At 41.5% G+C, this 72,089-nt stretch overlaps 1 protein-coding gene and 2 long non-coding RNA genes across 3 annotated transcripts; all 3 read left to right on the forward strand.

Moving 5' to 3' along the window:
* Window positions 1–2,226: 2,226 nt before the first annotated feature.
* On the forward strand, window positions 2,227–10,583 carry LOC138951360 (fucolectin-like; the record flags this gene model as incomplete). The annotated part of the gene is made up of 4 exons (XM_070322977.1): window positions 2,227–2,366; window positions 3,817–4,053; window positions 5,298–5,519; window positions 10,459–10,583. Coding segments are annotated over exons 1-4 (639 nt in total), but the record flags the coding sequence as incomplete, so codon positions are not given.
* A 4-nt stretch (window positions 10,584–10,587) lies between these two features.
* LOC138950881 (uncharacterized) lies at window positions 10,588–32,238 on the forward strand. Its single transcript, XR_011450845.1, has 4 exons — window positions 10,588–10,740; window positions 19,365–19,415; window positions 28,101–28,202; window positions 32,148–32,238. It is a non-coding gene; the product is annotated as an uncharacterized lncRNA (long non-coding RNA).
* Window positions 32,239–32,618: 380 nt separating this feature from the next.
* Window positions 32,619–51,783, forward strand: LOC138950880 (uncharacterized). The gene is made up of 6 exons (XR_011450844.1): window positions 32,619–32,699; window positions 35,978–36,058; window positions 40,845–40,961; window positions 41,445–41,585; window positions 47,002–47,070; window positions 51,697–51,783. It is a non-coding gene; the product is annotated as an uncharacterized lncRNA (long non-coding RNA).
* Window positions 51,784–72,089: the final 20,306 nt, after the last annotated feature.

Below are 72,089 nucleotides of genomic sequence, written 5' to 3' on the forward strand. Positions count from 1 at the left end.
TCCATTACCTATGTGTCCTTTCATTGCCTCCGTGTGTGTCCTTTGCCTCCGTGCATCATCTCTCTTCAAGGTTTCAGCGACAGCAACGTTTGTTGCAGTAACAACATTCAACTGTCGGTCTGGCCGGGTGTCATCTTTGAAGACGTGTCTACCCGATTTAAATTCATTGTACCAGTTGTAAGTACTCGTTTTGGAAGCAGCATTCTTCCCACAAAATTCCCATAATATTCAGTAGCTGTGAGAAACGTAACAATCCTTTTAGAGATGTGTATACATCATTGTTGTAAACTCCCTTTTTGGGAGCTCCATGACAGGCAAATATACATGGACGGGTAGTGTTCTTCAAGAGCTGTTTTCTTTGAAGAGGAAACTTTGAGATACATGAACATTTGTGTCATCGCCGATGAAAGGTTGCCGTATGCATACGTCATTGTAAATATCATGAGGCATTACCAGGAGCTTGGAGTCTAAGGACTTCCAGAACACCCTAGGTTACTTGGCTTTTCTTGCTGTTTTCGAAATTAGGGGGTATATATGTTCTGCGCGAACTTAGAATCCGGTTTCATTCTAGAATGGACCGGGTCCAGGTTGGAATTCTAACCCTGCGCAAGTACAGGGGTGCCATTCTAGAATGAAACCCTTGAATAAAGGGGGCCGTAATGTTTGTAGGTAAGACAGAGTTGTCTTCCCTTGAATTATCTCCACCTGCACCTTCCCTTTGATAAAATGGGGCTGTATTGTCTACCCCTGAAAAAAATCCTTTGGCGATCTTGCGATGTCATGTCATGTCAAGAAAGTTGACACTCCTGAGTACGCAATAAACAAAGGCAGACCATAGCAAGGGGGACTACCAGGGCGGTAATGTTTGCAGGGCAGTTGTTTTTGTGATGAGAGCCGGTTGCGGCTGCTTGCAATGTCAGCGCTGTCTCCCTCTGGGAAATGTCCGGTTTTTTGACAATTTTTTTGACAGACAGACAGACAGACGGTCAGTCCGACTAACCGACAGACAGACCAACAGAAGGACAGAGTGAGTTATAGAGCTGTTGTCACAGGTTTAAAAAAAAGTTGACATTATATCTTCACAATTCAGAAGACCAACTTCATGTATATGAATAAGATTAAAAGTTACAAGCGAGATCGGCAAAACACTGTCAGTCCGGAAATATCCGTTCGTAGCGATCAGTGCTGAGTGTCTCTAAAAATCGTAATCACTTTCAGAACATCCCAATCCCAATTCACGATGTCTTTGAGTAAAGTGTAAAAAACCCGAGAGAAAAAACCCAACCAAACACACAAAAAACAAAAACAAACAGAAAATCCACATTTGTGGCTTTGGCTGTGTGATAGTCTAACTGAAATGACTATTCCAACTTGGACCCAAATTCCAACCTTGCGCACGGCCGATTCTAGAATGGACCAGCAACAAGGGTTTCATTCTAGAATGGCACCCCTGTACTTGCGCAGGGTTAGAATTCCAACCTGGACCCGGTCCATTCTAGAATGAAACCGGATTCTAAGTTCGCGCAGAACATATATACTATAAGTTGATTTCTGCCATTAAACAATTGATAAAGAAGTATTTATCTGTTTTTATCTTGTACACACATAAATACACTTTCAAAACATTTGACTTTTGTTAGTCTATGGAGACCTTGATATGTGAAAAAAAAACATTTCCCTGGCCAATTTAGGTAAAACTCGCGTTCGGATCGAGGACAGCATCATGCAAACATATAGACAGCCCAAGACAAGTAACTTTGTAGTGAATATCTGTTATATGTTTGAAGTTTATTTAAACCATTTAGTATTAGTGGTTTGCTGTCTTCTTTCTGGAGTCAGGCTTGCATCAAGTTTGTTTGATAGATTTTCACGTTTTGGGGGCAACTTTCGTTTCGCTTGATTTTCTATGGAAAAAACCCACTGCGTATAATATTTTTCTTTGTTTTGTGTTGTACTGAACCTAATTAATTAAAATAACATCCATTTTCACAGTATTTCACAGTTTTATTTTTGACTGGAAGTGTGAGAGAATGGGAAATGACTGAAATCAATCAGTACCGTGAAATCTGCCTACACACAAACACACACGACAAGTTGCCTGTTCAGGTCTTGGTCAGCACCGGCTTAGCTGGTTGTGGTGAACGAGATTAGCGCAGAACCTCCATCCTTACGTCATCGTTTAAGTTATGAACTTTGACGTCATTTTCAGTAATCGAACCTTCTGAGACGATACAATTTCTAAAATATCTTCGTTTACTTTCAACAGTGAGGAAGGGAAAATGTGAACGAGAGACACTCTATAAAACGCAGAATGCGTCTCTTTCTCATCCTGATATGCTGGGTGCTAACCCAGCAGAAAGACAACGGTGCGTATTTGTTCCTTGATCTCCATGCCTTCAAGATAAATACACTTTTCAAAGTGTTCTTCACGAAGACCACCTAGCAAAGTAGATTTACTAGCTGGTCTTAAATTGTTCGCAGCAGTCATAGCTTTTAACCAACCGCTTTTGGGTTTGGTGCGTGTCTTGTGTGTGTATAAGTGTGTGTGTCACTGTGTGTGTGTGTGTGAGTGTGTGTGATTGTTTGTGTATGTGTGTATGCGCGTGTGTGATTGTTTGTTTGTGTATGTATGTGTGTGTGTGTATGTGTGTGTGCGCGTGTGTGTGTGTTCTTTGTGTGTGTGTGTGTTCTTTGTGTGTGTGTTTGTGTTCTTTGTGTCTGTGTGTGTGTGTGTGTGTGTGTGTGTGTGTGTGTGTGTGTGTGTGTGTGTGTGTGTGTTCTTTGTGACTTGAATCCAGGCCGGGACGGACAAGGGTCATCGTTGTGTCAAATTCTACGCTTAGGGCCACGAAAAAAAAATTCTTTACAATCTCCGACCGACCTTATGGGTTTATTCCTAGCCTAGAACCAGAACTTAATATACAAAAACAACGACACTCAAGGGGACACAATTTTTCCGGTCAATACCACGCCATATGTACCTGTGTACATTGACACATTCAGCTTCAATCACACTTGCACACACACACACACACACACACACACACACACACACACACACACACACACACACACACACACAAACCAACATCGACAAAAAGTAACCATCCTAACGACCCAAAGTTCTTGTCAATGGAAACAAATAGTTGTTTTTCTCAGGCCGGAAAGTGTTACACTTTTGATCCTCACGTCAAAGGTCAGAATGCGTGCCGGGTCGGACGCGGGTCAGGTGCATGTGATGACTCGGAGACGGTATCCCTGTCCCACCCTCGTGTCACCACCGTGACACGTAGAACACCTCGGTCATTTCTGCCAGAAGTGCAGGTGGCTGATTACACCTGAACTCAGACACACCTGTGTATAGCGTGACACGTGTTGCTTCTGTTTTGAGGAAGTGACTCGCATTGGGATAAGCAAATATCTTTTTCTTCTTATTATTATTATTTGCACATGGGCTGGAACTCCCACGTTTACTCATGGTTTTGCATGAGTGGGTTTTTACTTGTATGACCGTTTTGACCCCGCCTTCCAGGAAGCCATACGCCGCTTTCGGGGGAAGCATGCTGGGTATTTTTGTGTTTGTATAACACACTAAACTCTGACATTACAGGATTTTTTCCGCGCGCACTTGATTTTGTGCTTGCGTGTACACACGAATGGAAACAAATATCCACCATTAACCCACCAGGCGGCAGCGGCCGGGATTTGAACTCACGACTTTCCAATTAGGAGGCCGATGTTTTATCCACTAGGCCACTGGCCCCGTCACGGATAAGAAAGTATGAAATGACATGAAATGTTACTATTCAATAACAGAAACGGATCAGCCTCCAAGGGACACAGGGGAAGACCTGCGCGGAATGAGCAAGCAAGCAAATGTGAAGACAACGCGAGATGGCCAGAATGGCTCGTCCAGCACAGCAGTAAAGGACACAGTCCGAGGTCAACTTGGCAAGACAACGTGGGCACCGCATTCAGGGAGGGTCTTGAAGATGCTAAGTGACGCTGAAAATAACCCACGCCGTTTTAGGAGACAGCAACTTATTCCGAAAGGTATGTGTTTTTTTTGCTCGAATAGTTTTGCTTGTTTCGTAACGGTTTAGACTCCCTGTGTTCCTGCTGTCTTAAATTGAGCCCGAAGTCTTTTTTTATCAATCAATCAATCAATCAATCAATATGAGGCTTATATCGCGCGTATTCCGTGGGTACAGTTCTAAGCGCAGGGATTTTTGTTGTTATTTTTATTTTATGCAATTTATATCGCGCACATATTCAAGGCGCAGGGATTTATTTATGCCGTGTGAGATGGAATTTTTTTTACACAATACATCACGCATTCACATCGGCCAGCAGATCGCAGCCATTTCGGCGCATATCCTACTTTTCACGGCCTATTATTCCAAATCACACGGGTATTTTGGTGGACATTTTTATCTATGCCTATACAATTTTGCCAGGAAAGACCCTTTTGTCAATCGTGGGATCTTTAACGTGCACACCCCAATGTAGTGTACACGAAGGGACCTCGGTTTTTCGTCTCATCCGAAAGACTAGCACTTGAACCCACCACCTAGGTTAGGAAAGGGGGGAGAAAATTGCTAACGCCCTGACCCAGGGTCGAACTCGCAACCTCTCGCTTCCGAGCGCAAGTGCGTTACCACTCGGCCACCCAGTCCTTAGTTGAAAATGATTTGCCAAAGCTATTTGCAGCGAGCCTTCGCGAAGTAGACTACGCCGAGTTAAGATCAGGCGCCAGAAAAGCATTAGTACCCACGAAGAAAATCCCCCCCCCCCCCCCCCCCCGGCTTGAACTTCAGACATGACATTACTTCTTTCCAGCAACCTTTGTACGAACTGAATTTTCTGATCGAACGTCACGAAGAGGTGATTACAACAGAGCGAACAATGAGGCCATGTTGTCAAAGTGCTGTCTTTCTGTAAAACGCACCTGATTATGAAGAAAAGCCCAAATTCTGGCTACCATGCGTACACCAGAATATCTCCCGAAGTGCGAGCAGCCTGTTGCCCTAGATAGGGTATCGCTGGCGATGAAGCACTTCTTGCTATAGACGTTTGGAACGTGCAAGGAACGGTTATTCCTTTATTTCGATCCTACATCCTTCCTTCCTACCTTCCTTTCTTTCATACGTGTTGCTTGTGAACGAAACGACAACAACAAAACAACAACAACAAAACAACAACATAATCGAAATAAAATCTGGCATTCTCCGTCCTTCCTCCTTCCTTCCTTTTGTGTTGCTTGTAAAGAAAACAAATCAAACTGCTGTGATTCTCAGGGCTGACAAACGTGGCGCTGTACAAGCCAGCCTGGGCCAGCTCCTACTACGACATCTACAACAACCCCAACAGTGCCAACGACGGCAATCTGGAGACGTCTTTGGCCAACTGCTTCAACACGGCGGAATCGGACAACAACGACTGGCACTGGTGGAGGGTGGATCTCCTAGCGATCTACGACATCTTCTACGTGTCTGTCACCAACCGCGGAGATTGCTGTCGTGAGTTAATGATATACGATACCGATACATGCACAACTCATTTTCTACGGCTGATATGCTGTAGTCACCGAGACAAACTTCGTTCTCGGAATTGTTTGTCACTTCCACGGAAGACGTGCAGAAAAAGTGACAGAATTTTGTTGTGACGCCAATATTCCCGTCATTATGTCTTTTCGAACTTTGGGGGGAATCGAGACGAGGGTCGTGGTGTATGTGTGTCTGTGTGTGTGTGTGTGCGTGTGTGTGTGTAGAGCGATTCAGAGTAAACTACTGGGGAGTTATGCATGAGTGCCGTGTAAAGTGCACGCCGACTTCAGCGAAGTCATGACTTGAAAGTCGCCACCTTCCGCAGGCGCTCAGTCGGTATGCACGGGTGACGACCAGACCGCCGACTTTCAAGTTGCCGTGTAAAGCAAGGTCACCAGTCAATCTATTTTTATAACGAGGAATTCCTTCCTTTGCGCATGCGCTAGGGTCATTCGATAACATCCTCCCGCTTCCTCGCACGGGAGTTCGACTATTCTGCCGTGTGCTGACAAAACCGAGTAAGTCCATTTTTTTCAAAAATGATATTTTTTGTTCATCAAAGCTTAGAAATTAAGGCGCACCTTATGTGTAAATTGTGACTTTGTGAAATAAATAGATAAGGAGATATAAAAAAAGTAAGTCCACACCTTAAAAACTGTTTAAAGTACATCTGCCATGTGCTGACAAAACCGAGTAAGTCCATTTTTTCCCAAAAATGATATCTTTTTGTTCATCAAAACTAAGAAATCAAGAAGCAGCCTGTGTGTAAATTTTGACTTTGTAAAATAAATAGATAAGGAGATATAGAAAAGTAAGTCCACAACTTCAAACATTTCTCCAAAAAAATTACATGTCAATTTGCTGGTAAAACCAAGTAAGTCCATCCACCAATCACAAGAACCTTTATGACGCTATAACCAATCAGAATGCAATGTTTTTGCCAGTATGACGTCAAAGTCAATCCGAATATTCTTGCGGCATTTTACTTGTTAGTAGGGGTGCTAGTTTTGGTGCAAGCACGGCTGCTAAAGAAGAAGTGTTGTCAAGATAAATGACAAAACAGTGAAAATAACTTTAACATTACGAATTTGCACAAGATGGAGAGAGAGAGAGAGTGAGAGAGAGAGAGAGAGAGAGAGAGAGAGAGAGAGAGAGAGAGAGAGAGACTAAACAGGGAGAGAGTGAGAGAGGGGAAAGAAATCAGGGTGGAGGGGGGGGGGGATGGAGGGAGAGAGAGATATAAAGGGAAAGAGGAATTAGGGAAGGAGGAAGAGAGTAAGAGGGAGAGAGATAGCGAGAGAGGTAGGGAGGGATAGAAAGAGAGATGGAGGGAGGAAAAGAGAGAGATAGGGAGAGATAGAGGGAGGGATAGAGAGAGAGAGACAAGGATCGTCATGAGAATTATATATAGATAGAGAAGAAAAATGTTTAAAATAAAACGTCATAAGGTGACGTCATTATGTCTCGCCTTATCGAAAGAGGTCATTTGTGTGTTCTAAACTTTAAATGACGTCATTTGTGAGTTCTAAACTTAAAATGACGTATTTTCTGTATGGGTCGTCTGACAAGAATTTTAAAACTATCATTATAGGAAAATTGGGAACCCCTTGGACTTACTTGGTTTTGTCAAAACATTCATGCACACTTAAAAAGTTGTTTTTGGTTGTGGACTTACTTGTTCATATCTGCTTATCTAAGCACTCTAAAAAGTAGAAATTAGCACACAAGATGCGCATTGATTTTTTCTTTTTGATGGACAAAAAATATCATTTTGAAAAAAAAAAGACTTACCAAAGCGGAAGGTCGTGGGTTCGAATCCCGGCCGCACCTGACGGGTAATTAAGGTGAAGATTTTACCGATATCCCAGGTCAACTTACGTGCAGGCCTGCTGGTGCCTTATCACCCTTCGTGTGTACACGCAAGCACAAGACCAAGTGCGCACGGAAAAGATCGTGCAGTCCAAAGCAGAGTTCGGTGGGTTATAGAAACACGAAAATACCCAGCATGCTTTCACCGAAAACGGCGTATGGCTGCCTAAATGGTTTTGTAAAAACGGTCATCCACGTACAAATCCACTCGTGCAAAAGCACACGTGTACGTGGGAGTTTCAGCCCACGAACGCAAAAGAAGAAGAAGAAGCAGAACTAAAACGCCTTCACAAAAATTGCGTCCTCGCTGTTAAAACCCGTCAATCGGGACAGTGAATGTTTCCGTACCATGTCCACACGGCACCTTCAGGAAACATTGACACCTGCAATAAAATCACTTTCGTGCCTGTGCTAGCATTTTAATGTCCAGAAATATTTCGTAATAACAATTTCAAGAAACGATTTTTAAGACATCAAACCCGGGTAAATAGTGTTTGATTTGAATTTCAAATAATGTGATTTAAGGCTGTAACTATAGTAGTAACCGTACCACCCAAACTTACAACAACAAAACATTACCGGAACAAAAAAACATGCTGTGTAGCTTAAAAAATTGTACATGAATAGTATGTATTTTAGCAAATCACCGCAATCTGATATGCTCATCATTCTCCAAGGCACTCAAATTAACACTCACGTACACAGTCATACACAAGAACCAGCTTTTATTCTTGACTGGACATAGTCCTTAGATCAAGACTGGTTTTAATCAGAACAAACACACAAACGCACACATTGTTACAGGTTCGCTTCGAAAGTATCTGTGAGAATCGTACCGAAATGAGCCAGAGCGTTGTTTAGAGATCAAATAAGCAAAGGGAAGTAAGCGCTCTAATGTGCACACGACATGTGTAATAGAGTAAGCGAGAGTTATACGGAACGTTTCTCCTGGCACCTGAGAGAATAACGCATTGAAATGAACAAGCGACTTTCATCCTCAAAAAAAGCACTACTTTTTCTTCCAAATGTTTTGACAAAACCAAGTAAGTCCACTTGCTTAGATCTGTCAAATTTTTTAGATCTGATATAATGGAAAAAAAGTGACAAAACCAAGTAAGTCCACAAAATGCCCAACAAAACAAAAACCATCCATCAGATCATTATCAAACTCGGGTTGTAAACGTACAATAATGCTATTTATCTTATTATCTCTGTAGGTTGATCAAGATAATCGTCACTTTTGAGAAATGTAATAAAACAGAAAAAGTCGTTTATCTCAGAACTAGCTTCAGTGGACTTACTCGGTTTTGTCAGCACACGGCAGTATTCAGAGACGGAGAGCAGTGAAATATGGGTCAGTGCTACTTTGCGCTGGAACGAATCAAAGATGTCTTCGCTAATCTTATCGGTGTTGGTTCTAAAATAATATGACAAGGGAAGTGAATCTCGCAAAAAAAAAAATCTTTTTAGTCCAGCACTTCCAACTATTGGGTTCTGTCTAAAAACGATTACGGCGCAAAATTCGTCGACTTTGATGGCGGAAAACCATGAAAATGGCCATTCTGTTCGCTGAAGTCGGCGTGTAAACCATTTAGACGACCTCCGGAGCACGTCTAAATTTAGTCGCCAGTTTCGGTGGTACAAGCGTGTAGTCGCCACCCGTGCATACTGTGTACCTCGCGGTTGGGAGCACTCGCTGTTTGCACCCCGCCTAAACGTTTAGACGTCACTCATACATAACACCCCAGGACCGATCTTTATGAAATTTGACATGAGAGTTCCTGTGTATGATATCCCGGGAAATGTTTTTCATTTTTTCAATAAATGTCTGTGATGACGTCATATCCGGCTTTTTGTAAAAGTTGAGGCGGCACTGTCACACCCTCATTTTTCAATCAAATTGATTGACATTTTGGCCAAGCAATCTTCGACAAAGGCCGGACTTCGGTATTAAATTGATTTCGAAAATTTAATTTTGATCATAATTTTTATATTTTTAATTTTCAGAGCTTGTTTTTAATCCAAATATAACATATTTATATGTTTTTGGAATCAGCGGGGATATAGCTCAGTTGGTAGCGCGCTGGATTTGTATTCAGTTGGCCGCTGTCAGCGTGAGTTCGATCCCAGGTTCGGCGGAAATTTATTTCAGAGTCAACTTTGTGTGCAGACTCTCTTCGGTGTCCGAACCCTCCCCCCGTGTACACTACATTGGGTGTGCACGTTAAAGATCCCACGATTGACAAAAGGGTCTTTCCTGGCAAAATTGCTTGGGCACAGTTAATAATTGTCTACCTATACCCGTGTGACTTGGAATAATAGGCCGTGAAAGGTAAATATGCGCCGAAATGGCTGCAATCTACTGGCCATATAAAATTTCATCTCACACGGCATCACTGCAGAGCGCCTAGAACTGTACCCACGGAATATGCGCGATATAAGCCTCATTGATTGATTGATTGATTGATTGAAGAATAAGATAACGTAAATTTGGATCGTTTTATAAATAAAATATTTTTGTCACAATGTTCAGATTTTTAATGTTCAAAGTCATTAATTAATTTTTAAGCCACCAAGCTGAAATGCAATACCAAAGTCCGGCCTTCGTCGAAGATTGCTTGGCCAAAATTTCAATCAATTTGATTGAAAAATGAGGGTGTGACAGTGCCGCCTCAACTTTTACACAAAGCCGGATATTACGTCATCAAAGGTATTTATCGAACAAATGAGAAATAGAAATGTCAGGGGATATCATTCCCAGGAGCTCTCATGTAAAATTTCATAAAGATCGGTCCAGTAGTTTGGTCTGAATCGCTCTACACACACACACGCACACACACACACACACACACACACACACACACACACACACACACACACACACACACACACACACGCACACACATACACCACAACCCTCGTCTCGATTCCCCCCTCTATGTTAAAACATTTAGTCAAAACTTGACTATATGTAAAAACACAGACAAACAACAACCCACAAATCATGTTTTCTACCTTTTGTTACACATATAATATATTTCAGAGGACAGACTGAGAAACTTCACAGTGCGCGTGGCCTACTCCATGAAGCAAAAGTACACCCCTATCCAGAGCGACACCGTCGAGAAGACGTGCGTGAGAGTCGGCACATTGGGACTGGGGGCCACAGTGCGATACAAGTGCCAAGACGCCCCCATTCTCGGCAGATACGTCACCCTGGTGATGCCAAAGCAGAGAGAACATGGATACGGTCTCGACAAACCCGCTCCCATGCATCTGTGCGAACTGCAGGTGTTGGGACGAGCAACATCCATTTATGTTCCTGGTAAGTGGTGGTGGTGGTGGAGGGGGGTGGTGGGGGGATGGGGTGTTAGGGGGCAGGTTCGGATGGGGTAAGGGTTGGGGAGTGTCTCGTTACCTATTGTCTTTTCGTAAGTGGGGAGTTGGGGCAGGGGGGGGGGGGGGAGGGTTGTAATGACTTTTCGTAAGTTGGGCGGATGGGGGAGGGGGGGAAAGGGGTGTCTTGATGGTTTTTGTTACGTTACCCCTTGACTTTTGGTAGGTTGTGGGGGGGGGGGGGGTGTCGTGATGTTTTTGTTGCGTTACCCCTTGACTTTTGGTAGGTTGTGGGGGGGGGGGGGGGGGGGTCGTGATGTTTTTGTTGCGTTACCCCTTGACTTTTGGTAGGTTGTGGGGGGTTGTCGTGATGTTTTTGTTGCGTTACCCCTTGACTTTTGGTAGGTTGTGGGGGGGGGGGGGGGGTGTCGTGATGTTTTTGTTGTGTTACCCCTTGACTTTTGGTTGGTCGTGGGGGGGGGGGGGGGGGTGTCTTGATGTTTTTGTTGCGTTACCCCTTGACTTTTGGTAGGTTGTGGGGGGGGGGGGGAGGTCTTAATGTTTTTGTTGCGTTACCCCTTGACTTTTGGTTGGTCGTGAGGGGGGGGGGGGGGGTGTCTTGATGTTTTTGTTGCGTTACCCCTTGACTTTTGGTAGGTTGTGGGGGGGGGGGGGGTGTCTTGATGTTTTTGTTGCGTTACCCCTTGACTTTTGGTTGGTCGTGGGGGGGGGGGGGGTCTTAATGTTTTTGTTGCGTTACCCCTTGACTTTTGGTAATTTGGGGCGGGTGAGGGGGGTGGGTGAGGGGGTGGGTGTCTTGATGTTTTTGTTGCGTTACCCCTTGACTTCTGGTAGGTTGTGGGGGGGGGGGGGTCTTAATGTTTTTGTTACGTTACGCCTTGACTTTTGGTAGGTTGTGGGGGGGGGGGGGGAAGTGGTGATGGTTTTTCTTGATGTTTTTGTTGCGTTACCCCTTGACTTTTGGTAAGTGTAGGGTGCAATGGGGTTGGGAGGGGGAATATTGAGTGGGGGGTGTCATGATGTTTTTGTATTGTTAACCCTTGACTGTCTTTGGAAGAAAAAAGTCGCGTGACGCTGTCGGAATCAAAGCACCATATTAACACACAAAAACAGTTATCGCCGAGACTGTATTAAGATAGTCTCGACTAACCACACTAAAAACCGAGATGGGTCACGCTCGTCTCCGCGTAGCGTGAGAACGCAGTACTAACTTAACCTATTTTCTGTGTAATTCTGAGCACATTTTTCGAGTAAATTCAGGAATTCAGGAGAAAATTAAGGAAAATGATGCAATCATTTATAAATCTGTTAGTGAAAATTTGATTTTATTGACAACGTTAATGAACAAACCAATTAACCACAATTTCAATCAATTTGATTGAAAAACGAGGGCGTGACAGGGCCGCCTCAATTTTCACAAAGCCGGACATGACGTCATCAAAGACATTTATAAAAAAAAAAATGAAAAAGAATGTCTGGAGATATCATAACCAGGCTCTCTCTTGTGAAATGTCATGAAGATCGGTCCAGTAGTTTTGACTAAATGTACACGAATCTCGTCTCGATTAAACTTGACTAAATGTAAAAACCTGTCCAAATCAGATTATTTTTTAACTACCCCGATATCGGAGAATGGTTTGCCCAAATGGCGGAAACAAAAGCGGTCCTACGCGTAAAAACCCACTCGTGTTTTGCACGAATGTACGTGAGAGTTGCAGCTTAAAAACGATCAAGCAGAAGAAGAAGAAGAAGAAAAAGACGATGATGATATCCAGTTAGTATTTAAAAGCCAAGCCAACCAGCCAATACTATAGAAAATAAGAATGTTTAGTTTTATCTCAGTTGCACACAGGCTGCTTCAACCCTTTCTTGTTTGCCTCTTTTTACATTTAGTCAAGTTTTCACTAAATGTTTTAACAGTCATATAGGGGGAATCGAGACGAGGGTCGTGGTGTGTGTGTGTGTGTGTGTGTGTGTGTGTGTGTGTGTGTGTGTGTGTGTGTGTGTGTGTGTGGAGCGATTCAGAGTAAATTACTGGACCGATCTTTTTGAAATTTTACATGAGAGTTCCTGGGTATGATATCCCCGGACGTTTTTTTCATTTTTTCGAATGTCTTTGATGACGTCATATCCGGCTTTTTGTAAAAGTTGAGGCGTCACTGTCACACCCTCATTTTTCAATAAAATTGATTGAAATTTTGGCCAAGCAATCTTCGACGAAAGCCGGACTTTGATATTGCATTTCAGCTTGGAGGCTTAAAAATTAATTAATGACTTTGGTCATTTAAAATCTGAAAAGTGTAATAATTTTTTTTTATGAAACGATCCAAATTTGCGTTCATCTTATTCTTAATCCTTTTCTGATTCCATGCATGTTATATGTTATATTTGGATTAAAAACAAGCTCTGAAAATTAAAAATATAAAAATTATGATTAAAACAAAATGTGCGAAATCGATTTAAAAACACATTCATCTTATTCCTTGTCGGTTTCTGATTCCAAAAACATATAGATATAATATGTTTGGATTAAAAACACGCTCAGAAAGTTCAAACGAAGAGAGGTACAGAAAAGCATGCTATGCAGCACAGCGCAACCACTACTGCGCTAAACAGGCTCGTGAATTTTACTGCCTTTTATACAACTCCTGCAATGCAACCGAGGGGTGGATTAAATCTAGTTGATTATTTTTAGACAAGTGAGAAATTAGAACGAACTACTTTGATTAAACCCAAAAATCACACGTGGATTATTCGAAGTAAGAATAAAGAGGGCTAAAAAATAATCAACACTAGAATTTATTTTTAGAACATTTGAAACCCAGACGATTGGACCCTGTTGCGGAAGAATACGTACAATGTTGACTCAAAACTGTAACAACAATGGCTGACGTGTATGCCTAGTCGACAGACAATGCCATTTGCTTTGTGTGTGTTTTTGTTGTTGCTTACTGTACATGACATACATTACGTGTAAAATCCAGTTCTTTAACAGGCAACAAACCTTGCAAATTTCCAGAAGCTGCAATCTGAAGCGACCTATCTCTGATTCTAGCAGACGATCTCTCCAATGTTTAACACAAAATCAGCAAACTCTCCTGTCACATAGAACGTCCATTATATAGTGCAATGTTGAAATGAAGTTACCGGTCTGAAACATTTAGTCGTTTCTTCTGAGACAATCCTTGTTCTCTTATCATCTACAGATTTACCGCAGTCTTCACCACGCGAATTCACAACAGTCAGACTTTCGAACATGTATACAATCTACGTAGGCAAGTATGAATACGTCATGACGTCATAGGATTCCTAGCATATTGACGTAATGCTAAACATCCGGTTATCGCGAGTTTTCTCCGTAATACATGTCCGTGGGTTTTTCAATGTTCGGTTATTTACGTGGCTTCATGCGGAAAGGGAACCGTCGTCTGCAATCAACGACATGGACCATTCTGGTCCTTGCTGCTGACAAAAACATGATTTTAACACAGAATGTAATGTCAGAATAGCTATATAAACGCTATTGTGTTTTAATCGTAGCAATGGGGTCCGATATTTAGACGAGACAAGTATAATGCCGACGAGTCGGAGACTAAGAATAAAGTAAAAGAATAGGGACTATTTGAATGACGCGCATTTGACACTCTGAGTGATTAGGCTGAAATGAAATTGCCTACAAAATGTCGTCTGCATGACTGCATGTTCGACCCGTGTTGGTCGTTGTATAAATAGCTTAAACAATGACCACGAGTTGATTACTGGAAAATAAACCACTCGTGGGTATTTGCAGCCGCTTGGTAATTAAATGTTGTATTTTCGCATTACGCGACTTGTTTTTTTGGGTTTTTTTGCGGGGAGGATCCTTCTTAATTTTTTTTTTTCTTTTTTATCCCCTGCTTTTTGACTCACATGCGAAGCAAAAGTGAGTCTATGTACTCACCCGAGTCGTCCGTCCGTCCGTCCGTCCGTCCGTCCGGCCGGCCGGAAAACTTTAACGTTGGATATTTCTTGGACACTATTCAGTCTATCAGTACCAAATTTGGCAAGATGGTGTATGATGACAAGGCCCCAAAAAACATACATAGCATCTTGACCTTGCTTCAAGGTCAAGGTCGCAGGGGCCATAAATGATGTCTAAAAAACAGCTATTTTTCCCATTTTTCCCATTTTCTCTGAAGTTTTTGAGATTTAATACCTCACCTATATATGATATATAGGGCAAAGTAAGCCCCATCTTTTGATACCAGTTTGGTTTACCTTGCTTCAAGGTCAAGGTCACAGGAGCTCTTCAAAGTTGGATTGTATACATATTTTGAAGTGACCTTGACCCTGAACTTTGGAAGATAACTGTTTCAAACTTAAAAATTATGTGGGGCACATGTTATGCTTTCATCATGAGACACATTTGGTCACATATGATCAAGGTCAAGGTCACTTTGACCCTTATGAAATGTGACCAAAATAAGGTAGTGAACCACTAAAAGTGACCATATCTCATGGTAGAAAGGGCCAATAAGCACCATTGTACTTCCTATGTCTTGAATTAACAGCTTTGTGTTGCATGACCTTGGATGACCTTGACCTTGGGTCAAGGTCACATGTATTTTGGTAGGAAAAATGTGTAAAGCAGTTCTTAGTGTATGATGTCATTGCTAGGTTTAGTTATTTGACCTTGACCCTGAAGGTCAAGGTCATGTAAAGGTCAAGGTCAAGCATGTGAGTCGTATGGGCTTTGCCCTTCTTGTTATATTAATGTTTCTACTTTAAATATACTTATATCATTAACAATACTATTTTTAAATGTATTTTAAACAACTTTTCTATATAACAATTCCCTCTCAAAAATGCATACAATATACCATATCTATAATACCAACATCACATGTTGGCTATCACAATCAAATAATTCACATAACTTATTATTGCCTTGGAACTTTGTGAATTTTCAAACACGCCCGAAAAACATCCTCTACGGTAATTTTAATAATCAAATTATATTTACAATTCACTTTATCCTCAGCGCATTTCCAAATGGACATAATTTTCGGGCAAAAATAAATAAAATGTTCAATATAATCAATTTCGTTCTCACAATAAATACAACAATTACTCGAGGAAGTACCTATTTTATACAATACAATATTTGTGGGGTAAATATTGTGCAATATTTTCCTTTGTTACATTCGCAATCTTGTTTCAGTGGTTACTTTGTTTACCATTAACCACCGCTCTTTTCCCGGCCTGAAATCACATTTATTTCCCCAAAATTTAACTGTAACCGGCTCCACATACTTTTCCTTTATAATCAATTTTCGAAATTGACAAGGCTTACTCAGATTCTTTAAACCGTTAAATCCACATACATGTCCATTTGCAGAGCGGGGCGGGGATGTAGCGCGCTGGATTTGTATCCAGTTGGCCGCTGTCAGCGTGAGTTCGTCCCCACGTTCGGCAAGAGATTTATTTCTCAGAGTCAACTTTGTGTGCAGACTCTCCTCGGTGTCCGAAAAACCCCGTGTGTACACGTAAGCACAAGACCAAGTGTGCACGAAAAAGATCCTGTAATCCATGTAACCCAGCATGCTTCCTCCGAAAACGGCGTATGGCTGCCTAATTGGCGGGATAAAAACGGTCATACACGTAAAATTCCACTTGTGCAAAAAACACGAGTGTACGTGGGAGTTTCAGCCCACGAACGCAGAAGAAGAAGAAGAAGATTTGCAGAGCGTAGTGCTGCTGCTTTAACTGCTGTACAAATAACCCTATGTTCAAAGAATCTTGTAGGCTTATATCCAACCTTCTGCTGCATAACTTTCTTTCTTTATTTGGTTTTTAACGTCGTTTTCAACCGTTCAAGGTTATATCGCGACGGAGGGAAGGGGGATGATAGGATAGAGCCACTTGTCAATTGTTTCTTGTTCAAAAAAGCACTAATCAAACATTTGCTCCAGGGGCTTGCAACGTAGTACAATATATTACCTTACTGGGAGAATGCAAGTTTCCAGTACAAAGGACTTAACATTTCTTACATACTGTTTGACTAAAATCTTTACAAACATTGACTATATTCTATACCAGAAACACTTAACAAGGGTAAAAGGAGAAACAGAATCCGTTAGTCGCCTCTTACGACATGCTGGGGAGCATCGGGTAAATTCTTTCTCGTCCCAACCAATCTGGGACTCCCCCTAACCCGCGGGGGTTCTGCTGCATAACATTAAAGGGCAAACACTCATTATTAACAAATACATCCTTTACTCGACAAATGCCTGCTTTAATCCAATCGCTAAAAAAACATTATATCACTGCTGTTCCATAAACACGTATCACTTAATAACATTTCTCCACCTACTGCTCTCTGAATCATGTCCTTATTTTCAACCAACAGATTAACACTTGTTTCCAAAATACATTTTTAATTAATCCCAATCCTTTCAAAGTTTTTACAGTGGTGTTAGAATGGAAACAACACAACCTTTCACCAAGCTTCGAAAACATATGTAACGGTATCTGTTTCCATCTTTCCTGCTTTTCGTTCAATAAATTCGCAGCCCAGGACAACAAACAAGAGGACTGCATTCAATCATTTTTAAACCCCCATCAGGAAAATCTTGACACATGACTTTTCTTTTAACTTTCTCAAATGCCTTAGTGTTTGAAAATCGTTTTTTTTCCAAATAAATCTGTAAAACAAAGTATTTATCTCAGTCAATACCTTTTCGGGTATTACCAGTGCTTGCAACGGATAAATAATCTGCGATAACAAAAGAGATTTCACTATGCACATTTTCCCCATGATACTACAATTTCGTTTAAACCATTTCACAATGTTGCGTCGTATATTTTCAATACGGCTTGTCCAGTTTTCTTCAATCTCAGAGACGGATGAGGAGCTACTGAAATAAATTCCCAAAATCTTCACTTGTGTAGTCCACCTTAACCCACACTCATTTTCATTACCATATTTATTACTGCCTAGAGGCCATGATTTCAGTTTTTTGTCTATTCATTGCCAAACCTGAGAATTTTGAAAAATAGGTAACAAGGGTTAATGCGTGTTCCATATTGTTCAAAAATAGGGTCACATCTTCAGCATATAATAATATCTTTCACTTTGTTGTGTCAGTTCTGTTCTGCGATTGGCTTGTCAACATTTGTTTTAATTTGTATCTTCTGCTTCCCCCAATATCGGCGTTAAGCCTCTGGCGAGTGGCTCTCGATTGATATTCCCGCTGGGTCTTGACTGAAATACAAGCCATATAAAAAACCACGAGTGTTGTAATCTGTATATCCCATTCTACCATCAAACACAAAGTGTAGACTACTAGCGGCACTGTTGCGATCTGTGCAGTGTAAAACATTGTTGCCAGCGAGACTTAGCCCTTTTGCAACCTTAAACTAAGTGACCGTCGCTGAAAAAATAAAACGAATGAGTGCATCAATAAGTACGCGGTAACACTACTTTCAGACCATTTAAAAGCTTTAAGTAAAGGTTCATAAGTTGCAAGAAAGTAATGAAGTCGTATAGAAATTAATTTAGTTGAAGCGCACAATTCTTTTGTTTTGCGTTTCAGGTCGGCAGAACGGGCGAAACGGGTTTGGGACCCATTTGGCTTACTCGATTTAGAATCGATTCCACGTTGTTTTTCTCGAACGTGTGTAATTAGGCTTATTGACAGAGAATCAAATTTTAGGGAACAAATATGTAGGTTTAGATTTAACCATTTGCTCCCTATTTGAAATGTATCTACGTGATAAACTGTTTTGCGAGTGTGTTTGCATGGATGAACTTAAAATGGTATGGGTGTGAGGAAAACGCGCCGATTGATTGCATTTTGAAGGAATATGACTGGATTACGGAAAAATACACATGTTAAGTTCTCGGATACCTTCATCGCCAATGTGGACTTACTGCAGAGCCAGGCAAAAGAGTAGACTTGCTCGCAAAACACGTGAAACAGCCGATAATTGATAGCGAAGCCCAACCGTGCCAGGTAAGGACGGTCTGACAGATTCTCAAAAGTCGTCTGCTAACGAAGCAAGGGAGGGTACTCGTGTTTTTGTTTTGGTTCGCCAGCATCTGGTTATCTTGTAAGTTGAATGTTCGTTTTTTTCGACCTGCATTGCTTTCATAATGAAAGAAACGTTTGCTTATTGCATCTCATACATCAGATCAGTTCTGAGATTCATTTTTGCGTGCAACTGATATGGTTTTCTGAGCCGTGCAATACGATTTTGGAACTTCATACAAATGTGTCACATTGTTCGGCGCGAGGTCAAAGGTCGGGAGCAAAGTAGTTCTTCGCCCAAATCGGAATCTGCACTATCATATATTTTTTTGAGTCCATGATGTATTTATTGAGCTATAAAAATACAACAGATATATATACCCATACTGAAGTAACAGAGACAAAGAAGGGAGGTCATGGGATATACACATGTAAATCATTGAGTCGTCATAAGCATTTGCTTTTCTTGCTCTTTAAATTCGTAGAGAGTTACTGCTTCTTTGATATAATTTTTTTTAATGTTTCGAAAACTTGTGCTGTATTTCTCAAAAGTGTTTTTTTGTTTTCTTTCTTTCCTTTTCAGCAACCCAACAGCCTTCCACAACAAAGTCGATCGATGAACAGCAAACATTGTGTAAGTTTCTCTCGCTAAGGTGTGGGACGGCAGATGCAGAGCATGCAACGACAAATGACTACGCTTTTACGCCAATTAAGTAATGAAAAGCAGGCAACTGTTGGCTCTTTCTTGTGAGTCCTGCTGTTTATTTCTAAATTTCAATCCGTGTAGTGGTCAGAATGTGTGTCATAACACATTGTCAACACTGAAATTTTTTTGGTCAGATAACTTAAAAAAAAAAAAGAAGAATATATACTGACGTCCAAAAGAAACGCGAAAAACAGTGTCTAGTGTCATTTATTGCCTAATAAAAAAATCGTACAAAAATTCAAATTTCATTATTAATGTCCAATTTTTGGTAGAGTAGAACACTGACTTATGGTCCATAACACAGTAAGGTTGGGGAGACGTATAGGTTACACACTCCGAGTTCTGATTATCTTGCATATTTTCCCGAGGGTCGATTTTCATGTATTACCGAGCCTTTGGCGACGTAATACATGAAAATCGACCCGAGGGAAAATATGCAAGATATTCAGGACGAGCTGTGTAAGCTATTTATCCCATTACTCCGACGTTTTCATTAAAAACACTTACTTTTTCCACTAAAACCTGCCCGTGCCTGTTTTCAGCTTGCCAAAAGCCTCCGCAGTCGAAATTCATGTCAATGAATTCATGCGCAAAGCAAGTTCCCATTTGTCAGCATAATGGACGGCGTCATTCGACTTGTATGTGGACATTCAGTCATTCATATTGCTTATAAAAAGGTCTGCTATCTGCTTTTACATTTTGAAAGTCATTTTAAAATATCCCTGTGTATATTTGACATCGGCTTTCGTTATACTCAATTCGGCATACCGGGTTTATATTTTTACCAGAATTGCGCACGATAATGGCAGAGCAACAAATTCAGTTCGGGCCGTGCTGGTTTGATCGTTGACCCAAGTCAGTTCGCATGCAGTGTTACTGTTTGTCAGTCGGGGATAGAAATGTTGGCTGTCATCGCGCTGTTCTGTCAGTTTTGGTTTTCACACGTGGATCACTTACATTCAGTCGTCGGGTTTAGGTGAGCCAAAGCTTCAGTACTTCGCCTGTTGTAGACGTTAAGCAATAAAGCTTGGAAGTTGTATGTCGGCACTGAGAGTCGGTCGCGGTACATCGCGTTCTACTTTGTCCCGGTCTTGAGTTTTAACACCAAAGGTTGGATACATCTAACACCTCACATCCTCTTCTCTTCCCCATATATCTTAGCTGTATCTCCAACTTATTTTCGTCTTCTTCTTTTCATTTTGGTGCCACTCCCTCATTTGTTGCTTTCTTTATTTGGTGTTTAACGTCGTTTTCAACCACGAAGGTTATATCGCGACGAGGGAAAGGGGGGAGATGGGATAGGGGAAAGGGGGGGGGAGATGGGATAGAGCCACTTGTTAAGTGTTTCTTGTTCACAAAAGCACTAATCAAAAAAACTGCTCCAGGGGCTTGCAACGTAGTACAATATATGACCTTACTGGGAGAATGCAAGTTTCCAGTACAAAGGACTAAACATTTTTTACATACTGCTTGACTAAAATCTTTACAAACATTGACTATATTCTATACAAGAACCACTTAACAAGGGTAAAAGGAGAAACAGAATCCGTTAGTCGCCTCATACGACATGCGGGGTGCAGAGAAATAAGGATGTGGAAAAGAAGACTTTTGGTAAGTGAAATAAAGGTGATGGATCCAGTCAGGTAGAAATAAGACAACAAGAAAAGAATTGGAAAACTGCAGGGAATAGTAGGGAGAGTTTTCTTGGAAGGAAATATAGGTGAAAGGACTGGTAAGGCAGAAATAAGACAAAAGAAGAGTCACAGAACCGTTAGTCGCCTCTTACGACATGCTGGGTAGCATCGGGTAAATTATTTCTAGTCCCAACCAATATGGGACTCCCCCTAACCCGCGGGGGGTTCATTTGTTGCTGAACCCCGCAGTTGACTCGACTCGGATTCACACAAGCCCGTCTAGCAGACAACGGTTCGAACAGTCTTGAACAGCACGGTTGCAAGCAGATTCAGCTATCAATCGAAGCAATACACTTAAAGCCAAAGCAAATAACCAAATGAGAAAACCTAACGTTTGATTTGACTTCATGGTGAGTCTTTTGATAATTGTTTTGGCGTTGGAATGGATCTCAACGGGTTCCCAGCTACGACAACTTTTCCAGAGTTATGCACCGCAGGCATGCCTTCGACAATCGATGTCAGTTTCAGATTGAGTTTTCGAACTACCAGGTGACTGGGTTGTGTTTTGATTGCTCTCTCTGTCTCTCTCTCTCTCTCTGTCTCTCTGTCTCTCTCTCTCACTGTTCTGTGTAGATGGCTGTCTGTGTAAAAATTAGGGAGTATCGTCCCTTGATCCCACTCGCGATACTCGTTGAACATGCCTTTGACCATGCAGTCGCTTCAGCCAGCGAAATATCTCGACTCCGCTCTTTAAATCCATGCAGAATGTGCGTATCGTATGAAGTATTCTTTATTTTTTCAATATTGACACATGTAGGCCTGTACCTATACGTGATATTGACTTTGACACCACAAAATATTTCAGTTGTATGTTGAAAAAAGTCCATCTGTAAACTCTGAATATGCAGATGACCTCTATAATTTATTCAATTGTACTCTGAAATCTAAAACAATGACCAATGACAGTTGAGATCGAAACTCGGTTGTGATGGGATATCCATATGGTTGTGATGGAATATTCAGAATAATCACCTCCTCAGCTAACAGAGACAAAGAGGTAGGTCATGGGATAAGATGCGTTATTAGCGCTTAACAGAACAGTCAATAGCGTGTGTGGCCCCCGTTAGCATCGATGACGGCCTGGCATCGGCGGTGCATTGAGCGGACCAATCAACGTGTTGCTGGCTTGCCTGGGAATGTTGGTCCAGGCCTGCCGGACGGCTCGATCAAGATCAGCGACAGTTGTGGGCCTTGGGACCACCCTGTTGAGCTGTGTCTGGAGCAAGTCCCAAAATTGCTCAATAGGGTTCATGTCAGGAGATAACGCTGGCTAAGGCATCACCTGGATGCCTGAGCGGTGCAGGAGATCCTGAGTGGCCCTGGCGGTGTGGGGGCGCGCGTTGTCGTGCTGGAAAACCCAGTTTCCATGGGCTTGAAAAAAAGGGCAGCACATGAGGGTGCAGCACCTGGTCCATATAGCGCTGCTCTGTTACGCCGTTGCCGGGTCCAGGACCCAGGCCTTGGAAGATGACGGGACCTAGCGCCTGGTTGTGGCCGATGGCGCCCCACAACATGAGGCTGGGCCCACCCCAGGCGTTGTTCTCCACGACACAGTTGTCAGCATAGCGGTAACCACTTCTTCTCCATACCCGAACACGCCCGTCGGCATGGTCAATGCAGAAACGGCTTTCATCGCTGAAAAGCACGTTCTGCCAGCGAACATTGTTCCAATTGAGGTGGCCTTGCGCCCAATGCAGGCGTGCCTGTCTATGGCGCACGGTGAGGACGGGTCCCCTGGCTGGACGGCAGTTCCTCAGCCCCCTGAAGCGCAGTCGCCGGCTGGCCGTTTGCCTAGAAATGGGTGCCTGGTGTGTCCCTATAACAGTTCTGGCTGTTTCTGCAGCTGTTCTGAAGGGATGTGCAACATGGCTGCGGAAAATGTGCCGATCTTGCCTTGGCGTCGTCACTCGGGGTCTGCCGCTTCGCTCGGCATCAGCAGTAGAGCCAGTTATCACAAACCGCTGCAGGAGACGATAAATGGTGGATATGGGACATTGGAAAGTCGCAGCCACGGCTTCCGGCGTGTCCCCATCCTCCAGACGTCTAATGGCTCTCTCGCGTTCAGCAGAAGTGAGTCTTGGCATGTCGATAGCGTCGAATAAGGGACTGATGAAACCTGTAACTTTGTGCCATTTGTATCCTCTAGTGACAGTGAACACCACTCACTGATCAGCTTTTGTGCTTTTCTTGCACGTGCAGCTGAACTGCACATGAAAAATGTCTCAGCTAACTCGGGCTTTACGTGGATTGCAAGTGCGCTGATGCGGTAAAATTCACAATACACCTTCCTCAGACATCGGTCTTGATAATATACTGGCTGCCAAAAATAACGCAACTTTTGTTAATCCAGAAAAAAATTATTTGTAAAATAAATGATATTTATATGTGACCCTCCACCACGGAATAAGTCGCATGTCACCTTTGCATGATTTTCATGTTTTTACATTTTCATAAAGAGTTTTGTATGCTCTATCCGGTAGTGAAACCCGTTTTAGAAAAGAGCGAAAACTGTTTGAGTTATAAGCCTGTGACTAAGGTGACCATCACACTGTTACCAGACACTCCCCGGACTTATATTAAGCCCAGGGCAGAACCGCGCGAGGTGACATGCGACTCATTTCGTGGTGGAGGGTCACATATTCTTGCGCGAAATATCCTAATTGAGGATGTGCGGATAATGCTCAGACAATGTGACACCAAAACCCAACAAGAGGCGAAGCCTTCAAGGCTCACGTAAGAAATCGACAAACAGTAACACAAACTCAATCACTCCGTCACACATACACACACACACACACAGTAAGCATAGGTGACACTGTGCAAGAAAGCGAGACACTAGATCTAGATCTGAATGGCCGATTTCGAAGAAAAAACTAGTCTCGGCCCGCTCAAAATAACAATGACCGAGACTTTCAGTAATTCCTTCGCGTGACGTCTAACCCTCTTACGCCATAATGTGACGTCTTCAAATGTTAAAGTTTCTACCACAGACATACATACATACATATATACGCACGCACAGACAGACAAAATTTAGCATCGCATAGGCTACACTTACGTGAGCCAATTATTTGGCTACGCTGAAAATTAAATATAACAAGAAGAGCAAACGCTCGATCGAGTCACTTTCGCAGTTCTGAATATTATATGAGGCATCAGATGGACAGGAAGAAATTGCTATTCACAACACAATGAGTCACGTTCACATAAAATTTGAGCCCGGTCACTTTTATAGTTTCCGAGAAAAGCCCAACGTTAAGTTGTGTGTTGCTGAACAGAAAAGGCTAGTTATCTCCCTTGTTTTTCTGATAACGTTCGTAAAAGGCTACAGATGTAAATACTTTGATGTAAAGAATAATCCTACAAAGTTTCAATCACATCCGATGAACTTTGTCAAAGATATAAAATGTCTAATTTTTCCTTTGATGCTGACCTGTGACCTTGAAAAAGGTCAAAGGTCAACGAAACCATCGTTAAAGTGTAGAGGTCATTGGAGGTCACGACTAAACAAAATATGAGCCCGATCGCTTTGATAGTTTCCGAGAAAAGATATAAAATGTCTAATTTTTCCTTTGACGCTGACCTGTGACCTTGAAAAAGGTCAAAGGTCAACGAAACCATCGTTAAAGTGTAGAGGTCATTGGAGGTCACGACTAAACAAAATATGAGCCCGATCGCTTTGATAGTTTCCGAGAAAAGTCCAACGTTAAGGTGGTGTCTACGGACGGCCGGCCGGACAGACTAACACTGACCGATTACATAGAGTCACTTTTTCTCAAGTGACTCAAAAACAAGAGGCGAAGCCATCAAGGCTCACGTAAGAAATCGACAAACAGTAACACAAACTCAATCACTCGTCACACATACACACACACACACACACACACACACACACACACACACACACACACACACACACACACACACACACACACAGAAAGAGCATAGGTGAAACTGTGCAAGAAAGCGAGACACTAGATCTAGATCTGTCTGTCTGCATGTAGCCTACTTGCAGGACACGACTGCCAACTAGTCTCGGCGCGCTCAAAATAATAATGACCGAGACTTTCAGTACTTCCTTCGCGTGACGTCTAACCCTCTTACGTCATAATGTGACGTCAATGTAATGTGACGTCTTCAAATGTTAGAGTTTCTACCACAGACATACACACACACGCACAAACACACACACACACACACGCACAAACGCACAGACAGACAAAGTTACGATCGCATAGGCTACACTTACGTGAGCCAAAAATGAATGGCTACACTTGAGATTTCACACGGGTTGGCAGGTTTTGGACGGGTCCTATGTTAAAGCTACACGCCGTCACGCGTGAGTGATCATGTTCACCACCACACATCTGTCGAGCCTTTCACGTTACATGCAGCTACCGGTACATGTGTACCGGTACGAATTACCATTACCGGTATTTGTGTATCGGCATAATTATCGAAATGTTAGCATGAGAGTCTGATTATGTAGTTTGACATCAAAGCAATGGTGCCAGATCTGTAGCACCACTCTTCTATTATCCTGCCTGGTATAGACGAGAAGAGAAGAACGCACAATAAAAATAAATGTAAACAAACTATAAAAAAAAATCAACATTTCTGAGGGCCCAGTAGCCTAGTTGGTAGAGCACTAGACTTGTGATCTGCGGATAACGGGTTCGCATCCAGGTCGGTGTAACACGAGAAAATTACTCCCACGAGATTTTTACTCCGGAGTAAAAATTTTGAACGAAAATGTTGCTCCCTTTACGAAAAAAGTACTCCCCCCATAACACGAGAAAATTACTTCCCACGACAGGTGAGTTCCGAGTAAACATTTTGTACACAAATGTAACTCCCCTGACGAATAAATAACGAATAAATTACGTCACCCGAACACGAGCAATTTATCTTCCCATGCCAGGTGTACGAAATTTTTACTCCCTTGTCCCCCATTAGTCTTGGTGGTGGAAGGGGTTGAGGGAGGGTAGCGCGACATTCGTTTGCGCGAGATCACATATTGGCATTATCCCTTCGCCCGCATCCAATTTTCGCGTACGAAATTATTTACTGGAAGTAAAACAAGTCGCGTAAGGCGAAAATACAACATTTAGTCAAGTAGCTGTCGAACTCACAGAATGAAACTTAACGCAATGCCATTTTTCAGCAAGACCGTATACTCGTAGCATCGTCAGTCCACCGCTCATGGCAAAGGCAGTGAAATTGACAAGAAGAGCGGGGTAGTAGTTGCGCTAAGAAGGATAGCACGCTTTTCTGTACCTCTCTTTGTTTTAACTTTCTGAGCGTGTTTTTAATCCAAACATATCATATCTATATGTTTTTGGAATCAGGAACTGACAAGGAATAAGATGAAAGTGCTTTTAAATTGATTTCGACAATTTAATTTTGATAACAATTTTTATATATTTAATTTTCAGAGCTTGTTTTTAATCCAAATATAACATATTTATATGTTTTTGGAATCAGAAAATGATGGAGAATAAGATGAACGTAAATTTGGATCGTTTTATACATTTTTTTTTACAATTTTCAGATTTTTAATGACCAAAGTCATTAATTAATTTTTAAGCCACCACGCTGAAATGCAATACCGAAGTCCGGGCTTCGTCGAAGATTACTTGACCAAAAGTTCAACCAATTTGGTTGAAAAATGAGGGCGTGACAGTGCCGCCTCAACTTTCACGAAAAGCCGGATATGACGTCATCAAAGACATTTATCAAAAAAATGAAAAAAACGTTCGGGGATTTCATACCCAGGAACTCTCATGTCAAATTTCATAAAGATCGGTCCAGTAGTTTAGTCTGAATCGCTCTACACACACACACACACACACACAGACACACACACGCACATACACCACGACCCTCGTCTCGATTCCCCCCTCAACGTTAAAACATTTAGTCAAAACTTGGGGAGTAAACATTTCGTGGAGGGAGTAATTTTTGTGTGCCTTGGGGAATTCTTTTCTCGTACGAACGGTGTACTCGGAGTAAGAATTTCGTACGAAATGTTTACTCCGGAGTAACTTTTTTCGTGGAGTTAAAAATTTCGTGTTACACCGGGACGGATTCGCCGCTGGTTAACATTTAGTGCTGACTCAGAGATGGTATCCATGCCCCACGCGCGTGTCACTACCATGGCACGTAAAATATATCGGTCATTCTGCTATAAGTTCAAGTAACTGCATGACTACACCCTTGAATAGGCACACACCCGGGTAGCGCGACTCTGTAGCTACAAGCTTTCCACTAGGAGGCAGCAATCGAATCTCCCAGTGATGGTATAAGTACACATTGATAGGCTTTCATTTGAAACAGGGGGCCCGGTAGATCAGTTGGAAGAGCACTGGACTTGAGATCGGAAGGTTGCAGGTTCAAATTCAGGCCGGGACGGACACGGGTCAACTTTATGTGCAGACCCATAGACGGAAGCCATATTCCGCCCCCGTGTCACCACAATGGCACGTAAAAGACCTCGGTCATTCTGCCATAAATGCAGAAGGCTGATACCACCTAAACACGCATACACTTGTGTATCTCATCAAAAGCGGCGAGGGCGAAAAAAAACTCAAATTATCTTATACCCAGCATTGTGTCATTAAGAGGCGAAACATTTACAGTAGGACAGTAAGCATTCTCTCGTTCCTTCCATTTGAAACTTGGCGGGTATTATATGGTTGATTGACTGAAGCCCGACGGAGCGAAACGCAGGAGGGCTTCAATAAGGTTTTGGGAAGGTGTCCATCCACCATACGCCTGTGTGACAATCGTTGTTTCTATGGTAGATACATTATCTGTGTATGTGTGTGTGTGTGTGTGTGTGTGTGTGTGTGTGTGTGTGTGTGTGTGTGTGTGTGTGTGTGTGTGTGTGTGTTTGTTTATCTGTGTGCACGTGCCGCAGTGCTGGTTCCAGGAACGAAGTGCATCGGTTTTCCGGACAACTACAAGTGTCGACCTAACAGCGTCTGTCAACCTGACGCCAATAGAAACACATCGATTTGCAGTGGGTGCCTTGATAATCAATGTCCATTGCGATTCTATTTGATAAGTACTTCTGAGTGTACCTCTCTCTGTCTGGTAATTAATGTTCATTTTGATTTTCTTTGCTAATTAATTCCCATTGTACCTCTCTCTGTCTGTCTGTCTGTCTGTCTGTCTGTCTGTCTGTCTGTCTGTCGTTGGAGCTCAAATGAGTAGTCATCTGATAATCCACGTAATTAGAAAAGTGTCATGCTGCAGCCATCTTGGTCACATTGTAATGCCAGTCGTAGGACTCCCTACTGCTGCAGCCATCTTGGTCACATTGTAATGCCAGTCGTAGGACTCCCTACTGCTGCAGCCATCTTGGTCACATTGTAATGCCAGTCGTAGGACTCCCTACTGCTGCAGCCATCTTGGTCACATTGTAATGCCAGTCGTAGGACTCCCTACTGCTGCAGCCATCTTGGTCACATTGTAATGCCAGTCGTAGGACTCCCTACTGCTGCAGCCATCTTGGTCACATTGTAATGCCAGTCGTAGGACTCCCTACTGCTGCAGCCATCTTGGTCACATTGTAATGCCAGTCGTAGGACTCCCTACTGCTGCAGCGATCTTGGTCACATTGTAATGCCAGTCGTAGGACTCCCTACTGCTGCAGCCATCTTGGTCACATTGTAATGCCAGTCGTAGGACTCCCTACTGCTGCAGCCATCTTGGTCACATTGTAATGCCAGTCGTAGGACTCCCTACTGCTGCAGAAGATGTCTTATCCACCCTACTGTGCAAAAACACGGCAACATCGTGGAAGATGACCGGAACAGAGGAAGGGGCAGTGTTTGTTCTCCGTTTGAGAAGTGACAAGGACGACCGGGGTTTCGCCATGACACCCGCTCCGACCGGTGCATGGAGAAGAAAAGCACCAGCCCAGCAAAGAGACCAACGAAGGGCAGAACAACACAGTGCTGATAGAAAAACTTTGGAAATGTTTTCACCATTCTCATAATATGTAGCCTCACATAAATTATGTTTCAACTTTCTAGGATGGCAGCAGTTATGTCCACTTAAGTAAATTGACTTCTCTCAATCGTCGTTCTGATAAACTGATTGTTAGTGAACACGTTTCGACTGATATGAAGTTATTAATTCTGAATTATCTTCCATTAGATAAGCATCATTAACTGAACAAGGCAATTATAATGCACAAAATGTATTACGAAAACGTGCCGCTTTATATTTCATCATTATTTAGGAGAGCCTCCGACAGGTATGGATCTGCCAACCTCATCCCACTAAATCCACGAATAGAAATGTATAAATCCAGTCTTGCCTTTTCTGGTGCATCAATTTGGAACTCACTGCCAATCATTTTGAAACGCTTAAATTCACTTCAAAGTTTTAAAAAATCTGTTCATAATTACCTCATATTTTGATGATTGATGAGATGTCGATGAATATTATGATGGTATGGTTGGTAAGGAAGTTCGGCAATTAAAGGCACAATCAAAGTCGCTTTCAGGAAGCGAATGAAACTTGGCTGTGGGTTCCTAGTACAGTGATGCCATTAAAACAACATAACTTCCACTCAGTGAAGGAGTAGACATAAGACATAAGATAAGATAAGACATGAGATAAGATAAGACATGAGATAAGATAAGACATAAGATAAGATAAGACATGAGATAAGATAAGACATAAGATAAGATAAGACATGAGATAAGATAAGACATGAGATAAGATAAGACATGAGATCAGATAAGACATGAGATAAGATAAGACATGAGATAAGATAAGACATAAGATAAGATAAGACATAAGATAAGACATGAGATAAGATAAGACATGAGATAAGATAAGACATGAGATAAGATAAGACATAAGATAAGATAAGACATGAGATAAGATAAGACATGAGATAAAATAAGACATGAGATAAGATAAGACATGAGATAAGATAAGACATGAGATAAGACATAAGATAAGATAAGACATGAGATAAGATAAGACATGAGATAAAATAAGACATGAGATAAAATAAGACAAGACATAAGACAAGACATAAGATAAGACATAAGATAAGATAAGACATGAGATAAGATAAGACATGAGATAAAATAAGACATGAGATAAGATAAGACATGAGATAAGACATGAGATAAGATAAGACATAAGATAAGATAAGACATGAGATAAGATAAGACATGAGATAAGATAAGACATAAGATAAGATAAGACATGAGATAAGATATAACATAAGATAAGACATGAGATAAGATAAGATAAGACATAAGATAAGACATGAGATAAGATAAGACATGAGATAAGATAAGACATAAGATAAGACATGAGATAAGATAAGACATGAGATAAGATAAGACATGAGATAAGATAAGACATAAGATAAGATAAGACATGAGATAAGATAAGACATGGGATAAGACATAAGATAAGATAAGACATGAGATAAGATAAGACATGAGATAAGATAAGACATAAGATAAGATAAGACATAAGATAAGATAAGACATGAGATAAGATAAGACATAGATAAGATAAGACATAAGATAAGATAAGACATGAGATAAGATAAGACATGAGATAAGATAAGACATGAGATCAGATAAGACATGAGATAAGATAAGACATGAGATAAGATAAGACATGAGATAAGATAAGACATGAGATAAGATAAGACATGAGATAAGATAAGACATAAGATAAGATAAGACATGAGATAAGATAAGACATGAGATAAAATAAGACATGAGATAAGATAAGACATGAGATAAGACATGAGATAAGATAAGACATAAGATAAGATAAGACATGAGATAAGATAAGACATGAGATAAGATAAGACATAAGATAAGATAAGACATGAGATAAGATAAGACATGAGATAAGATATGAGATAAGATAAGATAAGATAAGACATAGATAAGATAAGATATGAGATAAGATAAGACATAAGATAAGATATAAGATAAGATAAGACATGAGATAAGATAAGACATGAGATAAGATAAGACATAAGATAAGATAAGACATGAGATAAGATAAGACATGGGATAAGACATAAGATAAGATAAGACATGAGATAAGATAAGACATAAGATAAGATAAGACATGAGATAAGATAAGACATAAGATAAGATAAGACATGAGATAAGATAAGACATAAGATAAGATAAGACATGGGATAATATAAAACATGAGATAAGATAAAACATAAGATACGATATGAGATAAGATAAGACATAAGATAAGATAAGACATAAGATAAGACGTAAGATAAGACATAAATAAGATAAGACATGAGATAAGATAAGACATGAGATAAGATAAGACATGAGATAAGATAAGACATAAGATAAGATAAGACATAAGATAAGACATAAGATAAGACATAAGATAAGATAAGACATGAGATAAGATAAGACATAAGATAAGATAAGACATGAGATAAGATAAGACATGAGATAAGATAAGACATGAGATAAGATAAGACATAAGATAAGATAAGACATGAGATAAGATAAGACATGAGATAAGATAAGACATGGGATAAGATAAGACATGAGATAAGATAAAACATAAGATACGATATGAGATAAGATAAGATATGAGATAAGATAAGACATAGATAAGATAAGACATAAGATCATTTATTGTTCATACAAATAATTACAATGGATGGAAAAGTGTGGTTCATCTGCTCTGAAAACAACCAAAACAACATATGACAACCACCTTAAAAAACAAAATTAAGAACAATAAAACATACGAAGTAAGAACACCCAAAGAACTCCAGACAGGAGTAGGCCGTATCCACACGTGTGAAAAATGACTCTGATGGGATTTGAACCCACGTTGGAGGGGGTATCTCCCGGGCCACAATCTGAGGCACTATAACCTCTGAACCTCTGAAACAGCGTGTGTACAATATTGTTTTTTACTTTGTTTGTCACAGAGTTGAAACCTCTCGAATACTGTGGTCTACGTGGGTCCATTAATTTTTGCTCCCGAGGAACAGTCTGCAGTGGCAGTACTTGCAGTACTTGTAGTGAGTATGATAGACACGTCAACTGGTACTTGCAGTGAGTATGATAGACACGTCAACTGGTACTTGTAGTGAGTATGATAGACACTGGCGTGTCTTCTACCCCCGACTTTCGACGAGAGATGTAAAATCTCCCAGAGTTAACTCTCTGCGGACCTCCTTGGTGTCCAGACACCCCCTTGTGTACGCATACGCACGATACAGATCCCGAGTTCACAGCGAAAGTCTCAGGGTATGGAAACATGAACATATATAGAGGCATTCCGGGAAAAAAAGTAGCACCGTAGTGTATGGCAGCTCGCTTTTCCCGGAAAAGTGTACGATGGTAAACTCACAGGACTATATCATACCTTCTTTTATAATAATTCAACATGTGGGTTGCAGAGCTTCAAGTGGGACAACGCTGCCGGGAGGAAGACAACTCTTGTAAGGATTTTGCAACATGCAAGAACAGCATTTGCAGTAAGTTCACGAAGAGTGGATGTGCGTATGTGTGTGAATGCAGTGTTTACGGGCGTTCCTGCGTGGCGTGTTAAATTGTGCGTCTGTTCGTTCATTAGTTTGTGTTTAATGTGTGTATGTGTGTGTTTATGTGTGTGTGTGTGTGTGTGTGTGTGTTTATGTGTGTGTGTGTGTGTGTGTGCGTGCGTGTGTGTGTGTGTATGTATGTGTATTTGTGTGTGTGTGTGTGTGTGTGTGTGTGTGCGTGCGTGCGTGTGTGTGTGTGTGTGTGTGTATGTATGTGTATTTGTGTGTGTGTGTATGTGTGTGTGTGTGTGTGTGTGTGTGTGTGTGTTAGTGTGTATATGTGTGTGTATTTGTTTGTGTGTGTGTGTGTGTGTGTGTGTGTGTTAATGTGTGTGCGTGCACGCGCGCGCGCGTGTGTGTGTGTGAACAGAAAAAGGAGTCCACATATATGTACAGTGAAAGATGAATGACCAAATAGAAATATCAGTTAAATGATCACAATTTAAACTTCAGCAAGCTTACTGTCCCTTTATGAGCCATAGGAGTCCCTTCCCCTCCCCACCCAACGCACCCCCCTCAGCCCCACAACCCCGCTTGCGATCCCAAACCATCCTTACCCATACAATAATGTCGAATACAATTGTACTCATTTCTCTCATTAATATCCAGTTACCGCGTGAAATGCTTAGGCCTTTGTTTTGGCATAACGTTTGTTTGTTTGTATGCTTAACGCCCAGCCGACCACGAAGGGCCATATCAGGGCGGTGCTGCTTTGACATATAACGTGCGCCACACACAAGACAGAAGTCGCAGCACAGGCTCCATGTCTCACCCAGTCACATTATTCTGACACCGGACCAACCAGTCCTAGCACAAACCCCATAATGCCAGACGCCAGGCGGAGCAGCCACTAGATTGCCAATTTTAAAGTCTTAGGTATGACCCGATCACGGGGCGGACGCCTTACCACTAGGCCAACCGTGCCGGTCTGGCATAACGTCCGTTGGTACTCTCTGGTCTTTTTCTCAAGATTTCTTTTCATACAAAATAACCGAACAGTATATAATTGAATATCCCTGCTACCACAATGAAAGGTTTGTTTGTTTGTTTGTTTGCTTAACGCCCAGCCGACCACGAAGAGCCATATCAGGGCGGTGCTGCTTTGACATATAACGTGCGCCACACACAAGACAGAAGTCGCAGCACAGGCTTCATGTCTCACCCAGTCACATTATTCTGACACCGGACCAACCAGTCCTAGCACTAACCCCATAATGCCAGACGCCAGGCGGAGCAGCCACTAGATTGCCAATTTTAAAGTCTTAGGTATGACCCGGCCGGGGTTCGAACCCACGACCTCCCGATCACGGGGCGGACGCCTTACCACTAGGCCAACCGTGCCGGTACAATGAAAGGTACCCCGGCCACCTCATAACTCCGCTTGTTGCCCTTTCAAAAACATGTTTTGCTTTTTAAGAGACCACATAATGATGGAACCTAAAACAGAATTGAAAACACCACCCAAACACCCTTGAGTCAACGAAAAACGAATCATGTGTGCATTCGTTCGGCCCCGACGTGAAAAACACCAAATTTTGCCTTCGCAGGCGTTGTTTTAACACGCGTCCCGGACCGCTGCGCGGAAAAGTGACGTCACATTAGTCTTGGTTTTGAACTTCATACGCGTCCGTCTTCTGCGCAAAGTTTATAGCGGCTTCTTTGCAAAGACTTATGAGCATCTGAGATGGTACCCGAAAAAAACCCTGTAAATCCATGCCTATCAAAGATTTGTTATTTTTCTTCAAAAGCTATTTGCAAAATGAACAATCTATATGTCCATAACACGTCATACTTGGATTAAAGTGAACTGGACTTAACAGCAAAGATCAATTTCTATCTTCCGTTTTGGCGACGACGACAAATTGCTCCATTTTCCATAGGGAACGGCTCGCAAAGGCTCCGTCCCGACTGTGTGAGAGGGAAAAAGAAGGTCACTGTCACTTGTCGTCGTGCTGAGTTGTCTGGCGTCTACCCCGCAACCTCACTAGTATCCAAGTAGTCAATGATTGATTGGAGACGCACAGTTCATTAGTTCTATCGGTGCCCTTCAGCTTTAAGTAGATCAACCGTCTTGCTCGTACAGCCCTACAGACTGATGATCATTTGCGCACAAGGTGTGAACATCCACGTACGTAAGCACGATTACAAACGGGAGATTTTGAAAGCTCAGCTTTAATAGAGCTTCCGTCCGGTGGAGGATTGAATCTGTGAGCCTTGAATCCATTTTTGGGGTGTTTTTTTTTAAGACGCTTGAGCGTGCCATTTTAATCGATAATCAATAACATTATATAACACATTCGGTATCTGTATGTTTAACTGTACATTACTCTGTGGCACAGCAAATTTAGCATTTACTTTTGGCGCGAATTCTTACAATACATAAATGGACAAGAATGTGTTATCAATGCTGTTGTGTCTGCGGTGTTAACATTTGCGACATCCATATTGTATTGTCTTCATAACCCCCCGCGGGTTAGGGGGATGGCCATATTGGTTGGGACGAGAAAGAATTTACCCGATGCTCCCCAGCATGTCGTAAGAGGCGACTAACGGATTCTGTTTCTCCTTTTACGCTTGTTAAGTGTTTCTTGTATAGAATATAGTCAATGTTTGTAAAGATTTTAGTCAAGCAGTATGTAAGAAATGTTAAGTCCTTTGTACTGGAAACTTGCATTCTCCTAGTAAGGTCATATATTGTACTACGTTGCAAGCCCCTGGAGCAATTTTTTGATTAGTGCTTTTGTGAACAAGAAACAATTAACAAGTGGCTCTATCCCATCTCCCCCCTTTCCCCTATCCCATCTCCCCCTTTCCCCGTCGCGATATAACCTTGAATGGTTGAAAACGACGTTAAACACCAAATAAAGAAAGAAAGAAAGTTGTCTTCATAGATACTCTTAGACGGTATCCATGTCGCCAAGGAACGTAAACTATCTCTGTCAATCTGCTAAAAGTGCAGACAAGGGGTGCAACTCTGTTGTTGACCCGTGGTTTTGTTTTGTCGACAAATTCATGTGCGTACATCATTCAGACAATATAACACCTAAAAACGCACACTCCTGTGTATCCCGACTCTAACTGGTTCTAGATATCCACATTTTGGAGGAAGACTGATTTCCACCCTCTGATAGCATCCATACAACGATGGGAAACAAAAACCATAGTTATGTACGTGTTTCTGATGGTTGCAGGATATACTTTTCTCATTGCAGAGTATAAGCTTCTGTCAGACTGTACTGCATATCCCAGCCACTGTTCGGAAGGACACTGCGACCCTGTCTCAAATCAGTGCAGTGAGTATACATCATTGTGTATATTTTGTTCAGAACTGCCTCAATGATCAAGTGTGTACGTTTTGTTTAGAACTGCTCCAATAAGCCAAATGTGTGTATGTGGGTTTTGTTAGAACTGAGTCTAGTATGACTCTCTGTGTATGTTTTGTGTAGAACTGCCTAAATCATAAAAGTGTGTGTATGATTCGTTTAGAACTGCCTCAACGATCAAAGGGTGTGTATGTTTTGTTTATAACTTTATAAATTGGCCTCCACTCGCATATGCGGACGCATTCCAAAAGCTAAACTATTTGCCACTCGTCCGTCGTATCGACGGAAGACTCCATCACCTATCAAAGAGTGTGTATGTTTTGTTTAGAACTGCCTCAATGATCTAAGCATGTGTAGGTTTTGTTTGGAACTGCTTGGCCTCTACTCGCATATATATGCGGACGCATTCCAAAAGCTAAACTGTTTGCCACTCGTCCGTCGTATCGACGGAAGACTCCATCACCAATCAAAGTGTGTGTATATTTTATTTAGAACTGCCTCAATTGTTTTGTCTAGAACTGCCTTGACGACAAAAGAGTGTGTGTTTTGTTTAGAACTTCCTTAACGATCAAAGTGTGTGTATATTTTAAACAAATTATACGAGGCAGTTCTTAAACTGCCTCAAAGATCAAAGTATGTGTATGATTTGTTTAAAACTGCAACAATGATCTAAGTGTGCGTATGTTTTGTTTAGATCTGTCACAACTATCAACGTATGTGTACGTTTTGTTTAGAACTGCCTCAACGATCAAAATACGTGTATGTTTTGTTTAGAACTGCCACAAGAATCAAAAAGTGTATATGTTTTGTTTAGAACTGCCTCGACGATCAAAATGTGTGTATGTTTGGTTTAGATCTGCCCACATGATCTAAGTGTGTGTATGTTTTGTTTAGAACTGCCTCAACGATCACAGTGTGTGTATGTTTGAAGAATATATATATAGCCCCAATTATCTGTGCGTATGCTTTGTTTAGAACTGTCTCAATAACCAACGGGTGTATGTGTTTGTATAATGCCCAAGTATACTAAGGCAAACAAAAAAAAATTGTCTGTTTCTGGTAACATGGCTAAAAAAAATAGGGTCGGTAGGTCGGGATTTTTTTTTTTTTTTTATTTTAATTTTTTTTTTACCCCAAATGTAGACCAATAAAACTAACTTTAAAAATCGCGCAAAGAGACTGGATTCACTATACATAGAGACAAGACACTCAACACATTTACAAATCGTCAGCGGACTTTCGTTTTCACACGTTTTTGTTGTTCATTTTCTCACCCTGTCCTTTACCACCAAAAAATAAATAAAATTTTTGAGTTTGGAAAAAAAAAAGTTTAGGGTCGGCGCCGAAATTTAGGGTCGGTCGGGTGACCAGAAACAGACAATTTTTTTTTTTTTGCCTAATGTTCGGTTTTTTTGGTTGTTTTTTTTACATCTGCGAAGAACTGTGCGTTCTTTGCAATCTTTTTAAAATTGTCGAATCTTTCTGTATGTATTTTTGCAGATTTATCCCAAGTGTGTATGCTTATATTGCTCGAAAATGTGTTAAGTATGTTTATGTTTGTCTGCAGAATTGTACAAAGTATGTGTTTTTATATTGCTATTCTGATAGACACGTGGAGGAATTTGGGGGTTGTGATTGAATAGTCTCACGCAACCTTATTTCAATCATCGGGCCGTGTTTCCACGGAAGTTGCTCAATATTCTTTACTTTTTAAACAACAAAGAACGCATGATTCCATAAATAGATCCCTGCGCCTTGAGTCCGAGTCTGGAGATACGCGCGCGATATAAGACTTCATATAATAATGCTTCCAGTTGCATTGCAGCGGATGAAGTGCTCGCATACCTGGTCAGGTTTGCGTTATGACTGGTCGACAGAGGATATAAAATGTACCAATGTTTTTCTTACCGTGCTTGAAATATATTCCGGCTAAAATCGAATTATTTGACACACCTTGCAACACTCTAGTAGCTGCCGTCTGGCAGACGGTCTTTCCAGTGTTTTGCACTGAATCAGCCAACTCTCCTTTCCCTTTGCAACGCCCATTGTATGCGATACTGAAATGAATTAAGTTACCAGTCTGAAACATTAGTCGTTGCCTTTTTTTCTTCTAAAATATGCCTTGTTCTCTTTTCATCCACATATTTAACATTAACATATGCACCATGAGCGAAACCCCTCGAACAAGTATAACAGAAAAAAAGGTTTTCGACTCGTCGACATTATACGTGTCTCGTCTAAATATCGGACCCTAATGCTACGGTGAAAACACAATAGCTGTTTAAGTTTGCAGTATAGTTCTAAGTATGTGTACGTATATTTGCGGAATTGTTCAAAGTATCGGTACGTATGTTAGCAGAACTGTTCAAACAATGAGCTGTCCGAGTGTTTGCAGACTTGCAGTGACAGCAAATACTTGTATTCAGTTAGGCTCAGCATCTGTCACATTCTCAGGGAAGGTCAGAGATCTTGGGTTCTACCTTGACTCTGACCTCTTTATGAGACATCATGTTACAAAACATGTCAGGCAGCCTACCTTGAAATTAGACGCATCAGCTCCATCCGCCACTTTCTCACTGAAGAAGCCACAAAAACCTTGCCACTTCCTGCATATTGTCTCGTTTAAACTATTGTAATGCCCTGTTGATTGGATGCTCTTCGTTAGTTATCCAACCTCTCCAAACTGTTCAAAATTCTGCAGCCCGCATCATCTTTAGGTCAAAGAAAACACAGCATGTCACTCCCCTGCTATACACACTCCACTGGCTGCCGGTGGAACAACGTATCAAGTACAAAGTCGCTTGTCTGTGTTTCAAGGTCTTCTCAGGAAGTGCCCCTCAGTACCTTTCTGAACTCCTGTACATATACACCCCATCACGCACACTCAGATCATCCGCTGACACCAGGCTACTGAAAGTTGAGCGATTCACAGGAAGCAGCACGGAGCAAGAAGCTTCTGTTGTGCTGCACCACCACTCTGGAACTCTCTTCCCTTCTCTGTCAGACACTGCACCTCTCTCAGCTCTTTTAAACAACAGTTGAAAACTTTCTTTTTCACAGAATATTACACCAACCTGGTCTAATGTCTTCTTCATTCCATTTTTGCACATACTCCTCTCCCATAAAGTTGTTATGATTGTTGAGAGTGTTAGCTGTGTATGTTTGTATATAATATAGTGTGTATTGCATATAATTATGATTATTGTGTGAACAGTACATGTGGTGATTTGTGTCTGTTTGATTAATTTGTTTTATGTAGGTTGTACTTTTAATTGTTCTATTCTGTATATATATATCTATATATATATACGACTTGTGTCTGTCTGTGTGTCTGTGTGTGTGTCTGTGTGTCTGTGTGTGAGTTCGCGATGCACGGCCAAAGTTCTCGATGGATCTGCTTCAAATTTGGTGGGCATATTCAGGTAGACCCGGTACAGGACACAACCTGGTCGATATTTCAACACGTGCTCTCAGCGCGCAGCGCTGAACCGATTTTGGTTCCACCTCAGCTATTTTGGTTCCACCTCAGCTACCCGGGCCCCCATACCGACACACCAAAGCCAAAGTTCTCGGTGGATCTTTTTCAAATTTGGACACCGTATTCAGCTACACCCCGGACACAATATCATCGATGAGATATTTCAACACGTGCTCTCAGCGCGCAGCGCTGAACCGAATTTGGTTTTTGTTTTCATTTCACCATTATAAGTAACTCTTCCTTATCTTCTCATCTTCTCCATGTTTTCAGCGTTTACCTCCCTTCCTTCGTATGGTGCACTATAGTATCTTCGGATATTCCCGGCGTTCTGTTACTATTTTTAGAAGGTCACCGCAGTGTCCAGAACGTAAATTGGACCCGTAAATTATCCTCACTGTAAAAGTGCAAAGGTCGAATCAATTTATAGCCACGCGAAAAATACACTGTCATCTATCTCTCTATAGATACGGCTTCTCTGTGTTTGTTTGTGTGTGTGTGTGTGTGTGTGTGTGTGTGTGTGTGTGTGTGTGTGTGTGTGTGTGTGTGTGTGTGTGTCTCTATGTGAGCAACACCTGTGCATTGTTCAGTTCTGTTTGTGATGTGGTCTGGCGGCTTTTGTGTAATTTTATGTACTGGCCTTCCTTTGAGAAGCCATAACAGTTCAAAAGGGCTTAGAGATAAGCTCTAACTTGCTCAGTCCTGTTTGAGTGGAGTTCGCCTCCAAAGGTGATTAACACGGTTACATTCGTCGACAAGGATGGGACTCGATATGGTCAGGAATGGCATTATGGCCACTGAATCATTTTCGTGCTGTTCCCATTCCACGAATCTGGGAGGGACCTAAGCTTGGAAGGTCCATTGTTCGGACCCGGCGAAGCCGGCGTACGGCTCTAAGTACTTCTTCCCGGCGAAGCCGGCTACCCGGGGAAGCGGGTATTCATTCTAGTATATCTATATACGACTTGTGTGTGTCCGTGTGTCAGTTCCCGATGCACGGCCAAAGTTCTCGATGGATCTGCTTCCAATTTGGTGGGCATATTCAGGTACACCTCGTACACAATCTGGTCGATGAAAATTTTCAACACGTGCTCTCAGCGCGCAGCGCTGAATCAACAAGCCACCAAACATCTTATAATGTTCCTTTGTAAAGGGCCTAGAGCCATAGGTTAGGCACTTAAAAATGTCCAGTTATTATTATTATTATTATTATTATTATTATTATTATTATCATTATGTGATTGAAAGTGGTCCTAAGTATATATGTGTGTATGTTCACAGAGTTATACAGTGGACAGAGTTGTGACGAGTCACGTGTGTGTACAGCGGGAGCTGAGTGCAAAGACCATACCTGTCAGTGTCAGGCCAGTGTCGCTACTCTCAATGGATCCGTTTGTGGTGAGCTATCTGGCAATGTTTGTATACCGTAAACGGTACTTATAGCTTTCTCTTGGGACCAAATACATTGTATTGACTCACCTGAATAATCGGTGAGTTTTAGTACCGAGCCCGTCTGTATAGACGGCCGGCCATCAGTTCGAGATTATCTTTCGGGTGTTTCTGATGTCAGAGCTTTAAAACGTTGCACACGTCTAGGGTTTCATGATCTCCCGACTGAACTTTGAGAATATCTCGCATGTTTTCGAAGCGAGAGCTTTGAAACTTTGCACACTTCGTCAATTATCATAGTTATCTAACAAACTTAACATTAAGGTTTTCTGGTATGTGTGTGTATGTGTGTGTGTGTGTGTTTTAGTGTGTGTGTGTGTGTGTGTGTTGTGTGTGTGTGTGTGTGTGTGTGTGTATGTGTGTGTTTGTGTGTACGTGTGCGCACGTGTGGTTGTGTGAGTTCACATCATGCTGTAATAATTTATCATACAGCTCCACTAGAAGGGCTTGGTGGAGGCCGCTGTGCCGGTGGAAATTGTTCGACCCATGACGCCATCTGCAGTGCAGCAAGCGGCAACAATTTGTGCGTGTGTGCATCAGGATACATTGTGCAATCGGCAGACTTTAGCTGCAGTAAGTAACGTTTTTGTTTGCTCACCTTAAGTCGTATAGTATTGATCTGTGTCAGGAGGCCCGGCCTTGCACACAAACATTACCGTTCAGGTTATCTCGGACAGCGGGGTCATGTTTGATTCTAACAAACTTAACATTAAGGTTTTCTGGGATGATTTTTGAAGCCAGTGCCTCTCAGACATGGGATTCTTCCGTAAATTTACGGAATTCCGTAAATTTTTAGGCTCCAGGGAGCATTCTTAAAGATTCGTGCAAATCCGCTGAGAAAATGTTGGGGTATATGTAGGTATAGACCCAAGTTTTTCGGCCGGTCCGCTGATCGCGACGCTCCATTCCATACTATTCTTGAACGGTTGGTTCCTAAAACGGTCAGACAGTTGCTGGTCGATCCGAATGGGAACACGCTCTTTGTCTCCTACAGTCACCGTTTCAACGTAGCTATCGGGGATTCAGTATAAGCATACCGTATAAGAATGATTCGGCGCCTTTTTTACATCGCTTCGAGCCACCTGCCAAAATGATGAGGAAGCTAAAGCGAGACGAAACCGTTCTAGCCCGGGAAATTGACTAGCAGAAGTACAAGAAAAATCTCTGGAGATTCGACTGGCTCGATGAAGTTGTATCATTGAGCTGGAAATGACACTAAACTTGCAGTGGACTCTGACAAACTATTTTCTACTCATGGAAAACAGTTCTGCTTTAAGGGCAGAGGTGGCACGGAATTTTGGTCCAAAATGGTCCCATGATGTGATTTGGGTTTTCAGCATATTTAAGTACTTTGAACACCCTAGAATAACTGCATGATGTTTATTTTGTCAATGTCATCCTCTTTTTGACTCACATGCGAAGCAAAAGTGAGTCTATGTACTCACCCGAGTCGTCCGTCCGTCCGTCCGTCCGTCCGGCCGTCCGGAAAACTTTAACGTTGGATATTTCTTGGACACTATAAATTCAGTCTATCAGTACAAAATTTGGCAAGATGGTGTATGATGACAAGGCCCCAAAAAAACATACATAGCATCTTGACCTTGCTTCAAGGTCAAGGTCGCAGGGGCCATAAATGTTGTCTAAAAAACAGCTATTTTTGACTCACATGCGAAGCAAAAGTGAGTCTATGTACTCACCCGAGTCTTCCGTCCGTCCGTCCGTCCGTCCGTCCGGACGTCCGTCCGTCCGTCCGGAAAACTTTAACGTTGGATATTTCTTGGACACTATTCAGTCTATCAGTACCAAATTTGGCAAGATGGTGTATGATGACAAGGCCCCAAAAAACATACATAGCATCTTGACCTTGCTTCAAGGTCAAGGTCGCAGGGGCCATAAATGTTGCCTAAAAAACAGCTATTTTTCACATTTTTCCCATTTTCTCTGAAGTTTTTGAGATTCAATACCTCACCTATATATGATATATAGGGCAAACTAAGCCCCATCTTTTGATACCAGTTTGGTTTACCTTGCTTCAAGGTCAAGGTCACAGGAGCTCTTCAAAGTTGGATTGTATACATATTTTGAAGTGACCTTGACCCTGAACTATGGAAGATAACTGTTTCAAACTTAAAAATTATGTGGGGCACATGTTATGCTTTCATCATGAGACACATTTGGTCACATATGATCAAGGTCAAGGTCACTTTGACCCTTATGAAATGTGACCAAAATAAGGTAGTGAACCACTAAAAGTGACCATATCTCATGGTAGAAAGAGCCAATAAGCACCATTGTACTTCCTATGTCTTGAATTAACAGCTTTGTGTTGCATGACCTTGGATGACCTTGACCTTGGGTCAAGGTCACATGTTTTTGGTAGGAAAAATGTGTAAAGCATGTGAGTCGTATGGGCTTTGCCCTTCTTGTTCCCATTTTCTCTGAAGTTTTTGAGATTCAATACCTCACCTATATATGATATATAGGGCAAAGTAAGCCCCATCTTTTGATACCAGTTTGGTTTACCTTGCTTCAAGGTCAAGGTCACAGGAGCTCTTCAAAGTTGGATTGTATACATATTTTGAAGTGACCTTGACCCTGAACTATCGAAGAGAACTGTTTCAAACTTAAAAATTATTTGGGGCACATGTTATGCTTTCATCATGAGACACATTTGGTCACATATGATCAAGGTCAAGGTCACTTTGACCCTTATGAAATGTGACCAAAATAAGGTAGTGAACCACTAAAAGTGACCATATCTCATGGTAGAAAGAGCCAATAAGCACCATTGTACTTCCTATGTCTTGAATTAACAGCTTTGTGTTGCATGACCTTGGATGACCTTGACCTTGTCACATGTATTTTGGTAGGAAAAATGTGTAAAATATTGTTTTTCTCAGTTTTATTGTAAAATGATTCTGAAAGAAAGATCAAGGTCTGTTCAGCATGTGAGTCGTGTGGGCTTTGCCCTTCTTGTTTTCAATAAAGTGATGATTTGCAAATTGAGTGAATGCTAAAAATCTGCAAAAAAATCGGTTTTTTCATGGCAGAGCAGCAGCAACATGTGATCACATGTCGATGAGTTTGTCAAGTTTATTGCTTGCACCGTACTCAGCGGGAATTCCCGTTTTTGTGACGATGTCACAGTCATGAAAAAAAAGTCCGTTTGTACCGTACCCCTCATCGGCCACAATACAGTGCTGGCGAAGGCTACTCTCACTTGCAAAATATTCCATATTTGGAAAGTGACCTTGAACACCTTTGAAAATGTATTCGCTGATTGGTCATTACCAATAACTTTCAGCCGGGAAGTCGTTCTGCGCATGCGCGTGCACCACATCCGCATAAACATGCGGACATTATTTTGAATCGGTTCGACGTCTCAAACAGCGATGTTCCTCTCAGCTTGGCCTCTTAAAGATAAATTCGGCGGGTATCCATCATGCAGGAGGCAGAGGAAGTTACAACTTTCGGCAGATCGAGCAGCGAAGAAGAAAAAGCTAGCGGTCGGTGTGAATGTTGAGTCCGCGATACGTGAATAACAGGTAGGACGTCAGGCCTTGTTTATCTCACATAAACTCCACCTTGACTGTCTCAGTTACACCCTAAAGTACTGCTAATCGAACTTCGGACCCATCTTCCACTCATGTATCTAATTCTTGGTGAAACAATGATATTTTGACTTACATGTTATTTCGTTGCAAAATCCAACTTTCACCATTCAAGTGTAACCGAGTGTCAAATATACTTTACCCTTTCTCACCGAGCTCGAACCCTCAAGCAACTGACACAAGTTATATTACCAGGTTCTTTTATTCCATAAGATGAAGAGGGGAATGTGTGGGAAAACGAGGGTTTACCTTCAAATACAAAACTTCCAATGTATTACTCTAGAACTAAATAACCCAAAACAACACTCTCAATCCTTTACTCTAAAGCTATATTCTAAATTCTCACAATAAAACTACGCGTAAAAACACGTTCAATCCTCCCTCCAAACTACACTCCAAAACTCTACTCTAAATCCTCACTCTCAACTTTAATCCAAAAATTCACACACAAAAACACAATAAAACTCTAATCTAAAACAAACGAAATCTAAAAAAACAACATAAAAACAATTCTTAAAAAAAAACCAATCTAACAAAACCTCTAACGAAACCTAACTAAAATCCCTCTACTAAAACTAACTGCACCCCTCTAACGAAACCTAGTCTACGAAAACTTAACTGAACCCTAACTGAACCCAACTAAACAAGAGGCGAAGCCATCAAGGCTCACGTAAGAAATCGACAAACAGTAACACAAACTCAATCACTCCGTCACACATACACACACACACACCACACACACACACACACACACACACACACACACACACACACACACACACACACACACACACACACACACACAGAAAGCGCATAGGTGAAACTGTGCAAGAAAGCGAGACACTAGATCTAGATCTGTCTGTCTGCATGTAGCCTACTTACAGGGACACGACTGCCAACAGAGTCTCGGCCCGCTCAAAATAATAATGACCGAGACTTTCAGTACTTCCTTCGCGTGACGTCTAACCCTCTTACGTCATAATGTGACGTCAATGTAATGTGACGTCTTCAAATGTTAGAGTTTCTACCACAGACATACACACGCACAAACACACGCACACACACACACACACACACGCACACACACACGCACGCACAGACAGACAAAGTTACGATCGCATAGGCTACACTTACGTGAGCCAAAAACTAAACTAAAAAAAACCATCTACGAAAACCTAGCTAAAAAACCCCGTCGCACATTCCGCCATCCAGCAAAAAAGGATTTCAGCCCGTGACAGACATGTCACACACCGGCGTCAAGAAAACACACCGCACAAAATATACGTTGTTTCCACTCCAGGATTCCAAGCGGGGGCCCGGGTAGCTCAGGTGGTAGAGCACTGGACTTGTGATCGAAAGGTCGCTGGTTCGAATCCGGGCCGGGACGGACACGGGTCAACTTTATGTGCAGACCCAGAGACGGTATCCATCGCCCACCCCCGTGTCACCACAATGGCACGTTAAAGATCTTGGTCATTCTACCATAAGTGCAGATGGCTAATACCACCTAAACACGCATACATCAAAAGCCGTGAGGGCGTAAAACTCGAATCGTATAAACCAATTCATGTCCAATATAGGCAATTAAGACCTGACGGACAATAAGCCCCTTAAAATTTACTGTTTGGATTCCAAGCAAAAAGAAAGTCTCAGCGGCCCACCACATCCCGCGTACGTCACAAGGTTAAAACAACTTCAACCCAGAGGGGTGTTGGGTATCTTTACTTTCATTCTTTCTTTACTTGGTGTCTAACGTCGCCTTCAACTATTCAAGGTTACATCGCGGCGGAGGGGAAAAGGGAGATGGGATAAAGCCACTTGTCAATTGTTTCTTGTTCACAAAAGCACTAATTAAACATTTGCTCCAGGGGCTTGTACCGAAAAGCGATCATTTTACCTATGCAAATTTAAGAATCGGCTCTTCCGCCAGACCATTTCAATAAAGACAAAACACAGTCTCGGAAACCTTAGTGGATCCCCGATAGTACAGGTTTGAATCCTCGATAGCACAGAGGTACCACGAGTTCACAAGTTCAAACTGTAGACAGTACACACTTTTGGCTGACATTTTTTGTGAACAGATTCTGTGTTGGCATTGAAATTCAGCTTGTGGTCTAGATCTATGACTGGCTTTTCAATAAACGGACGCATCACAAAGATCTACACTCAAACACATCTAGACGAAACTAAATATCGGACCCTATTGCTACGATGAAAACACAATAGCTGTTAATGATCGTAAAAGGGATGTGTGAGACCATCCAATCACAACCCCCGAATTCCTCCACGTGTCCATCAGAACAGCTATATATCTACATATATCGGTGAATCTTTTGCAGCTAGAATTAACACAACGCCCATTGTTTAATTTGTTTCAGAGCCAGGACCCGGAACTGTTTGTGGAATCAAAAACTGCGCCAACGGATATGCCTGTCATGGAACGTGCCGTTAGTATTTAAGACACATTCCTTTGTGACTTTTATCCATCAGCATAAATAGATCATGAGATGATTTCGGATTTTCCGGAAATTACTCGCGTTTTTATATTTAGTCAAGTTTTGACTAAATATTTTAACATCGAGGGGGAATCGAAACGAGGGTCGTGGTGTATGTGTGTGTGTGTGCGTGTGTGTGTGTGTGTGTGCGTGTGTGTGTGTGTGTGTGTAGACCAATTCAGACTAAACTACTGGACCGATCTTTATGAAATTTGACATGAGAGTTCCTGGGTATGAAATCCCCGAAGGTTTTTTTCATTTTTTTGATAAATGTCTTTGATGACGTCATATCCGGCTTTTCGTGAAAGTTGAGGCGGCACTGTCACGCCCTCATTTTTCAACCAAATTGGTTGAAATTTTGGTCAAGTAATCTTCGACGAAGCCCGGACTTCGGTATTGCATTTCAGCTTGGTGGCTTAAAAATTAATTGATGACTTTGGTCATTAAAAATCTGAAAATTGTAAAAAAAAATAAAAATTTATAAAACGATCCAAATTTACGTTTCTCTTATTCTCCATCATTTGCTGATTCCAAAAACATATAAATATGTTATATTCGGATTAAAAACAAGCTCTGAAAATTAAATATATAAAAATTATTATCAAAATTAAATTGTCCAAATCAATTTAAAAACACTTTCATCTTATTCCTTGTCGGTTCCTGATTCCAAAAACATATAGATATGATATGTTTGGATTAAAAACACGCTCAGAAAGTTAAAACAAAGAGAGGTACAGAAAAGCGTGCTATCCTTCTTAGCGCAACTACTACCCCGCTCTTCTTGTCAATTTCACTGCCTTTGCCATGAGCGGTGGACTGACGATGCTACGAGTATACGGTCTTGCTGAAAAATGGCATTGTGTTCAGTTTCATTCTGTGAGTTCGACAGCTACTTGACTAAATATTGTATTTTCGCCTTACGCGACTTGTTGTTGTTGTCATTGACTGTGGGAGACTTGCGCTGCTTGAAGGTGTGACGAAACAAATTATGGCTGATGTATGAATGCTGTTATGTTCCATCCGAGCAGGTGAAGCCACAAAATGAGTAGTGAACTCCGATGAGAATGTTAAATCTGCTAAGAAAGAACGTGAAATAAATCTACCAACTCTGGGCAGAACACTTTTTAACACGCACGCACGCACGCACGCACGCACGCACGCGCGCGCACGCACACACACACCTGGGCTTCCCTTTGTAATACAAATTCATAACACAATTTCTTCATACACAGCGTCATTGTGTGTACACCCACCTTTTGTCGTCTTTCACGCGATCAATAAGCTTCGTGCTTTTTCTAGACGAAACAAGTTTTCGTTTTTGACTCACCTGGTGAGTATTAGGATTCATAATTATGTGTCCGTCTGTATGGACCGGCCGTCGGCAGCTGTGGACAAAGAACTTAATTACCGTTGAGGTTATCTCACAAGTTTTTCAAGCTAGACCTCTGAAACTTAGCACACTTGTATGGTTTGATGATCTCATGAGTGATCCCAGTTTGGTTGACCCTCGTCAAAATTTTGTGTCACAGCGGGGTCACGTTCGTTTCATAAAAAAAACATTACGTTGAGGTTATCTCGGATGTTTTTGAAGCTAGAGCTTTGATACTATGTACACTTCTGGGGTTTGATAATCACCCGACTTGAAGTAAGTTAATTTGACCGACCCTCGTCAAGTTTTGTGGTCACAGGGGGTCATGCTTGATCCATAATAACTTAACATTGATGTTATCTCAGGTGTTTTTGAAGCTAGACCTTTGAAACTTTGAACACTTTCGGGGTTTGATAATCTACCGACATGACCCTAGTTTGGTTGACCCCCGTAACATTTTAGGGTCACCGTGGGGTCATGTTCGTAAACGTATTTACATTGAGATTATCTCAGTTATGTTGGGAGCAATTGTAGGCGTTGGTAATCTGCAGCCAAGACCAACATTTGGCTTGTTTTTATCAGATTTTAGAGTCCCAAAAGGGTCATGTTTCCTAGAAAAGATTATCACCACTGAAAATGTTCACTGAGCTATCAAGGATATGAGTCTTGACCTAAGAGTCTTAAGCTATGATGTCATTGTTTGATTTGGTCACAGTCTTGGCTAGACCATTGGTGATTGTATCATGTTATTATGAGTTATTATGCTGACTGTTAGCAAATGATAACAGGCATGTCGAGAAAAAAGATATCAAGCATGAGCCTTTCAGGCGAATGCTGATATCGCTTGTGAGACATGCCTGTTATTATTTGCTAACAGTCAGCATATTAGAAATGACGGGTTTATTACCGTTTATTTCGACCAAAAATGTTTTCGAAGCGACCGCGCGAATTAGACAGAACAGCCGCAATGGGAACTTGAGCGCTCCTACCTGATTATGCCTGTCAGTCAAAGAATTCTCGTGACCTGGGTCAGCCAATCAGAGTCACACACCTGACGTGATGAATATTCACAGGTCAAATGCGTTTGACATAACAATCTCACAAGATAAACCATGTTGAGCATGCGTTTCGGTTGCGTCGTTTTTCTTGTTGAACAGAGAGCGACAGATTTAGAACCGACTCCAGACGGATGGGAAATGACCCCGTAAAGATACTTCTGACGTAAAGCGAGTGACGCAGTTTCACTTGATTTTTTCGAACTTTGATAAATTAGATTTCAAGTGAGCGGCCTTGCACACTCAGAGGGTGGGTGGGGCCTTGCTGTTCCGTAAAGCACCCACCGACAAAACTCGCTTTTCGGTATTTTTTTTTTTAGATAAAGAGAGTATTATCTGACAGCATTTGAAGTGTCATTCTTTAGAATAAATCACGCTGATATTGTTGATTTAAATTTTTACTTTGTCTTGTTTATTTTTAGCGTGATAAACAAAAAGGGTCCCTGCCTGAACGTTATAACATTTAGAGGGTCACCTAGAATCCGTCCTGATTGGTCAAAAAGCCATATGGGGCACTGAATTGGTAATAAGATGTCATAGTGTCAGAAATGAGGTCTCTCAAGTGTCTGAGTATACATATTTTGTCTGGGCTAGCCAAAACTAAAGTTGGGTGGCCGAGTGGTAACGCACTTGCGCTCGGAAGCGAGAGGTTGCGAATTCGACCCTGGGTCAGGGCGTTAGCAATTTTCTCCCCCCTTTCCTAGCCTAGGTGGTGTGTTCAAGTGCTAGTCTTTCGGATGAGACGAAAAACCGAGGTCCCTTCGTGTACACTACATTGGGGTGTGCACGTTAAAGATCCCACGATTGACAAAAGGGTCTTTCCTGGCAAAATTGTATAGGCATAGATAAAAATGTCCACCAAAATACCCGTGTGGCTTGGAATAATAGGCCGTGAAAAGTAGGATATGCGCCGAAATGGCTGCGATCTGCTGGCCGATGTGAATGCGTGATGTATTGTGTAAAAAAATTCCATCTCACACGGCATAAATAAATCCATGCGCCTTGAATATGTGCGCGATATAAATTGCATAAAAATAAAAAAATGAAAAAAAATAAAAATCCCTGCGCTTAGAACTGTACCCACGGAATACGCGCGATATAAGCCTCATATTGATTGATTGATTGATTGATTATTATGATTCTTATATAAATACAAATTTGGTGGATGTTGAGTATGTCAGGCTAGGGGTGGTGGTGGGAAGGAGGTTGGGGGTTGCGCAAATTCAAATACGTGAAATATTCTTAGGGTTGAATGGATTGATACAGCTCACATAAGGATCAAATTTGTGTCAATCAGTCGGACGTGAACGTTCTCTCGAACATAATTCTATGAAGTTGGAACAGCTTTTTTTTTTTTTGGGGGGGGGGGGGGTCATAGGTAGTGGAATCCTCCCTTTAAGACCTTCAAAACCCTATGGACATGACGAAGGAGAGGCGTACAACGCATTCGCTTTTCTTGACATTTCAATAATAACATACATTCCAGCTGCATTTTCACATGTATACCCTTTACTTGGGTAACGATGCGATGGGGATTCTTGCTTAAATAAACGTCCTAATCATCCTGGTCGTTGCAAAAAAGCACGGCCTAATTTATTTTTGGCCACGGTTTATTTTGCTATAATTAATGATAAACACTTTTATTCTAACCTTCAACATTTCCCCAATCCAGTTGAAAATCCAATTCTTCGCTGCTAAATCCATCAAAGTAAAGATTCATTTCATTAACATAATCAATACCCTCCAACATCAAACTATTAATATTAAACCTCTTTGGTCAGAAAACACGACACTTACCATGCCGCAATCAAAAATCAAATCGAAAATACGAGAACTAAACAAAACATATAATCAAGTCTCCTTGCAATAAACGGATTATTTCTTGACCAGGTAAATTCCTTCACATCCGGTTTAAAAAAAGCTCCAGAATTAAAACATGTCACAGACTGAATTATTCGTTTCACCACATTACCACCCCTGAACGTCAGAATTAAAATCACCACACTTTATAATTTCGTCGCTTTCAAAACTTTTAATGTTTTCCATAGTTTGTGTCCAATTAATTGTACATTTACCTGTGGCGAAGGTGAGTCGCACAAGCATTCACTAAGGTGAGTCTAGCTAGCATTTACTCCTCTTGTTTTTTCAATTCAGGTGCCCCCGCTGGACGTCTTTGCAATGGTAAGAAAGGTTACCATTGCGACCAGGGACTGACTTGTGCGAGCGATGGGCTGGATGGCATTTGCAGTGAGTTTGCAGATACACATATGGACATCACTCGCATTCCATTTACTCTCTAGCTCCCCAACACCCCATTCCAGAACAAGCACACAAATACACACACTCACACAACATCCCCCCCACACACATTCATATGCACACACACATACACGCACATACACACACACTTACACACACAGTGACACACACACACACACACACACACACACACACACACACACACACACACACACACACACTGTCATGAAGTGGAATATGCGAATAAAAGGTTATTCTCTATTAATACGTGCTCTGCCCTATCAAATTAAACTGACTCTTCACTCTTCGCACTACACACTTCAAACACAGAGTTTGGGAGGATACAGAATTATTATTTCCTTACAAAAACAATACAATATTCACATCAAATAAACAGAAATACAACTTTCCAGTTACAACCGTTCAATTCACACAGTGATATGGTAATCACTGTATACATGGGATTATATATTATAATAATCTTTCTTGACCATACTATCTCAGTATTAGGTTACTACACAAGAGAGGAGTTTGACAGACACTCACGAGTTCGTAATTCTCACTGCATGCCGTCCTTTACACACTCTTGTGCCACTGAAATCCATGTAGATGCTGTTATCCGTATCTCACGTTCCTCTCTCAGAAACACTCCTTCTCACGTTCCTCCCCGAGAAACACTTAGTTAACTCTTTCGCCCTTAGCGAATAGTACCGGTCCGTCTCAACGACCAGTGTTGATGGGGACTCCACCGTCCATCCATCTTCGCCGATGTGGCCTCTGTTCCGACATCGTCACGAACTCTCCAGTGTGAGGTCCAACCCTCGGACACGGTCATGGAAACACCTAAATAATTAACCCAAATCTTAATACAACATTCTCATAAACCATCTCTTCTCTCGTGTATCATCTCTCTCGTTCATTCTACATTCACAACTAAACATTACACAAGTAGGCTACTTCTGACATCATTCCATGTATGTCATTCTCTCCATAATCAATATCCAAACTAAATTAACCCATGGATCACTTAATCCATTAATGACACTACCATACATAGCATCAACATCTTAACATAACATAAATGCGTAACAACATTTATGTTCAAGAAATTACCCAACAAACACGTAATACAATCTCAACGAGAATCCTCTTAAAAACTTCACATTAGCATTTAGTGCACTTTGCATACACTACCGTTTACATTCCAGTCATATATTCAAGCTTCAATAATATACAACATAATAAATCATTTACCTTAAGAGACCCGTCTCAAGAAGGAGTGCTTGTTCCCAGAACAAGACCGACACGCGCTATTAAACAACCTCCTCGGTTGAGAATCTTAGACGCTGTGAATATCTTAGTTCACAACCAGCTATATCTTTCCAACTCGTAAACACAATTCTGTTTAAACCAGGGCTATTTCCTCGTGCAACACACGAAACCCGTGATATCGCTTCTAACCTGTCCTACGCATCACAATTCAATCTTTTGGGAGGTTAAAATCACGACGTGTTTCACCGTTCAACATATCTCGAAATATCCTACTCACATCTTTGTGACACACACACAAACACACACACACACACACACACACACACACACACACACACACACACACACACACACACACACACACACACACACACACACACAATGATGGGTGGGTGGCCGAGTGGTAACGCACTTGCCTCGGAAGCGAGAGGTTGCGAGTTCGACCCTGTGTCAGGGCGTTAGCTATTTTCTCCCCCCTTTCCTAACCTAGGTGGTGGGTTCAAGTGCTAGTCTTTCGGATGAGACGAAAAACCGAGCTCCCTTCGTGCACACTACATTGGGGTGTGCACGTTAAAGATCCCACGATTGACAAAAGGGTCTTTCCTGGCAAAATTGTATAGGCATAGATACAAATGTCCACCAAATACCCGTGTGACTTGGAATAATAGGCCGTGAAAAGTAAATATTCGCCTTAATTGGCTTGAGATTTACTGGCCGATGTGAATGCGTGATATATTGAGTAAAAAATTCCATCTTACACGGCAGAAATTAATATGTAAAGCGCTTAGAGAACGTCAAGCGCTATATAAATCGCCCCATACATACATACAAACACACACACACACACACACACACACACACACACACACACCAGGGGCGGATCAGTTCATTGTTAAGGGTTCCACATTTCTTCAAGGGACAGATCGACGACGCAAAGCGTTCAGTTGCATGAGGGCGCAAAGCGAAATACACAAGGAAATTGGAGACATTGGTGCTATCTGAGACAAGAAACTACTCGTTATACACCTTTCAACAAACAAATTTAAGGAGACACATTTGGTACAAAACAAGAATAATTTACCGATCTGGTGCAACCTGAGCCAACAAAGTTTCCAACTACGTTCCAAAATCGTCATTTAGAAGACAAAGGTCGGCTCCTAGCTAGAGGGGTCCGAGGGCATGCCCCAAGAAAAATGTTGATACAACAGGGAAAATGAGCAATCTGGTGCAATGTAAGCCATGATTTTTTCTTTATTTTCAAATATTGTATTTAGGGGGGGGGGGAGATTCCGGAAACCCCGGACCCCCCCCCCCCTGGATCCGCCCCTGCACACACACACACACACACACATACAAACACACACACACATATACACACACACACAAACACACACACACATACACACACACACACACACAAACACACACACACATACACACACACACACATACGCACACACACACACACACACACATACTACATGGCTTCCCATCGACGCTCTACCTAAAGGGTCCACAAACCCTCGATTTGTATTTGTAGGGGGTCCACAGAACTTTAGAGGGTGCTGGGACCTTACAGACTTCTGAAAGTTCTGTGAGACATTCACAATGGCTTTCAAATTGTCATATCGGTTAGATTTTCTCCGTAAATCAGCGTCGGTACAGATCTAACAAAAGCAAATCCGTGTCTTTGAAATCTAGCAAAATGTAGGGGAAGGGCTCCCAATATGGACCGGCTCCTAATATGGACCATCTCCTGTTCTGACAAACTAACGGCGCCAGAGCGCTCAAAACAATTTCATTCGCTGTATTCACCCTCTCTGGAAACCTTGCACATGTCAAAACAACTGCAGAAACACAAACCTCAAAACCGTTAGGCTTTTTCTCTTTTTTTTTCACTTTTGGCAGCGTTCACTCTAAATGTGCCGCCAAAAACGGACTCGTTTCTGTCCACAGCCAAAGCTGTTATCACACACAAGTTGCTATATGACAGCAAAGACTGTATTTGTTACATTTAAGCAGTGTTGACCCCGAGTTTCTCAAATTAAGCCATATCTCAAAGTACGTGTGTTTTTTTTAATATGGACAACCTTCAGCAAATCGAAGAAAATTAAAGCTAAAGGCTATTTTTATTAATTCAAGAAGCTTGCTGAAAATAACCTGTGACTAGCCCTCGAGATAATTTCACTTATTTTCACTCAGTTTTTGATAAGCTTCTTTTGTTTCCAGGGCCGGAATGTATGTAGCGAGGATAGAGACTTTAGCCCGGGATAAACCCTATCCTCGAGCTAATTTAGCCCACTGTAAAAATATCCCAATGCATGAGTCGAGGTTAGCTCTATCCTCGCGCTAAAAGCCGGGTCAAACTATCCCCTCGTTTTGGAGCTGATAAGTCTCTTATCCTGGGGTTTGTGGAAAAACAACATGGCGGCGGTCGCACTTCAAGTGCAAAGAAACCATGTTTTCACATACAGGAATAACCTGTTTAATGTGCTTGATGTATATGAACTGTAAAAAACAATGTCGGTTTTGCCGCAGAAATGAGTGTGATCACTGACGGTGTTTAAAACGAATTTGAACTTCAAGTCGAAATGGCGATCCACCCACCCCCTCCCTTTCCCTCCAACTTACTTCACTTGAATCCTAGAACAAATGCCCTTGTTGCGCCACATTTCGCCTCACCTAATGTAAATTTGCACAAGAAAACAACAAAGCGAAGAAAACAATGGCACGAAAACAAGACCGGAACCAAGTTCGAACGGAAACATTTCGTCACGCTTTTCATGACGTCACGGTCTACATGGGTCATTTAGAACAGAGCGACGTCACCAGCTTTCGAACGCGGATTCCTGAATTTAGAACCGTCTTGACATTCGATCATGCGCAGAGATGCGGAAATCCCCATGCCAAAAAGAGATCGAGGGGAAAGCTCGGGTTAGTTATCTTTTCTGTAATCTCGACACATGCATTGCGCTAAAGTATCGATGATATCCTGGAGATAGATAGGTAGAGGTTACATGCCGAGTCTCAGTGATTATTAAAAATAATGGTCGAAGTTAGCGGATCATGAAAAATTCGAGCTTCAGCGAGCTTTTTCATGACCGCGAACTGAGACCATTATTTTAATAATTACTGAGACGAGGCATGTAACCTCTTTATTCCTCCTTTCTTCAGTTATTCAAAGAAAAGAGGAGTTTTTGTGCGAAAGTTTGATCGAATCCTATTCACTCAACCAGTCTACCTGCGCAGGCGATTGAATAATGCTTGGTTTTATAGTTCAGGGAAAATCAATCAATTCTGTTAAACACTTCTTGTCAGTTTCCCTGTTTTGGACTAAAGTCAAGTACACAGTTATGTTGTTATTCTGCTGTGGCGGTAAAGGCAGATAGTGTGTGTTCTGTTCATGTTTTAGTATCGCTCAGGAAATGTTCTTTCTTCGAATGGGACAAGCAGACGAACTTTTGCACCCGTGTTCCAACGTTAAAAACTGTAGTTCAGTTTTCTGGGGCAAAATAGTGTATGAAACCGCTGTATGTTCTTTAAATTGATGAGATGTGTGCATTTGGTTGCGTGTGATCTGTTTATAAAATGAAATATTGTAGAAAACTAACCGTCGGATTGCAGTCTTTTGTCCAAGCAACTCAGTTCAGAAAATGTGGAAGGGGAACTACTTTTGTCGCTAGACAGAGTACGAGAGTTACTTGCCTTGGGAGTTTGCTTGCACTCATAAGAGATCTAAAGCGAGTTTCTCTGCACTGATCGTTAGATTTGGATTTAAAAAACAACCAAACTCATGGATTTTATATGGAGATTAATGTGTTCAAGCCTGTAGTTGCCAGTTTAAATGCAATATGTTTGTATTGTTTGGTCTAGAGATGTATATTTCGTACATTGGAGCGTTCGGAACTTTTGAATCGCTAAAGTAGTTCCCTCAAATCTAGCTCATGAACCTGTGAGCTATCGAGGATTTAGGCCCGTTGTTGGGTAAGTGATTTTGGTTGTTGGGTAAGATACCGAAAAATAACTAGCCCTACACGGTTACAGAGAGAAAGAAGCAGAAGGGGGAATAATCCGGGTTAAGCTGTTATGCCGGATTAAGATAGAGGCATGTTTCACGGTAATCAGACTCTTTGATGTGTGTAAACTTTGCCTTCAAATTACTTGCTTACTGTGTTGATTTTCATCATTTTTTCTGCTTGGCATGAGTAAGTATGATATTTGCAATACAAAAAAATAAATAAAAGCTAAAATGTTTGTGTTTGAGCAATTATTTGAGCGCGTTTTTCGAAGCGAACGTGTGAATCCTGACAGACACCATTTCCTTCTGTCACATGACCCCATCTCAAAGTGTGATTCAACAGACACGAAAATAACACACAAAACTTATGATAATGGGGTTATTAATTCAATTAATACACAAGGTTAGTCTCTGACTAAAGAAAATAGGGAAACAATATCAAATGGGGGCATAAAACCGTTTCTGGAAAAATTTTCAATCACCACCGAAAGTGTCTGTCAGTAAAAAAAACACGTGCTTTGTTTGCAAAGCAAAGCCTAATTTTACACATCGCGTGCTTTTGTCTGTTATTCTTGCTTGTGAACATCATTTTATTGATGTTCTTCACTGGAAAGCAGGTGTATCATCAACAGTATCACAAAATCGCAAAGAATGAACATTTTTGTTGTGATCCGACCGGTGTCTGTAGACTGAATCACACGTTCGGCAAACTTCGTTTTTAACGGAAATAACCGAGCCTTTAATCGGAAACGACGTTTCAACCGCTTCATATCGTCTGCAGGAAGAAAAAGAGGAATGCGATACCCAGTGAGTAAAACATTTAATCGTTTTTAGTGCCTTTTGATCAAGTTTTGTGGTGTCTGTCAGCAACGTTCGTCAACCCAACGTTCGGCACAGCGACGCACGCATACGGATTTGCAGCGTTTGCATTCGGAAAGTGAGGGATTTGTGAGTTCGTTTGCATAATTTCAATCGCTAGTAGGTTTTCCCTTCGTCTCCCATTCTTGTGTGTACATGTTATTGGCATTTCATTGTGTAAATTGAAAGTTTGTGAGTAACAGTAGTAAAATCTGTCGAACGTTGGCAACGCTGACAGACGGAAATATCGAACGTTGCCTTCAATGACAGACTGGCTTGGCGATCGTACTTTCGATTCGTAGGAACACAATATGGAGACAGCAATGTGCGCTCGTTACCACAACGGTCATGAACCGGTGTAACACGAAATTTTTACTCCACGAAAAATTGACTCCGGAGTAAACTTCCCGTAAAAATCTTGTACGAAAAAAGAACTCCACAAGGAACTAAATTTTTACTCCCCAAATATTTACTCCCAGTAAACATCTCGTACGAGAAACTTAGGGCCTACTCCTTCGTTTATAATTCGCGCAATATCCCATTTACGTGCAATCCCGTTTTGCCGCCGTCCCATTTTGGCGACATTTCACAAGCCAAGCGTCATCTTACTACCGCATCCCATTTTGGCGCAATCCCGTTTCGCCGCTATCCCATTTTTTAAATTTTTTAAATTTTTTTTTTACATTTAGTCAAGTTTTGACTAAATGTTTTAACGTAGAGGGGGAATCGAGACGAGGGTCGTGCAGTGTATGTGTGTGTGTCTGTCTGTGCGTGTGTGTGTGTGTGTAGAGCGATTCAGACCAAACTACTGGACCGATCTTTATGAAATTTGACATGAGAGTTCCTGGGAATGATATCCCCGGATATTTTTTTTATTTGTTTCGATAAATACCTTTGATGACGTCATATCCGGCTTTTTGTAAAAGTTGAGGCGGCACTGTCACACCCTCATTTTTCAATCAAATTGATTGAAATTTTGGCCAAACAATCTCTGACGAAGGCCGGACTTCGGTATTGCATTTCAATTTGGTGGCTTAAAAATTAATTAATAACTTTGGTCATTAAAAACCTGAAAATTGTAAAAAAAAATAATTTGTTTTTAAAACGATACAAATTTACGTTCATCTTATTCTTCATCATTTTCTGATTCCAAAAACATATAAATATGTTATATTCGGATTAAAAACAAGCTCTGAAAATTAAAAATATAAAAATTATTATTAAAACAAAATTTCCGAAATCGATTTAAAAACAATTTCATCTTATTTCTTGTGGGTTCCTGATTCCAAAAACATATAGATGTGATATGTTTGGATTAAAAACACGCTCAGAAAGTTTAAAAGAATTGAGATAAAGAAAAGCGTGCTATCCTTCTCAGCGCAACTACTACCCCGCTCTTCTTGTCAATTTCACTGCCTTTGCATCGAGCGGTGAACTGACGATGCTAGGAGTATACGCTCTTGCTGTAAAAATGCAGTGAGTTCAGTTTCATTCTGTTAGTTCGACAGCTTGACTAAATGTTGTACATGAACAAAGTATGCAAACCAGATGATCCAGCGACGTCGTTCCCAATTTATGTCCAATGGACGTCTACCCACAACACGCCACTGGATGCCGCGTGGTCAGCCAACCATGTGGTGCCAGTCGTGAAAACCAGGCTCTTTGTCCCACAGTGAGACATTCAAGTTGGGGACTTTGTGACCGCTGACTTTGTCAGCATGGATGGAAAGGTGGAGAGATACAGGGCGGTGATCATCCCCAAGTCAACCCATTTCCCCGATGGGCCAGATCGAGAGGAGATCTGTGTGAAGTGTTTGCGCGCAAAAGACAATGGGAGATACTATGTCTTTCCTAATGTTGATGACATTTCATGCTTGCCAATGGCTCAGATAAAAAAAATCCCACCAACCAACCATGAACAACAGGGGGGGATTACTTTTTTTTAAATGTGACCAAGTCTCATTTGAGCGTTCACAGTGTTACCTGAGAATAGCACACCCCCTTGAATTGGGACCAAAGAAAAAGCGTTCTATATATGCATTTTTGAATGCTTTTCTAAAGTCATAAGTTCATTTGTGGAACAAAAAAAGAAATTAGGGATTGTTTTGCTGAATGCATGCAGTTAAGAAATTGACCCCGTTTTCAAATTTAGGGGGTAGGGTTGCCCCATAGCCCACGTATGTCTGTGTGACTGTGTCAAGTATCAATCTACTTTGCGTAGAAAATGTATAGATGTTTGTTTTTCGATTTTAGAATGATTTCTTAAGCTGGCTAGAACTTCTGAGGTCTACAGGAAACGATAAAGATAAAAAATGTACTAAATATAAGTAGCGTCCTTTATCTTACCATTGTTCTGATCAATGCTGTCCCTTTATTTGCAAGTTAACCATTTTTCTTAATGTGTTCAAGGAGTATGTTAAAAATTATTATCAATGGTTGCTTTAAACAGCACCTTTGGGCAGTTATTATGCACTGAAGTTGTAAAAGCATGTTTTGGGGGTTTTAGGATATAGTGTCTTGGAACGCCAATCATCTTGGAAATACGAATGTTCATATAATTTTTTTTACTGTTTTGGATAGATAAAAAGTTGAACTCTTGGTGCAAACTGTTTTTTGGCCCCTGTTTGACTATTTATTATTTTGGAATATTGTGTGTGAGGGGGAAACTGCAATCCTCAATATCATGAAACGTGCCTAGACCTCGATACATACATTCCGGCCCTGGTGTGCTTTAAATAATGCTTTCTTAAACCTGAAACAGATAAATGATAAATCTAAAGCATGACGTTTTAATTAGTCTGACTTGCACACTAAGTTGTATCATGTTATTTTGAAGTATAGTTGGCTTAATGTTATACAGTGATTCGCGAAGTCCTCTTTACCGGTCCATATTGGGCGCCCAGGCTCCTAATACCGACCATTTGTGATTTTTTCTGTAGTTAATATTTGCTGAATGTCTATCAAAGGTAATTTACTCTAATTAGGCCTTACGGTTAACATACGAGAGAAGGACTACCAAACACAAAATGAAACTTCTTCGCAAGAAAACAAGCTAGTTATCAGCATGACACAAAAAAAGTGGTCCATATTAGGAGCCCTTCCCCAACGTTCTTTTATCCATTCTAAAAGTAAAATAGCAAACGACTGTAATGGATCATTTTTGGTAAGGGAAACCTTGATCAATGTACATGTACATGCCTTTATGTAATTAATGTGTGTTTATATTACTTCATGCTGCGGACACATATCCAACTGCACATCTATCTATATATATATACGACTAGTGTCTGTGTGTCTGTGTGTCTGTGTATCTGTCTGTGTATCTGTCTGTGCGCGATGCACGGCCAAAGTTCTCGATGGATCTGCTTCAAATTTGGTGGGCATATTCAGGTAGACCCGGGACACGACACAACCTGGTCGATATTTCAACACGTGCTCTCAGCGCGCAGCGCGGAACCGATTTTGGTTCCACCTCAGCTATTTTGGTTCCACCTCAGCTACCCGGGCCCCCATACCGACACACCATAGCCGCTACACCACATCACAACGCCAAAGTTCTCGGTGGATCTTTTTCAAATTTGGACACCGTATTCAGCTACACCCCGGACACAATATCATCGATGAGATATTTCAACACGTGCTCTCAGCGCGCAGCGCTGAACTCATTTTCGTTTTTGTGTTCATTTCACCATTATAAGTAACTCTTCCTTATCTTCTCCAGTGTTTGGCGTTTATCTCCCTTCCTTCGTGTGGCTTTCCCGTTCAGTTCTAAGTTACTATTACTATTTTTAGAATGTCACTGCGCTGTCCACTGCGCTGTCCACAACGCTTCCCTTGCACCCGTAAGTTGTTCTTACTGTCAAAGTGAAAAGGTCGAATCAATTTATAGCCACGCGAAAAATACACTCTCACCTATCTCTATATATTTATAGATACAGATATGCATATATATATACGGCTTCTCTGTGTGTGTGGGTGTTTGTGTGTGTGTGTGGGCAAAAACCTGTGTATTGTAGAGTTCTGTTTGTGATGTGGTCTAGCGGCTTTTGTCTGTCTGTATGTTCTGGCATTTGAGAAGCCACAGCAGATAATATAGGGCCAAGAAATAAGCTCTAAAATTCTCAATCCCGTTTGACAGGACTTCGCCTTCAAAGGTGATTGTGGTGAACCGCCACGCTGTCTGTCTCTGTCTCGCGCCGTTCACCCCAAATTCCCGTTTCTGAGTAACTATTTTTAGAATGTCACTGCGCTGTCCAGAACGCTTCCCTTGCACCCGTAAGTTGTTCTTACTGTCAAAGTGAAAAGGTCGAATCAATTTATAGCCACGCGAAAAATACACTCTCACCTATCTCTATATATTTATAGATATAGATATACATATATATATATATATATATATACGGCTTCTCTGTGTGTGTGTTTGTGTGTGTGTGTGTGGGCAAAAACCTGTGGATTGTAGAGTTCTGTTTGTGATGGGGTCTAGCGGCTTTTGTCTGTCTGTATTTTCTGGCATTTGAGAAGCCACAACAGATAATATAGGGCTAAGAAATAAGCTCTAAAATTCTCAATCCCGTTTGACAGGACTTCGCCTGCAGAGGTGATTGTGATGAACCGCCACGCTGTCTGTCTCTGTCTCGCGATTCACCCCGGCGAAGCCGGGTATTCCTCTAGTACATACATATATTTAAAATTAATGTGAAAGAAATATTATACATTATGAAGCTTAATTATGTCAACAGGGTTTGCCTATTTTGAATTTTTTTTCGATTTTTGAATTGGCCTTTCCGTTTTTGTTCACTCGATTTTACGGAATACCTTTATTTGAGCGGCGGTCACGTCATCCTTGTATAAGAATGTTTTAATCCAAAAGGTGATCCAAATATTTAAGTGAACGGCCTTCACTGGCATATAAAGTTTAATGAAATGACATGGGAATGAATGCTTTATTTTGGGTGCAGTATATTTTGGCCTAGTTTATAACACGCTGAATGTGCTCGTATAACAAGTTTACAATTATCAGTTTTTCGTGAAACTGACTTTATTAGTGTTATCTGACTTTTCAGAATTTAACACAAAAGCAAACTGCAGTTCGAACAAGTTACAGTGCCTGACTGGCCAGGTGTGTGACTATGTCAATGGTGGCTTTACGTGCAGTAAGTACATCATTTTTAAGTTATGTCAATAATGCAGTAAGTAAAAGCGGTTCAGGTTAAGGGGGAGCATGGTGTGGAAATCATGTGAAAGTCAGAACTGCCCACTGCTACGCTTTTCCCATTGCATGCTTCATTTTAAGACAAACTGCTACGCTGTTACGCCAAGCTTTAAATTGCTTCGCTCAAACAAATAACCACAAGCATGCAACATGATGTGCGTGGTGACTGGCCTTTCTCTTTTATTTGATGACAGTGAAAATGCACACACACATTCACACACACACACACACACACTCTCTCTCCCTCACTCTCTCTCTTTCTTACACACACACACACACACACACAAACACACACAAACACACACACACACGAGTACAGATTCATGCACGCGCACACACACACACACACACACACACACACACACACACACACACACAAAAACACACACACACACAAACACACACACACAAACAGTAACACTAACACATGTGCACAAAATGAACACACACACACACCGCACAAGAGAAAAAGACGTCAAAGACTTTTGACCGTGACGTAATCTTTTTATGACGCTATATTTCTCGTCAATGTGTGACGAGTTCGGCTGTTCTATCAGACTGCCTGGCTGGCTGTGGCTCCGCGTATTCCTCCCACCGCCAAGTCGGATTTTTGTGGTTTATTTCGCATTTAGGTCCCAGGTAACATTATGAAGTTTTAATACGATCAATCGGACCTATTATCAAGTTAGTGTATCAACTTTTGAACGAACTGCGCCCAGTAGTTTCCCAGCAATAAGCTGTTAAGTGGAGAAAGACACACACACACACACACACACTCACACACACACACACACACACGATTAAAGTCTGCTGAGCCCTTGTACTAGCGTACTCGGGGATAAAAAACGCTGGCGCTGGACCCGAGTACTCTTCAGACATTCACACACACACACACACACACACACACACACACACACACACACACAAACACACACTCTCTCTCTCTCCCTCCCTCTCTTTCTTTCTTTCTTACACACACACACACACACACACACACACACACACACACACACACAGACTCATGCACGCACACACACACACACACACAAACACACACACTCACACACACACACACACACACACACACAAACAGTAACACTAACACATGTGCACAAAATAAACACACACATACACACACCGCGCGAGAGAAAAAGACTACAGGGAGGCATTGACGTCAAAGACTTTCGACCGTGACGTAATTACGTCACTATTCTTGGTTTACGGTACCATTCGGCGGCTTTGCTACGAGTATGCCATAGTCTTGGTTGGCCGAGACCTTGCACCGTTCTAGCACCGCAAATTCCTCCCACCGCCAAGTCGTTTTTTGTGGTTTATTTCGCATTTGGGTCCCAGGTAACATTATGAAGTTTTAATACGATCAATCGGACCTATTATCAAGTTAGTGTATCAACTTTTGAACGAGCTGCGCCCAGTAGTTTCCCAGCAATAAGCTGTTAAGTCGAGACACACACACACACACACACACACACACACACACACACACACACACACACACACACACACACACACACACACACAATTAAAGTCTGCTGAGCCCTAGAACTAGCGTACTCGGGGATAAAAAACGCTGGCGCTGGACCCGAGTACTCTTCAGACTGGCTCGCTCCCCCAGTATGAAAGTTTTTGTCTTGTGCATGTGGATTTAAAATTTTTATTTTTATTTTACACAATTAAAAAAATTATTAGAGTAAAATAAAACATTAAAACGTTCATAATAAACAAAAGTAAACAAGAATTACAAAAAAAATAAAAAAAATAGACCGCCCATGCCGGGAATCGAACTCGGATCACTTTGGCACAGTATGAAAGTTTTTGTCTTGTGCACGTGAATTAAAAAAAAATATATTTATTTATTTTACACAATTAAAAAAATTATTAGAGTAAAATAAAACATTAAAACGTTCATAATAAACAATAGTAAACAAGAATAAACAAAAAAAAAATAGACCGCCCATGCCGGGAATCGAACCCGGATCCCTTTGGCCACCAAGCCACCACCTTGAATCACTGACACAGTGTCCCTGTCGCTCTCTCTCGTGCTCTCTGTCTCTCTTTCAGTCTCACCGAGACCAAACCTGCACTGTAGTTTCTTTGCCGAGACCAAATTAATCCCCACCCGCTGGCTGGCTTGGAAATCGTCTCGCATGCGATACGCATGCTTTTCATGACGCACGGGTTCGGCTGTTCTATCAGCTCAATGGCTGGCTGTCGCTCCGATTGAATTCGTCCAACCGTCAAGAACTTTTGTGTTTTTTGGGGCATTTAGGTCCCAGGTAACATTATGAAGTTTTAATACGATCAATCGGACCTATTATCAAGTTAGTGTATCAACTTTTGAACGAACTGCGCCCAGTAGTTTCCCAGCAATAAGCTGTTAAGTCGAGACAGACAGACAGATAGACAGACAGACAGATACACACACAGACACACAATTAAAGTCTGCTGGACCCTAGTACTGCGTACTCGGGGATAAAAGGCTGCATTTACAGCAGACGAAATTCGTACCAAAAGCGCTCAGCGGTAAATATTCCCAACTCAGCAAATGTAAAATTCAATGGTTTACCATGCACCAGAAGTTGTCTGCTGATAACACATGCATGACAAATACTCTTATGGGTATTTTTGTGTTCTGGTATTTAATTTGATCGTTTTTAGAATTATATCCCATGACCTCCCTTCTTTGTCTCTGTTACTTCAGTATGGGTATATATGTTGTATTTTTATAGCTCAATAAATACATCATGGACTCCAAAAAATATATGATAGTGCAGATTCCGATTTGGGCAAAGGACTACTTTCCTCCCGACCTTTGACCTCGCGCCGAACAATGTGACACATTTGTATGAAGTTCTAAAATCGTATTGCACGGCTCAGAAAACCATATCAGTTGCACGCAAAAATGAATCTCAGAACTGATCTGATGTATGAGATGCAATAAGCAAAAGTTTCTTTCATTATGAAAGCAATGCAGGTCGAAAAAAACGAACATTCAACTTACAAGATAACCAGATGCTAGCGAACCAAAACAAAAACACGAGTACCCTCCCCTTGCATCGTTAGCAGACGACTTATGAGAATCTGTCGGTAGTGTGTTTTGGTGTGCGCCTTCAGCTATCAAACATCGGCTGTTTCACGTGTTTTGCGAGCAAGTCTACTCTTTTGCCTGGCTCTGCAGTAAGTCCACATATTTTTCTGTAATCCAGTCATATTCCTTCAAAATGCAATCAATCGGCGGTGACAGACGTGTCGGTCGCGTTTTCCTCTCACCCATACCAGTTTAAGTTCATCCATGCAAACACACTCGCAAAACAGTTTATCACGTAGATACATTTCAAATAGGGAGCAAATGGTTAAATCTAAACCTACATATTTGTTCCCTAAAATTTGCTTCTCTGTCAATAAGCCTAATTACACACGTTCGAGAAAAACAACGTGGAATCAATTCTGAATCGAGTAAGCCAAATGGGTCCCAAACCCGTTTCGCCCGTTCTGCCGACCTGAAACGCAAAACAAAAGAATTGTGCGCTTCAACTAAATTAATTTCTATTCGACTTCATTACTTTCTTGCAACTTATGAACCTTTACTTAAAGCTTTTAAGGTGTTACGAGTGTGTTCGGGTTGCGGTTCTTGCTCATGTTTATACTCACTGAGTTACTTGCCTTGATTGCGACGGCGTATACGCACGGTCCAGTGTGCGTTCGACAGGGGGTGCCCAATATGCACTGTTAGAACTAAGATACTTCTTGATTTCAGTAAATAGTTTCATCAGAGACTATAGAATATACTCTATAGTCTCTGGTTTCATTACATGTCAACTAGTTTGTTTTTAAATGATTTTTTAGAGATCGCCAAATGGTATTGTGTGAATAACATCATTCGGTCGATTGTACGCACGGCGCCGTGCTTCTAGTAGCTCTCAGTCCATTCCTTCTTTCTGGTGTGGAAACAGACGTGTTTCTGGCGAAAGAATCGGCGTTTTCAACTCGCCATATCTTCATATTCAGTTGGACTAGAACAACGAAAGTATGACTTTCTTGTAAATAATATCCCGAGCCTTGCGACTCTGGTAGTCATTTTGTTACGCGAAGCGGCCTTTGGCAGGTACGACAGTTTTAGTCATCCAAGTAAACGCACGTGGACGAGTTTTTCAATGGCGTTTTGAAGTCTGTGAATGTTGTGATTACAAATCATTTCGGGGCACCCCTCAGTCTATACGTACAGACAAAAAAATTGCATGGAACGAAAGTTGAGAGGCTGGACTGTAAGTTGTTGTTTTGACTTCTACAAATTTCGCAGGTCTTTTATGCAAAACAGACTCAAAATTGCATTTTTCACGCAATTGTACTGTAGATGACGAGACTATCGAAGGAATAGAATACACTTACCCAAAGATATAATAGACAGATACTGTCTATGACTTACCCTAGCCCATATGTTAGAATAAAGAACATGCTTTGCTCTTTTGAATGATGTATGATTTGGCACTGTACACAGGATTTTAGACCTGCCCCCGAAGTGATTTTTTCCATAAACCCGTCAAAAAGGTCACTCTGTTTTGGCCGTAAAAAGCGCCCAAATGCAGTCAATTTATAACCTGTGTCGTGTGTTCGAAGGAGTACATCTCAGCGATGCCATTGCCTTGCAACCTCAAAGAAATATATTTTAATAATCCGCTAAATGAACGATGTTTTAGTGTGAAATAAAAGCCCGAGATTTGCTTCGTTTTCTTTGCTGCGACACAAAACCAAAACCAACTATAGATCTGCGGTGACATTATGAGTTCGTTTTCGACATTGCAGTGAAGTTGCGCGGATCTTCGACGATTCCCGTTCGGTTTAATGTGGATGGAGCTTTGATTGAATGTAACTGCTTTGAAAAGTTACAACATGAGTTCTTGGGATCGATGTTTTTCGGTAAACTTCTTCGTATCCTTGACTTTACTTTTGACTTGAATAGATCCAGATCGGCTGGGGCTGTTGATCGCCTACACAGATCTATATGAAGTTGACTCGACACGGCAAACCGCCGAATCCGTGCCCTCTCGTCGGTCCTACCCCCAAATTCCTTACCAGCCTCAGACCCCATCTCACCGTGGCCGATCTAACCTCACTGGCGCACAATGTGTGATTATCCCTTCCTCATGTGTGTGTGTGTGTGTGTGTGTGTGTGTGTGTGTGTGTGTGTGTGTGTGTGTGTGTGTGTGTGTGTGTGTGTGTGTGTGTGTGTGTGTGTGTGTGTGACGGAGTGATTGAGTTTATGTTACTGTTTGTCGATTTCTTACGTGAGCCTTGAAGGCTTCGCCTCTTGTTTTAACTATCAATTCCCATGTTGCACTTTAAAGGCGGTTGCCTACAGAAAAACTTTGCGACTGGTAAAACCTAACATTTTGTGCAGTCGCATAGGTGCAAAACAGACTTTTAATCTAAAGCGTTATGATTTAGTCGCGCTTCCCTGTAAAGTAATAGACTGTTGTCTAACGCTTCATTTTGAAGCATGGGAGCTTGCGCTTACCCCACGCCTGAGTTATCTTTCTTATTCTTGTCGTTATTATTCAACTCGATGAAGATGTGTCTTCATGGCGATGAACACGCTTAATAATAACAATTATTTTGCAGTTGCGGTTCATGCAGTTGGTTAATTTATGTAAAGCATTTTCCTATGCAAGGCTTAGGCCTAAGGGAAGATGTTGGTTACTTCCCTTGACATTAGCTGTTGTGGAGTTGTTTAAGGCAGGTCAAATGGAGACAGGGACATTACTCTTCATACACAAAGGGAAGCCACTGAGTTGTGTCGCCATTTTTTCCTGGCAGGCTGGGAATTCGAACACATCGAACAGGAAACGCAGAAGAAGAAGAACACGTCGAACATTCGAATGACGTAAATAGAACAAACGTCACATTTTTCAGGCAGCGTAAGTGAATGACGTCAGAAAATGACGACACCGCCAGAAATAAAAACAATGCGACACGCCTCCCAACCACGAGGTCAAAAACACGTGGGCATCTAATGAAATCGGTACAAAGCCGTTCTCTTTGCCAGTGACATCGTAATAATCACCAAAGCTAACATTGAAGCTCCGGTAGCAGGTAAGAGAGTGTCTCCCAACCGGTGATGCTCACAGCGTGATTGCATCAGAATACCACATGTTAAAACCGGTGTTTGAACTAGAATAACAGCCAGTAGTATTAAGAACAAGTGTCTTGTGTATGCAGCCCTCTTTCTACTGTACGCTGGCAGCAGATAATACAATAATTGAAGTCCTTCGAGGCATAAGGGGCCCATAAGGCGAAAAATTGCTTTAATTCCACCCTCAAAAAGTCCCAGCCTTCAAACCGTAACAAATAACAGTACGCACTATTAAGCAAAATTATAAACCAAGCCTTGATTATTAATTTTTATTATTACACTTGTATCAAACAAGTGACCTCCACCTTTTGATTGGCGTTTTTATTACATTTGAATCGGACTTGTGGCCTTTCAAAGTTGCGGTGAACTTTGACTTTCAACAGAGGTCATATGTAACAGTGGTTTTTAAAAACATAATTTAGTTGGCTCATATATCTGAGACAAATGATCGGACAACAGCCCTTTACATTATCGTGACACATATTTTTCTGAGGCACACTGGACAGTAATAGTGCAAAGGGTGGGGTTAATCAAGGGAGTGAACCCCCCCTAAAAACACCACCAACCTGTCGTTTTTTTTGTTTTTTTTAATGCCGTTTTGATCGCTCTTGCGTTTACAACCCATCTCATCAAATCGTAATTTATTTCCAGGCTACCAGCAATAAAATACCTCAACATGAGGAACAAATTTAAAATAAACTCTGGCAAAAGACGTGACGTCACAAAGTTTGAGTATGCGCAACATTTTCGTTTACCAGTGCACTTCGTTACCTGCCCATTGCTGCTTTGGGTGATATTTTTTAAATGACTATTCCTATGCAGATGTTTGTGTAATTGGCCGTTTTCAAAACATACCCATTTTTCGATTTTTCGGTCAAAAATTCAAAACGGGCACTGTCTTCCGAGACTCATAGCTCCGAAACGAACCCACTACCCTATATTTTTTTTATGCTGAATGCATAGCAGACAGATCGAACTTAAAAAATAATCAACTTTTGGGAGAAACCAATTTATATTTAACGGGTCCAGTGAACTACCTTAACTCACTGTGGATTCTCTTTCAGAGAATGCTGTGTCTGCAGGATTTTGGCTGTATTGTTACTTGTCTATATTTGTCATGATTATTTTGTACAATGATACATTCATTGATTTATGCTTTGTATTATGTCATGTGTGACTTAGAAGGCATGTTGTTTATAATTGTATTTTCTTTTCTTTCTAGTGCCTTCTTCTTTACACTGCTTTCTAGTTGCTACCAGAATAATATTGCCTTTTTAATTATACTGCTTTCTGGTTGATACCAGAACTCATAGTTATATTTCTGGTTGATACCAGAACTCATAGTTATATTTCTTGCTACTAGAATAATTAACTTATAACACTATTTCTGGATTACATTGTTTCTGGTTGATACCAGAAGTCATAGTTATATTTCTTGCTACTAGAATAATTACCTCATAACACTATTTCTGGATTACATTGTTTCTGGTTGATACCAGAACTCATAGTTATATGTCTTGCTACTAGAATAATTACCTTATAACACTATTTCTGGATTACATTGTTTCTGGTTTGCACCAGAAATTCTGGTTGCTACTAGAATAATTACCTTATCACACTATTTCTGGTTTGCACCAGTAATACATATTGTTTCTGGTTTTACACTAAATACATATTTTCTGGTTCTGTTATTGTTTCTAGCTGATTCTGGTACTGGTAGATATCAGAATTCATAATTGGTATTTCTGGTTAGATGTAAGCATTGCTATTTCTTGTATTAGAGTTCTGTTCATTGTTTCTAAATTATAACTTATATACTGTTCAAAAAAAGAAACGCATAGTTGCTACTTGCCAAATTTGTTTTATTTTTCGAAAAAATTAACAGAAAATCCAATATTTAGATTATTTGTTTGAAATTTGGTATGGACACAGTTGAATGCACACACAGTTCATTTGCATCTTCAAATCAATCAGTCAATCAATACGATTGGGTGCCGAGGCTGTCAAGTCAGTAGGGGGTGTGACTGCCTTGAGCAGCAACAACTGCCCGGCACCTTCTGGGCATGGACTGGATCAGATGCCGGATATCTTGCTGTGGGATGGTGTCCCACTCCTCCTGAAGTGCCTGCAATAGATCGCGGTGATTTGCCGGCGCTTCTTCTCGCCTGCGCACACGTCTGTCCAATTCATCCCAGAGTTGTTCTATCGGGTTCATGTCTGGCGACATGGATGGCCAGGGAAGCACCTGGACATGGTGGTCGGTGAGGAACTGGGTGGTGAGTCGTGCTGTGTGCGGGCGAGCGTTGTCCTGCTGGAATATGGCATCCTGGTCAGCCAGAAGAGGAAGGGCGTGTGGGCGCAGAATTTCCTCCACGTATCGCTGGGCAGTTATGCGCCCTTGGACGTGCACCAGGGTGCTCCTTCCAGCGGTATTGATCGCCCCCCACACCATGACGCCTCCACCACCATGAACGGGTGCCTCATCCACACAGTTGGGCGCGTAACGTTCGTTTACTCTCCGGTAGACCCTCCTCCGACCATCATGTCGCTGGAGCAGGAAGTAGGACTCGTCGCTGAACCACACGTGTCTCCAATGATTCCGGACGGTCCAGCGAAGGTGCTGGTTGCCCCACTGCACTCGGTTCTGGCGATGGCGGCGGGTGAGGACAGCTCCTCTGTGAGGTCTGCGAGCTCTCAAACCAGCTTCATGCAGGCGGTTCCGCACGGTCTGGTCCGATAATCGGTGTGGCCCGGGGAGAGCCTGGACAGAAGATGAGGCC

Source organism: Littorina saxatilis, linkage group LG16 (assembly GCF_037325665.1).
Source record: "Littorina saxatilis isolate snail1 linkage group LG16, US_GU_Lsax_2.0, whole genome shotgun sequence".
NCBI lineage: Eukaryota > Metazoa > Mollusca > Gastropoda > Littorinimorpha > Littorinidae > Littorina > Littorina saxatilis.